The 72089-nt window shown below is 36.9% G+C and overlaps 3 protein-coding genes and 2 non-coding genes across 5 annotated transcripts; 2 read left to right on the top strand and 3 right to left on the bottom strand.

The window, feature by feature from the left end:
- Nucleotides 1-27324: 27324 nt before the first annotated feature.
- On the top strand, nt 27325-28998 carry LOC137734224 (UPF0481 protein At3g47200-like). Its single transcript, XM_068473522.1, has one exon. It carries the CDS (start codon nt 27619-27621, stop codon nt 28996-28998), a length of 1380 nt encoding a protein of 459 aa, XP_068329623.1. The 5' UTR covers nt 27325-27618.
- Nucleotides 28999-32207: 3209 nt separating this feature from the next.
- Nucleotides 32208-32306, bottom strand: LOC137735826 (small nucleolar RNA Z195/SNORD33/SNORD32 family). The gene has a single exon (XR_011068728.1). It is a non-coding gene; the product is annotated as a small nucleolar RNA Z195/SNORD33/SNORD32 family (small nucleolar RNA).
- An 80-nt stretch (nt 32307-32386) lies between these two features.
- Nucleotides 32387-32471, bottom strand: LOC137735833 (small nucleolar RNA U31b). Its single transcript, XR_011068735.1, has one exon. It is a non-coding gene; the product is annotated as a small nucleolar RNA U31b (small nucleolar RNA).
- Nucleotides 32472-48286: 15815 nt separating this feature from the next.
- On the top strand, nt 48287-56335 carry LOC137734222 (transcription factor DUO1). The gene is made up of 4 exons (XM_068473521.1): nt 48287-48294; nt 54256-54447; nt 54866-55118; nt 55814-56335. Exons 1-4 carry the CDS (start codon nt 48287-48289, stop codon nt 56333-56335), a joined length of 975 nt encoding a protein of 324 aa, XP_068329622.1.
- Nucleotides 56336-56626: 291 nt separating this feature from the next.
- LOC137735087 (uncharacterized) lies at nt 56627-59399 on the bottom strand. Its single transcript, XM_068474460.1, has 4 exons — nt 58778-59399; nt 57492-57650; nt 57288-57396; nt 56627-57105 (listed from the first exon to the last, which is right to left on the bottom strand). Exons 1-4 carry the CDS (start codon nt 59288-59290, stop codon nt 56918-56920), a joined length of 969 nt encoding a protein of 322 aa, XP_068330561.1. The 5' UTR covers nt 59291-59399; the 3' UTR covers nt 56627-56917.
- Nucleotides 59400-72089: the final 12690 nt, after the last annotated feature.

Genomic DNA, 72089 nt, shown 5'->3' with positions numbered 1-72089 from the left:
GAAACGGGGCATAATTACTTTCTTACCGATATAAGCAATTGGTAACCTCGAGTCGTTGGTCGTCACCACTAATCGACCTCCCTTGTACTCAGTCAGACTTAGTAACTTTTTCTCATCACCTGTCACGTGGTTTGAGCAGCCTGAATCCATGATCTAGTCATTATCGTAGCTAATCAACTCCAAACTTGTTGCTGTGAGAGCTAGCTCTTGTTTCTCCATAGCAAAGGATGCTTCAGCGTCCCATTCTTCCTTCATGGATAGAGACGCTACAACGTCCCAATCATCTTCACTTTTCTTATTTGAGTTGGCGACGTTACTTTCTGCGGGCCTTTTGAACCATCAATCTTTCACCATGTGACCCTTCTTTCCACAATTTTAGCACTTGCCTTTAAACCTTTTATTGTTCTAGGAGTGACCACGGTTGCCGTGATACGTTGGAGCTCCCCTTGGTCGAGAACTCCCACCTCCTTGGTCAGCTTTCGCCTTGTCACCATTTCTTTTAGATCCACCACCAGCATATTGCTTAAAGTTGGCTTTACTTTTATTGGTGTAGTGCGTTTCCTCCTCACTTCTTAATGAGACCCCTCCCATTTGCTTTGCCAAAGCTTCTTGATCAGGAAGCAAATTCTCAAACTCAACAAGTGATGGTTAGGTCCCATGCTTGTACAGCATCAATGAAGCCTCAGTATTCGGGTCTCAATCCATGTATAATTCTTCTTTTTATCCTGGATTCTACAATGGCAGCACTAGGATCTAATTCAGAAATTTCACGGCAAATAGACTTTACCTTGTGAAAATATTCGGCAATCATCATGTCCTTTTGGGCCACTGATAACAGCTCAATCTCGAGAAGATGCAGTCTTGTATCGTTCCTCTTTGAAAAGAGTGTGGTGAAGGTGTCCCACGCTTATTTCAGTGTTTTGACTTTACTTATGTGCTCTAACTTGTCCTCTTCAACTATGGTTTTTAAAGCAAACATGGCCTTACCTGCCTTAATCTTTCATTTTTGCAAAGTGTTGTTGGTGTCTTCTTCTGGTTGCGTAACTTCATTACTGCCGATGACATCCCAAGGATCTTGGCCTTGTAAGTAAGACTCCATACACATCGCCCATGTGTTGTAATTTTTGTTGTTCAACTTCTTGATTCCTCCAACAACTTGAAGATCTCCCATCGTGTTGGCAGAGCTTCAATATGCCGAACAAGATTAGTCAACAATCTTGTGAAGTACTAAGCTTCTCACGATTCTCAGAAGCTTGACTAGAGACGGTCCCTGATCGTACTGCTCTGATACCAATTGTTGTAATATTTTGTGAGTTAATACACAACTCTAGAGTAATTTGCTTATTGCTCTCTTACTGATTTCATTACAATTAGCCTAGCACACCTATTTATAAATGGGCAAAACTGACTCACTAAGTCGGTGGAATTGGGCTCGTTTCATCCTAGCCACTGTTCTAGACTTTTTTTGCAAACAGCCCACCGACGTGGGCTTCACATTTTACTAACCTTCTAGTTATACTTCGGTGCTAGAATTGTCTAGCATTTTCAGTGCATGCACCATCCACCAACCATGCGTATTTGAATCTCCAGAACCTTCTAGCTAGTACCACCGAGTACCACCGACATAGTATTTTGCTAGAGAGTTGTCTAGCATCCAAACATCAATTGGGCTGATGTTGATCTTCAACAATGAGGTGTTTAATTTCCTCTAGGGTTTATTTCGCGATTATCTTTTTCTCTCCCACAATGCCTGATCTGACATTTTACCGGCTAGCAAGTTCGTCATTTGAGATTACTAATATTTTATACCACAATCAGCTTTATAAACCCTAATTTGATTTTAGGTCATATTCATTATCGTAATTGGAAAAGAAAGATATGCTACTGTATATCTTTATAATCCAGGACTAACACTTAACTCTAATTCTCTCTCTCTCTCTCTCTCTGCATTTTCTTGCTGTTCTTTAAGAAGGTTACAAGACCAGAAAGGGTAAGGGGGTCTAAATCTGTTTGGCTGAATATTCCTCGGTAGTTTACATGCAAATTGGTTATGATTTCTTTCGTTGGTCATCAATTTTTTCATGCACGTCTGCTGTCAGCCATAGCTTCATCTTCGTCAATTTCTTCATGGTATCAAAGTAGGTTGGCTCATATTGAAGCCTAATGGCCTTAAATGGTCCATGTCACTCAATTCGTGTTGTCCACGTGTTTAGCTTGAAAATAAACCACACGTGAGGGGATGTATGATAATTTAAAGGTAAAAGAGTCTCATATTGATGAAAGGAAAAACTTTGCAATGACTTATAAAATATTGGACTACTTTCCATATTACCAATTAATTTTATGGTAAAACCTCAACTTCTTCAAAAACATTTACACCTTCCCAAACTCTATCCTGGCTGTGGCTGCCTTCATATAACATTGTACTTTCCCTTTAGCGCTACGGGGAAGGCTTCCTCCTTTTCGTCTTCCTTTCGTACGGCTGGCAGGCTTGCTTGGCCATAGAGGTGGGCACGTTCTGGTTTAGTCTGGTTCCGTCTGATTCATCTCTTAAACCGAAATTGAACTAGAAATTATTTATGATTCAGTTTGGGTTGATATTTACGAATTTTGATTATATGAAAACGAAAAAAAACTGGTTTGTCATGTTTGGTTTGGTTTGCAGTCTATTTTAGACACGAGCCCATTTAACCCTTTGTTTTCTTGGGCTATTAGAAATGAAGCTAATGGAATCATCGGCGTAGAAGTCAAAATGAAAGCGATATTGAAAATTAGTCAAAGAAACAAAAAATTTACGCTAGTTTTACACTAAAAATCATATTTTTACACTAAAAAATCAAATCAGATACTATTTACTTTACCCTTTATTTTGTCCTTATCGTTAAAACTCAAAACTTTTAAACCTTCTTCATTAGTTTTCCTAAAATTTACACACCATTATCATCCAATTTCACTCAAATACTTTTTCATAACCATTTTACTATGCAAGAAAAATTAAAAACAAAAAACACGCATAGGGCCACAACCCCAGCGCCCTCCTCCCTCCACCAACTTAAAAATTGAGTTGAAGAACCCCTCCCTCTTCCTCTCCCCCACCCTTAAATTAAAAAAAAGAAAAAAAGAAGTCTTACTGAGAGTACTTCAGTATAAAACTCAGTCATTTTTTTCTTTTTCTCACTTGCTGCCTTGTTAATTTGAGTAGTGGTTTGTTGATTTTTTTATTTTTTATTTTTTTTTATGGTTTGTAATGGCAATACTGTCCTAATTTAGATGGATCAACGATAGAAAGGAGGCAGAGCGTCGGTCTAGTGGGGGATATTGGTGTGGTTGCAGGTGCTTGCAGTAAGGGAGTAGCCAAGCATTGGTTTTTTTTTTTTTCTTTCTTTTTTTTTTTTTTTTTTGGAGTCCAAATCAATCTAAATATCAAATCAAAATGCTTAATACAAACATAATACATGAAAAGCGATCCTTTTCAAAATGCATAATACAAGCAAAGCAATCCTTTTAAAATATCAAATCAAAATGCATAAGGTGAAGTCATAATTATACAGCCTAACTTACGAAAGCAAAACTATTTTAACTATACAACCTGTTTGTACCATATTTGACTAATCCTGAAACTACTAAGCACCGGTCAACAACATACCGTTAAGGACCCACAAGACTTTTCCTCCAACTAGGAGGCCAATCACAACACGACACATGTCGGTATCAGAGGCCAATCACGGTGCAACATGTGTCGATATCAGAGGCCAATCACAACACGACACATGTCGGTATCAGAGGCCAATCACGGTGCAACATGTGTCGATATCAGAGGCCAATCACAACACGACACGTGTCAATGTCAAAACAAAACTAGAAACTCTTTTCTATAAAAATGGATCATTCTCCCATAATAATCCCTAATGTCATTTGTACTAAATTATTCACTAGAACTCACTAAAAGAGAGCTTGAACTTATGTATTTGTGTAAACCTTTCACAACTAATGAGAACTCCTCTACTCCGTGGACGTTAGGCCTGGCAAACGGGTTGTGTCTATCGTGTTCATGTCGTTTTCGTGTAACACCTGTTATCTTAACGGGTCGTGTCGTGTCACACCCGTTATCTTAACGGGTCCTTAACAGGTCGGGTCACTTTACCCAACCGGTAAAGTGACTCGACCCGTTATGACCCGTTAAGAAAAAAAATATATTTTTTAAAAATTTGCACATACCACACATTGCCACATAAATATTACTTCAAAACATTAAAACATTTCTCGTTCAAGTACTATATCTACACTCGAAAATAAAAGCCTAATAAAAAAATAATACATACACTAATAATCTATTAGAAATATTAAATGTGCAAGGATAAAGAGTTTTTATTTTTAAGATTGTAAGTCTTTCTCAAAAGTTTACACCTCCATTTACAAAATCTTCAATTTACATCGATCATCATGAAATTGTATTGGAACTTTGGCTTGATCTATTGCCTTCAAGAGTTATGTTGAAGATGTTTTCAGTAAGGTTTTCCACGTCAGAACTCTCTTCCGCATAAACTAAGTATAGAAAAACCAAACATTAAAAATCATTCAAATTATGAGAAGTTTACCAAAATAATTATGAAAAGAAATAAAATAATAATATTATACCATATAAAAATATATTACCTCCTTTTCCAAATAGCCAATCTCGTGTGCACAACAAAGCTTGAACTGTTTCTAGTAACAATGAACTATGATACTGATCTAGTACTCTACCCCCAATACTAAATGCAGATTCTGATGCAACAGTTGAAATGGGAATCGTTAACACATCTCGTGCTAACTGAGAAAGTATCGGATAATGAAAACGCTTCATTTGCCACCAAGAAAGAACATCTATGTCTACTTTTCTATCTATTCTTTTATCCTCCAAATATTTCTGCAATTCATTTTTTTAATCGAACTTGAACCATCATAATTATTATCAAAATCCTACATCAAAAAAAATCATGCATCATGTCAATTTCAAATATAATTTCAACACTTATTATAGTACTAATACTACAATCTACAAATATATAAAGTAAATAAAAACAAACTTAGGTTACCTCAAAGATAACATCCACAGATTCTGTTTGATGAATAGGCACTGAATTCACTGCAGTATTTGAATTATCAAGATGTGAAAGTTTTTCCAAGTACACCAAAAAGATCATTCAATTTGTCATCAACCTTTGTAAATTCAACCGAATTCACACCATAAAGCTTTGTGTAAGCCCAATCCACAAAATGCAGTTTATAACGAGGGTCTAAGATGATTGCAATTGCCAAAATCAAACTGTACTTAGACCAATACTTCTCAAACTTCATGTACATGTAAGTCCCCATCTTCTTCATGAAGCTTTCAGAGTCATTCATGGCTGCCTTAATTTGAAGTTGGATTACAAAGACCTTAGGGAAGAACAAATTTGATGTGGGGTACTTTGTCCTAGAGAATAAGCAAGTAACCTCATAAAAGTACCCCCAAAAACTTGGAAATCTTCATTATTTTATCCCACTCTTCAGAAGATGGACAACTAGTAAAATTGGAATCACTCAACCCTAAATGAATCAAAGCATATCGATAGAAAATTGCACTATCTAGCATAATATAGGTTGAGTTCCATCTAGTAGGGACATCTTATCTCAACCCTCTCCTACTATCCAATATCCCTACTTGTCTAACACATTCACAAAACTTTAGTTTCCTAGCCTCAAAGCCCTTTATATACTTGATGCATTCACGAATTTTTATCACCGAAGAATCAATTTCTTTAAGTCCATCTTGAACTATCAAATTCAAGACATGAGCACAACAACGCACATGAAAGAAGTCACCATTCATCACGAGAAGACTTCTAAGATTCAATTGATTCTTCAAAATGCTAACAAAAGAAATATTTGAAGAAGCATTATCCAAAGTAATAGAAAATAACTTCTTCTCAATCCCCCACTCAGTCACCAATGCATTAATTTTCTCAGATAATGCAACACCAATATGAGGAGGAGGCATGTGACAAAAACTTAAAATTCTCTTATGCAATTTCCAATCTTTGTCTACAAAGTGAGCAGTAAGAGCAAGATACCCATTAGTGCATTGCAAGGTCCATAAGTCTGATGTCAAACAAATTCTACCTTCAATTGAGGCTAACAAATTATGAAGCCTTTGTTTTTCATTTTTGAACATCCTCAACGCACAAGCTTTAATTGTATTTCTACATGGTAACTTAATATCAGGAGATATATATGCAAACAAAGCCCTAATTCCCTCATACTCAGAAAAACTAAAGGGAAGATTATGCTTGATTATGGCCTCTACCAATAACCCACAGAATACCACAGGATCAAAGTTTTGGGAACAAAATTCAGACACCGACAATACTCCACTAGTCTGTCCAGGGCATGTTTTCAAATGTCTATTCATATTACCCGTCCCATGATGACTATCATCTATTACCAGTTTCTTACAATCTTTGCATTGAGCTCGACTTTTACCATCTTCAAAAACAGTAGTCAATTTGTTGAAAGTTTTCCAAACAGGAGACCTGAGTGTTCGCTTACCTAATTTGATCACTCTAGCCTTTTTCTTTGCCGGACTTGTATTTGTATCTTCTGTATTTTCACTTCCATGATCAGGTTGCATTCCCATTGTCACTTCCACTGACCCTCCATCACTAAGATTCGTAAAATCTTGCTTTACAGCATCCATTGCTTCAAGAAAGAAAAACAAATTTTTAAAATCTTGCTCATACCAATTTCATAGCATATCCATTTCAATTTCACATATATAACTGCACTCAAACAGTAAGCAAACAGTAAGCAAATAATGGAATATCAAATGATTTTGACTAAATTAGTAGGCCCTATAATATAAACCACGATGGCAAGAGAAGATGCTTTGTCAATTATCATCATGATTGGCAATGCAAGTGGTGACTTTTGGAATAATATTATATTTCAGCTAGGGCTGTTGAAACATGCATGCAATGTATGTAAGCACTTCCCTCATTTCCCACTCCGAAAAGGGTAAGTCCTGCAATCAAATTGTATATCATTTCATTTTGTTATTGTTCATGATGTTGCAAATTGTAATTGTTGAATTGGGTTTTATCGTATTACAGGGTGTGAGTATGAGGCTAGAACTATGCACCGAGGATAGGCAAGGTCTTCTAGCATACGTTACAAGGGAGAAGAGAACGAGGGGAATGTTAGGTAAAAAGGAAATTAGGGTTTGGGGTTTTATACAGCAAAGCACCACACATGTGTAATAGTTAACTTGATTTTTTTTAATGGAATATTATTTTATTTTTGTTCTCTTTTTGGCAAACCTAGTAGAGTATTTTTCTTTTTCGGTTTCACATTGTGTGGACGGGGGAAGAATCTAACCCCTCCTCTTTTGATTAATATAATGAAATTAGCTCCATTTTCTTGAATTCTTGTCAAACAAGAAAAGTCAAAAAGATTTTTGAGGGTTAGAAAATGAGGATTAGGTAAATGGTTTTGACAGACTGTTTGAAAATTTGAATACATGTGTGAACCTTTGAGGAAAACCATGTTCTTTGGAAATGTCTCAGATGTAACCACATTCCACTATGACTAAGAGAATATGGGTATTTTTAATTATCTATTTTAACTCTAACCTAATTTTTCATAGCAGATGTGCGTGAGGCCGTGCGTCATCTCTCTTGTATTTCAAAATCCCTATTCAAAATCCCTAATTCAGAAACATGAATTTCAAAATCCCTAATTCAGAAACATGAATTTTAGAAATTTCGAATTCCAAAAGCCCTAATTCAGAGTCCCTATTCATAATCCCTAATTCAGAAACATGAATTTCAGAAATTTCGAATTCCAAAAGCCCTAATTCAGAGTCCCTATTCAAAATCCCTAATTCAGAAACTTGAATTTCAGAAATTCCTAATTCCAAAAGCCCCAATTTAGAAACCCTAATTTAAGAAATTCCTAATTCGACAAGGCCTAATTCAGAAACCCTTGAGTTTATTGCAGGAATTTCTTACCTTGTGTAGTGAGGAGGAGGGCAAACTGAGGAGTGAGGAGGGTGACAGAGTGGGTGAACCGGTGAGGAGTGAGGAAACTGACTGAGTGACTGAGTGAGAAGGGTGACAGTCTGGGACCTGGGTGAGGTCGAGACTCGAGGACGACGAGGAGAGTGAGGTCATTGATCTGAGACTGAGGTGAGGTGAGAGGGCCCGTGAGGCGCCGCGTCCCCGTGACGGCGTGAGGTCTCGAAGTCGAAGACGAAGTCGATCGAGGATTCGAGAGAGAGAGACAGACACTGAGTGATTTGAATTTTGAGCTGAGTTAATGAGAGAGAAGAGAAGAGTAATAGCCTACACAATGGACGGCTGAGATTAAATCTCAGCCGATCCAATGGTTATCAATTTTTTAAATTTAATAAATATATATATATATATATGTATATTATTATGAAATGGACGACTGAGATTTAATTTCAGCCGATCCAATGGTCATCAATTTTTAAATTTAATTTAATATATATAATTATATTATATCATTATTATAATTTTTACTTCTTAGGGATATAAAATTGTTAAATTAATGTATATAATTATTAATATTATAGTTGATTCATACTTTTATTAAGTATATAAATTATAACATAAGATTTTGTGATATCCACATCCACTAGTGTAAATATTTTAAATTGAAGATCAAATTCATTCTTTGTATTCATATAGGGTCAAGGAGTGTAGCTGTAAAAATTCATCAAAATCAGAGTTAAAATAATCGTTAAATCTTGATTTTTCATTTATAACCGTCGAAAAGCTTTGTCCCGTTACTTGATCTCTGAATGTTTTTTTTTTGTGATTTTTTGCTGATGTGATCTCCAAGCATATACAAACAAGGTTAACGGTTTGGATCATTGAAATTAGTTTTGGAGAATTTGTATCCCATCAAAACGATAAATTGACTAACACTTAGAGTTTATTTATACTTTCATTAAGTATAACATAAGATTTTGTGGTATCCACTTGTGTAAATATTTTAAATTGAAGATCGAATTCATTCATTGTATTCATAGAGGGTCAAGGAGTGTAGCTGTAAAAATTCATCAAAATCGGAGTTAAAATAATTGTTAAATCTTGATTTTTCGTTTATAACCGTCGAAAAGCTTTGTCTCGTTACTTGATCTCTGAATGTTTTTTTTTTGTGATTTTTTGCTGATGTGATCTCCAAGCATATACAAACAATTTTGATGGTTTGGATCATTGAAATTAGTTTTGGAGAATTCGTATCCCATTAAAACGATAGATTGACTAACACTTAGAGTTTATTTATACTTTCATTAAGTATAACATAAGATTTTGTGGTATCCACTTGTGTAAATATTTTAAATTGAAGATCGAATTCATTCATTGTATTCATAGAGGGTCAAGGAGTGTAGCTGTAAAAAATCATCAAAATCGGAGTTAAAATAACCGTTAAATCTTGATTTTTCGTTTATAACCGTTGAAAAGCTTTGTCCCGTTACTTGATCTTTGAATTTTTTTTTTGTGATTTTTTGCTGATGTGATCTCCAAGCATATACAAATAATTTTGACGGTTTGGATCGTTGAAATTAGTTTTGGAGATTTCGTATCCCATCAAAACGATAGATTGACTAACACTTAGAGTTTATTTATACTTTCATTAAGTATAACATAAGATTTTGTGGTATCCACTTGTGTAAATATTTTAAATTGAAGATCGAATTCATTCATTGTATTCATATATGGTCAAGGAGTGTAGCTGTAAAAAATCATCAAAATCGGCTTTAAAATAACCGTTAAATCGTGATTTTTCGTTTATAACCGTTGAAAAGCTTTGTCCCGTTACTTGATGTTTTTTTTTTGTGATTTTTTGCTGATGTGATCTCCAAGCATATACAAACAGGTTTGATAGTTGGGATCGTTGAAATTAGTTTTGGAGAATTCGTATCCCATCAAAATGATAGATTGACTAACACTTAAGAGTTTATTTATATTCTCATTAAGTATAACATAAGATTTTGTGGTATACACTTGTGTAAATATTTTCAATTGAAGATCTAATTCAATCATTATATTCATATAGGGTTAAGGAGTGTAGCTGTAAAAAATCATCAAAATCGGAGTTAAAATAACCATTAAATCGTGATTTTTCGTTTATAACCGTCGAAAAGCTTTGTCCCGTTACTTGATATCTGAATATTTATTTTTTACAATTTTTTGTTGATATGATCTCAAAGCATATACAAACAAGTTTGACGGTTGGGATCGTTGAAATTAGTTTTGGAGAATTCGTATGCCATCAATCAAGTTCCGTGTGTGTGTGTGTGTGTGTATATATATATATTTATTAAGTAGATTTAAATCTATTTATTTTGTACGTATAAATTATAATTGACTGGTACACGGAATAGTACATCACGTGTGTCATTATAAAAATAGTGAGATATGCCATGTGTGTGATAAAAAGTTAATAACTTAAAAAAAAAAAAAAATTTCTCACCACTTCTATTAATTTTCATTTTTCCCTCTCTTTTTTGTTTCCTTTTCAACTTTTTTTTTTTTTTATCATTTTCACTTTTCCCTCCAACATCTTTCCCTAATTCCCTCACTTTTTTGTTTTATTTTCAACTTTTCTTAACATTTTCATTTTCCCTCCATTGTTTTTTCAAAAAAGGCGGCAACGGCAAGAAATTGAATGGAAAGAAATCACATCAATGGATGCAAATCATGCAATGCATCATGCATATTAATTAATAATTATTATAGTTTTTATAAAATTTAATATATATATATATATAATTATTATAGATAGTTAATATTTTGGGGGTATAATTATTATAGTATATATAATTATTATAATTATTATAAACTTTATAGTTAATTTAATATATATATATATATATATTATAATTTTTAGGGGTATAAAATTGTAAAATTAATGTATATAATTATTACAGTATTTTTTTAGGGTTATAAAATTATAAAAATAATATTCTGCTTATCGTGTATCGTGTTACCCACGTATATACCCGAATCAACTTGTTATCTTAACAGGTGCTTATCGGGTTACCCGATAACGACTCGATTCGTCATTGTGTCGACCCAAACACCTGTTAATTTCGTGTCGTGTCGTGTCGGGTTATCGGGTCGTGTCAGAAATTGCCAGGCTTAGTGGACGTAGCCAATCTGGGTGAACCACGTACATCTTGTGTTATTTGCTTCCCTGTCTCTATTCATTTACATACTTATCCACACTGATGACCAGAGCAACCTAGCGAAGGTCATAAACTTCACACTTTCTGTTGTACCAAAGCCCTCGCCGATTTTGTGCATCAACATTTGGCGTCGTCTGTGGGAGTCGCACTTATTCCTACTCTCTCCAGCTTTGTCAAGCTGATTTCCACCATTCGCACACTTTCTTTCGACCAGGCACCCCTCTCCAACATGGGGAGTGAAGGGAGCCACAGCACGCAGAGTGACACCCCCCTCGCACTTAGTGCAAAGTAACGAAAGAAGGAACGAAAGAGGTTTGCTCTTCAGGTTAAAGTCGATGAGCTAAAGGCTCAGAACAACAAGATAGCGATAAAGAATGAGATCCTTCAGGAGCAGTATGAGAAGCTCTTCGGAATGCTCCATGAAGCTAGGCATACTCAAACACACGAACTCATCGCCCCCAGGGAAGTCAACCACCACCTAGGTGCCCCCCAACATGGGGAATCACCTGCCTTCAACATGGATATCCCTAATGGGGAGCGAGTTACTCATCAAGGTGTTGATCAACATGAGACCTCTCTTGACCCAGCTGCTTCGACCCGAAGCAGGAGAAGTAAAGGAAGACACCTTCTTGCAAAAGGAGTAGAAGGATCAAAACCCGTTTATCGCGACTGTCGAGACTTCCTGAGGAAACGTCAAGAAAACCCCATCCACATAAGCTCGAAGGTCAATGATCCAAGGGTTTCTGAAAGGTTTGGTCCTCTTCCATGCCCCAAGCCAATTGCCAATCTAGGGAATGAGCGACATGTCCTAGAGGAATATGAAGGTACGGGGGACTCGGGGGCGTTTCGACAGGCTCACCCTGGAAGTCAGTACGGTGAGTCCAAAGAAAAATCTCATGCCCTTGACAAGCTTTCCTATTTCCAAGAGGAGATGGAGACTTACGGAAAAAGAATCCAGCAGTACCTGACTCCACTCAGGACCCCCTTGTCCTACAACTCCTTGAGGAAGTAAACAAGTTGAAGGCCGAACGTCAGGCCGAAATACCTGACTGGAACCAACCTAGGCCTGACCCTCTTACAAGGAGGATCCTCGACACCTCCCTCCAAGCAAAGACAAAGCAGAAGCTTGGCTTACAACTCTATATTGGAAGGGAGGACCCAATTGAACACCTTAACCTCTTTGAGTCCACCATGGCATACCGGATGCACACTGACGAAGAACGATGTCTTTTCTTCCCCTCTATCCTCTTTGGCGGAGCTCTGAATTGGTATTGCCGTCTTCCACCTGAGATAGTAGACTCATTTGAGGAACTGAGGAAGCTATTTGTCTCTCAACACATCTTCTAGACAGATCGCTTGCATTCCGCAGATGACTTGTACACTATTCGCCAGAAGCCGGATGAGTCACTACGAAAGTATACCGGCCGTTTCAACCATGAGTATTCTCGCTGCGCTGAGGCAGATGACAAGACTGCCCTTAAAGCCTTCACGACAGGCCTACGTGACTGTTTCTTCAAGTACATGATCAATGCTAACACTTGGAAGACTTAATTTGAGGTACTGGCACATGCTTATAACCATACCTCCGCTGAGGCAATGACATATCAAGGGAAACTCCTTACAGCCATCCCTTATCAGCAAATGGGGAGTGGAAGCCAAATCCAACCGAATGAGAAGACCTCAATCTTTCAAACAGTAACGATGCTTCCCCTTGCCATACCTAATACCTTGCCAAGTCAACAGACGTATCATTCTCAGGGCAAGAAGAAAGACTTCCATCCTCACCAGTCTCATTTTAATAAAAAGAGTAAGGGGCACTATCGCGATAACCAAAGGTATCACCACGATAATACCCGCCCCCAAGCAGTCAATGCAGTGGGCCAAACACGTGTCAAGAATGGTCCTACCCTGAGGTATGAGACATACACACCTTTGAACGCCACATGCACAACCATTTACCCTAGTATAGCTCACTTGATACCAAAGCTAAGGCCGAGGGAGCCAGATTTCAAGTCCACGAAGAACACAGACATGTTTTGTGGTTACCACGAGTATAATGGCCATGACGGCGAGAAATGTATCACCTTCCATGATCATATTGAAGCTTTGGCACGTGAAGGAAAAATTGACCAGCTCAATCTTCACCCTCCAAGGGATAACCGCAACCAACACCAAGTGAATGTGATATATTCCATAAGCGGTGGCACACCTATATCTGAATCTTCCAACAGGGCCATGAAAAACAATGAACGAACGTTGAAGCCTAGCCACTAAGTGTTTCACGTGGAAGACATTAGGGGAGACGAGTATCAAAAGCCTAACTGGGATCCAATATGTTTCTACCCTGAGGAAGAAAGAGGTATCATCTATCCTCACAACGACCCACTGATTGTGGAGGCTCACATAGCCAACTTTGATGTATGACGAATCCTGGTAAACACGGGGGCGTTGATCAATATCATGTTTGCTGAAGCTTCCAAGACACTTAATGTAGCTGAACACTTGCTCGATCACTCGGTTTCTCCTCTGATAAGCTTCTCTGGTGATGTCGTGCAACCTTTAGGGAGCGTACATTTACCTTTCACCATCGGTACAGGCCCGTACACAGCCACCATCACCACTAACTTCTTGGTGGTTGACTGCCCAACGACATACAATGTCATCTTTGGGCGCACAGGCATTAATGATCTCAAGGCCATGGTATCCACACATATGCTGTTGATGAAATTTCCAACCCCCTATGGCAATGGTTACATCAGAGGAGATCAACTTAGTGCACGGTTATGTTACAACACTTCAGTCAAGCAACAACACTTGCATGTACCTAAAGAAACACTTTCTATACATGACCAAATTATCAAGACCAGCTCGAACAAAGCCAACTTGAATATTCACGGTGGTAACAATCAACCCGACGATCCTCGAGATGACTCTTTCACCCAGCAAGCACAACCTGCTGAAGAGTTGGAGAATGTCTCTATCTCAAAAGATTATCCAAATCGCATAGTGAAGATTGGCACCACTTTGTCACCACCCATTCGGTTGGCATTGATCTCTTTTTTGCAAGAGAACACTAAAGTCTTCGCCTGGTCATACGAGGCCATGCCAGGCATCTCTCCCGATATCATCTGTCATCACTTGAGCATTGATCCCAAGACCAAGCCAGTGAGACAGAAGTGAAGATATTATGATACTGAACGATATGAAGCAATGAAGGCAGAAGTTGAAAAACTCAAAAGCATAGGCTTCATCCGTGAAGTCAATTATCCAACGTGGATAACAAATGTGGTCCTTGTTAAGAAAAATCCGACCAAGGAAAGTCTTTTGCTTCAAAAGATCTTGTGGAGAATGTGTGTCGACTACACTGACTTAAACAAAGAATGCTTGAAGGATAGCTTTCCCCTTCCTCTCATTGATAGACTTGTAGACTCTACAGCAGGGTGTGAACTCTTGAGCTTCATGGATGCTTACTCAAGGTACAATCAAATCCTCATGAACCCTTCGGACCAAGAACACACGGCCTTCACCACTGATAGAGGACTATATTGCTATAAAGTCATGCCATTCGGCCTAAAGAATGCAGGGGCGACTTATCAAAGATTAGTCAATTCAATGTTCGCTGAACAGATTGGGAAAAGCATGGAAGTTTATGTTGATGATATGTTAATCAAGAGCAAACATGCTGACCAACAGATTGCCAACTTGTCTAAAACCTCTTCCATCCTGAAGAAGTATCGAATAAGGTTGAACCCCAACAAATGCGTTTTCGGTGTGGGCTTTGGAAAATTCTTGAGCTTCATGATTAGCCAACGAGGCATTGAAGCTAACCCCGAGAAGATCAAAGCAATAATGGACATGAAAGAATCAATAACCTTAAAAGACATCCAGAGCCTTACTGGCAAGGTGGCAGCCTTGACTAGGTTCATCTCTAAGGCCATAGACAAATGCGCTTATTTTTTCAAAGCACTTAAGGGAAGTAAGAAGTACATTACGTGGACCGATGAATGTGCTGAAGCATTTAAGAACCTCAAGGAGTACATGAGTAAAGCCCCTCTGCTTTCCAAACCTCAAGTTGGCGACACCCTAATTGTCTATTTATCTGTCTCAGCTTCAGCAGTTAGTTCAGTCCTTATTCGTAGGGATGGTAGTATCGAACGACCTGTCTACAACGCTAGCAAAGCTCTACAAGATGTGGAGACACGATACTCCAACATTGAGGAATTAGCTCTAGCATTAGTCATGTCTGCTAGGAAACTTCGCCTCCTACTTCCAAGCACACTCCATCATCGTGCTTACCAATAACCCCATTCAACAAATACTTCAGCGTCCTGACACTTCGGGACGGATGATCAAATGGCCCATAGCACTGGGAGAGTTTGACATCTCCTACCACCCAAAGCTAGCTGAAAAGGGCCAGGCAATTGCAGATTTCATTGCTGAATTCACGTATCCTGTTGATATTTATCCTACACCTGAGGTAGCGGCTTCATCACCCCTGGAAACTCGGAAGGTAGAACCAACACTCCCAGTATGGACTCTATATGTTGATGGCTCATCCAACCAACAGGGTTGTGGAGCAGGACTAGTCCTGACTAACCCCGACAAAGTGGCAATGGAGTATGCTATTCGCTTCAAATTCAAGGCATCAAACAATAAAGTCGAGTATGAGGCCCTTTTAGCAGGCTTACGTTTAGCCAAACACCTTGGAGTTAAACAAATTAATATCTTCAGTGACTCCCAATTGGTGGTTAACCAGGTCACGAACAACTTTGACGCTAAAGATAACTCCATGGCAGTGTATCTTGCACAAACGTAGCTTTTGCTCAAACACTTCCACTACCAGATCACCCAAGTCCCTCGAGCAGCAAGTAGTTATGCAGATGCTTTGGCTCGCCTCACCTCAGCAATGGAAAACAAGATTGGGAGAAAAATTCATGTCGAATTGTTGGCAACACGAAGCACCATGGTCACAGAAGTGTGCAACTTGCAACAGGGGGATAGCTGGATCACCCCAATTTATAAATTCCTTGTTCATGGCACTCTCCCAAATGATAAAGTCCAAGCTAAACAGATTCGATACAAGTCTACCCGCTACCTGATCATTAATGACCAACTTTACAAGCGAGGTTTTAACCTACCATACTTACGGTGCCTCACACCTGCGGAAGCGAAAATTGTCATTCGAGAAATACATGAATAAGTCTGCGGAGATCATGCTGGATCTCGATCCCTAGCACACAAGGCTTTTGGCCAAGGATATTATTAGCCAACACTCCACCAAGATGCCATCAGAATATCCCGCTCATGTGATAAGTGTCAACGCTATGCAACTATTCATCACTCCCCTCCCGAGCCTCTCACTCTTATGATCAGCCCTTGGCCCTTCGCCCAATGAGAACTTGATTTGATCGGCCTAATGCCTGCAGGAAAGGGCAAGGTCCACTATGCAATCGTTGCAGTTGACTACTTCACAAAGTGGGCCGAAGTAGAACCCTTGGCAACCATTACTGAGGCAAAAATAGAAGACTTCGTATAGAAGAACATCCTTTGCAGATTTGGCATTCCTAATGCGATAGTCACGGACAATGGGCGACAGTTCGACAACAAGAAGTTCAGGATGTTCTGTTCTAAATTCAACATCAACTTATGTTTTGCTTCCCCAACCCATCCCCAGTCTAACGGACAAGTTGAGGCCATTAACCAAAATAATCAAGCGCACTTTGAAAACCAGCTTGGACAAGGCTAAGGGTTGTTGGCTAGAATTTGTATCCTAAGTTCTTTGGTCATACCGCACTTCATATCGAACTTCAACAGGAGAAACTTCATTCTCACTTGCCTTTGGCACAGAGGCTATTGTCCCAGTTGAGCTTGAGCAAGCAACGTTTCGAGTCCAGAACTACATGCAAAGTGAAAATGACAAACAACTCACCCTCAACTTGGATCTAGTCGAGAAACACAGAAACCAGGCTCACCTGAGGAATGTCGCCTATAAGCAGTGCATTTCCAACTACTATGACTCAAGAGTCAAAACTCGCTCTTTCAAAGTGGGGGACTGGGTATTGAAGAAAAGACTACTCTACGACAGAGTCTCGAGTGAAGGCACACTTAGCCCAAATTGGGATGGACCGTTTAAAGTTATTGGCATCAGTCGCCCTGGTTCTTACAAGCTCAGGAGCTCCGATGGCAAGACCTTTGGCCATCCATAGAACGCTGATCACTTGAAGTACTATTACAAGTAGACTCACACTGTACAAGCCTTGAGCTACGGCCATTCGGCATCTTATGTAATGAAGGCCATTTGGCATCAATTCAATAAAGAGGTGATTTAGGCAATTTGGTCTTAACTCCCTTACATCCCTATTACTGAAACGCTCAGGTTTGAAGCTTCAACACAAATGCTTACAACATGAAATAAAGTCTATATATATGTCAACATGACTTATATCCAAACAAGGGATCTATTCAAACATAACCAAACATTCTTCAATGATAGTACAAATACTTGGCAAATAACATCAAAGTGCGCAGTACAAGGTTGCAAACATACACAAACAAAAAACCCTCAGCCTTATAACATGGCACATGCCAAACAAACAATAAACTAGTACATCCAGAGTATATGGCATATGCCACACAAACAACAAACTAGTACATTCAAAATACATGCAGAAAAAAGGGCACTATGAGTCATCCTCATCAGAGGCCAAACCCCTGACAATATCACTCTGCGTTTCAACTGCATCGCCATCACCACCATCCTCGGTATCTCCAGAACCATCCTCACTCTCCTGAGACTGTTCACCGACACTAACCTCATTATCAGAGTCATCCTCACTACTAGGATTAACTACGAGGACGAAGGCTTCACCTCTTTGTCTGTACTCATCCATTTTATCACGGTACTTTTGGATAATGCTTCCATTATCGTAACGCTCAAGGATGGCCATCCATTTCCTTTTCTCAAAATTAGCCGCTCGGATGCAGTGAGGTTTAAAAGCATCTTGAAAGGCCTAGGAATCTAAGAACTCCTGCATGGCAGCGTCTCTCTCAGTTGGGACACTCCTCTTTAGCTCAGAAACTTCAACCAAGGCACTGTCCAACTCCTCTTTCACCTTGGAAACTTCGAGGATAGTAATCTCCAACTGTTTCCTAGTCCTCTCTAGTTGTTTCTTAAGCCTCACGTTCTCACCAGTTCGCCTCTTCAAACTCTCAAAGTGTTGATCTTTGAGGCAGATGGCCTCGGCCAAAGCTTTGCTCGTTTTTCTAGCATCATTCACAAACTGGTTATTCTTTTTAAACTTTGCCTTTTACTGCTCGACCTCTCGTAATCTGTTGTCGTACTCAGTCATGACCTACATGACAAGATGATCGTCACTACCAAGAAAAAGAGGGAAGAAAATAAAGAAATGACAGAATAACACTTACATAAGAAGATAGCCTCATCATCCGGTCACGATCTGATTCATTCTCATCTAGCGGCTCACCAAGCTCGTCAACAATGGATCGACGTCCTGCCAAGCAATTATTGACATACCTAAAACTACTTGGCTATTTGGCAACCTTCAAATCCTTCCACTGGATGCTGCTAACCTCTTCCTTATACTTCCTCTTACGGCTGGAGCTAGGGTCACCTTCTTGGTCAGTGGACTTTATGGTTGGAGGAAATATATGATCGATGGTAGGAAGATGAGGCAACAGTCGTCTCTCCTCCCCTGCAACTATGGCAGCAGCACACTCGATAACCTCAGCTTCAGCTCTTTTTGAGGCAGTGATCTTGAGGACCTCCTCTTGCGACTTAGGTCTAGGGGCTGGCCTCACCCGGTGTTTATGAGCTCCCTTGTGAAACAAAATGTCATCTACGGGAACTAACATGGGTGTTTTCCCTTTCTTAGTGCTAGTCCCCCCTTTCTTGTTCACTTTCTCCACTGAACAAGAAAAATCAAAGTAAAGAATGCAACTTTGTAAAAGAACGAGGGGGCGAAATGAAGGATACAACTTACTTGCTCGTCTCTGGCACTTCGACACTAGGGGTTGGAAACCGTACTTTCGAAACAAAGGTCGTAGCTTACCCAAATGTCTATCCTCCTTAGGCACCCTTAACACCTTCTCTACATCAGCCAATTCCCGTCTGGACAATTTGATGTTGCCTCGAGTTACTGCATGAAGGAAAATGTTAGACGCAAGAAGAAACTACAACAAATAGCAAACAATGCGAACAGTGGATACATTACAACCTACAGTCTGGAAGTGAGTAAGAACACATCGTTCAGGCGTGACACCCCTAAGATGCTCCCAATCATCATAAAGAAAGCACCAATGATTTTTCTAAGTGCAGTACGCCTTTTTCTTACCAAAGACAATACGTTCTCTCTCACTCCGACATGCACACTCGACATATCCTGGGCATGCTTTCATTGGGCATATCTTATAGCAGTAGCGCCACTGATGGAACGAAGGCTCACCTAACTCACATTCCATCCAAATAATATAAAACCCGATCAAGGTATCCCAAAAACCAGGATTGAGTTGCCCAGGCACATAACCAATGAAAGATAGCATCTGTTGCAACCAAGGGTGCAAAGGCAACTTTACCCCTAAGGTCAATAATATTTGAGTATAGAACAGGACATGATCCTTGGGCAGTTCAGAGGGCAATTCTTCATGATGTACCAAACGCATTCCTACACTGTGGGGGATACTACATGACTGCCTTAGAGCTTCAAACTGTCTTTCGCTATCTAACAAGTTTTTCTCTAAAAGGTCCGCTGTGAACTCAGAGCGAAATATGGGTATGGCGTCAAAAACAACCCCCTCACCCACTGACATGAAGGAGGAAGAACCAATATTGGCTAAAGTTTGACAATTGCGAAAATCATCCATTGTTTCTTTGGTACAAGACTCCAACAAAGGCCCTGAAGACTCCAACATTGCAAGCTCAAACTTAGAGTTAGAGCTAGGGGAGCCCTCATCACTAGGACTTCCAGACTCTGACATCTACAACAAATAGAAATAAACTCTATCACTACATGAAAGATCGAAACATAAGGAAGTTTCTAGGGCATGAAGAAAAAGCTCAACCAGTTCATCATGTTCTTAACCAAATACATGAACACTTAAACAATTCAACCAGAATGAAAGCATGCGATCTAGTGAAGAAGATAACCAACCTGAAGATGATGCAAAGCAATGCCGGAATCCCACTCAACTAGAGAACACTCTGTCTTCCAAAATTACTACAAAATAAGCAAATGAAGGCAAGTTCAAGAGTGAAGACTTATCCTTCTTATATAAGTTCAACAAGACCAAACAAATTCAAAATTCAAATTTAAACCATGAGAAAGTCCCACATGGAAAGTCTTCAAACTTTCACAAGCTAGGGAATTTCAAACTTCAAATTTTCTGTTTCCCCCATTCCAAAAAAAAAAAAAAAAGGAACACAACAACTTCATCAATGGAAGACAACTACAATTCTCAAAAGCTTCACACACTCTTAATCAAGATAGTGTGAAGCAAAATGAATTTATGGTGCCAACAAAAGCTTCAACAAGTGAAGGGCAACAACAAATGTCAAAAGACTCACACACTCTTCATCAAGATAGTGTGAAGCAAAATCAATTTATGGTGTCCAACAAAGCTTCAACACAAAAGTTGCACTTACAAAGTTTCAACACAAGAGCTTCATCTACAAAGCTTCACCTACAAAGCTTCAATACAAAAGTTTCACCTACAAAGGTTCAACTCTCAACTACAAAGCTTCAACACCAAAGTTTCACTACAAAGGTTCAACTCTCAACTACAAAGCTTCAACACAAAAGCTTCAACACAAAAGCTTCACTTACAAAGCTTCAACACCAAAGTTTCACTACAAAGGTTCAACTCTCAACTACAAAACTTCAACACAAAAGCTTCACCCATTAAAAAAATAAATAAAAATCGAAAATTCAAAAAAAAAAAAAAAAAAAAAAAAAAAGGAAAGAAATAAGCCTAGGCCTCCCCTTCTTTGGGCCTAACAACTTTCATATCAAATATATATGAATGAGGAGTTTTGGGCAACCACTTAGAAAGGAAAATGGTGAAGTTTTGTTTGAAAAATTGTCTACTAGCAAGACACCTCCCTCGTCAACTCCCTCGACCGGAGACTTGGGGGACTCCTACCATATACCACTATACCTTGGTACTCAGAAATTTCACGACTACTCAGTGCCTTGGATTTCTCAAGTCCCCAACCGAGAAGTTTTCCTCACTCAAGAAATTAAGGGAGCACTACTTCAACCTACAGGGTCCACCCACGAAGTTTCAACATGCAAACTTCAACAAAATAAAAAATTCAAAGAACTTAGTGAAGGATGCCTTAGTGTATTTAACACAACACATTGAATGAAGTAAAGCTTATTTATTGATATCTTTGATAGATTACAAATACGTGCATACACATGAATCAAAACAAACAAACAGGAGGGCGCCTTCACAAAGGCTGCTTAGGAAAAGTCTCAACACTCGGCAAAGCCCCAGAAATAGAAAGCATCGGAGGGTGATTATTTGGAGCCTCAGTACTGGGCAGAACCCCAGAAAGAAGAGGCACCAGAGGTTGATCATTTGGAGCTTCAGTATGTAGTACAGCCCCAGAGGACGAAGGCAATAAATGCCTTTCAAATAAACTCACAAACCTCTGATGATTTAAAATCTGACCCTCGAATTCCTGTAACTGGTCAAGCTTTCTCTTCATAGTTGTAGAATAGCTATGTGCGAGCATGTGCAACTGTCTATTCTCATGCTTAAGCCCTCTGATCTGTTGTTTGAGATTTATCACTTCAGCCGACAACGATTCAACTTGGCGGGTTCGAGCAAATAGGCATTGGGCCATATTAGACACAAAACCTGCACACTGAACATTGAAAGCCAGAGAATCCTTAAAAGCCAACTCATTGGATCGTTTGGAAAGTAGTCTGTTGTCTTTGGGAGTAAGAAGATTCTTGGCCATCACCGCAAGGGTCATATCATTCTTCATCACAGAGTCCCCAATAGTAAGGGGACCAAAAGATGGGCGCCATATGTTATCTTGAGGAGACATGGCTACCTCTTCTACAACATTCAAGTCCAAACGACGGTCAGACGAGCCAGACATTCTCAAAAAAGATGAAGAAAAAAATGAAGTACAGTAAGTCTCAGAAGTACGAAAATAAGGGAAAAATTCCTACAAGCAATAACTTTCATAATGGACTCCTTGAACTTAATTGGTGCTCCTATAAAACAAAAAAGTCAGATCTTCAATAGGACTGCTTGTTCAAAAATCGAAGAGGCACCACTCTCCAAATTTTGAGAAGCGGATTTCCTAGGTTAAAATTTATTAGCAATCTTCACACGCAACATCAGTTCCTCGGATACCAAGGATAACTTTGCCAAAGAACTCTGACAAAGTTAAGACAGGTAAATATTGAAGGCCTAGTTACCCTACAATTACCCACAAGGATAAAGGAATAACACCATTGCTTGATTATTGGAAAATCCTTATGTGTGTCAACCTTTGTGCTCCGTGGCAAAGCAAACTTGTAAAAATGCCCAACATTTCTTCACATCTGAGAAAACACTCCCAACAAGATTGCTTGCCCAGAAATCGAAGAAGCACCGCTCTCCAAATCTCGAGAACCATATCTTCAACAAGATTGCCTGCTCAGACTTCGAAGAGGCACCTCTCCCCAAACTTCGAGAAGTCGGATTTCATTGGATAAAATTTGTCCACAATCCTCACACGCAACATCAGCTTTCTGGATACCATATACCACTTTTTCAAAGTGCTCTAATAAAGTTAAAACACGTGAACCTTGCAACGACCACTACATTGCTTTGACCGAGAAGGGTAAAGGAACAACATTACCCCTCGCTGTTGGGACAATTCCCATATATATTGACCTCCATCCTCCATAGCTAGGCAGACCTGCCAAATAAAAAGAAAATATGCTCAACCCTTCTTCACATCCGAAATGGCACTCCCAATCTAGCCTCTCAAAATACTCTATTTTCTTCTCCTTTGATAATACCCATGCCAACCAGCCACATCAGAGCAAGAATATCTCATATCATCAGGGTTGAAAGTAAGAGTATCCCATATCATGCTTTTTCCCTGTCTTTTCCTTTGCCCTTGCTCTTACCTGCAGGACAACGAGAAATAATGCAATCAGTAGGAACCTAAAATCAAACTTCCGATCTAGAACTGAATGCCCGGAACCTTTGCCTGGTCGCTTGCCTAGCATTGCTCTCGAGTACTCATCCTCAATTGTTGTCAAGGTCATGAATTCCTTCGGCAAATACCTCAGAATAGTTGGTATGATATTGGCTCTTTACACTGAAGCTGCCAAGCATGGATGAGTCACTGAGAAGTCGTGCTCTGAATGACCATTTAAATGCAAAGGTTGTGCACCATTTCTGCTATACAAAAGATTGAAGCAGAAGGTTCAACGGCTAGCTAGAACAGATCACTACAGTACGACGCCCTTTTTGTGGAACCGCACAATCCAGACGGAAGAGTCTAAGTCAAATCCAAGCTTGGCATCACTGCTCTATTTGAAGAGATCGAGAAGCCTCAACAGCCTTTTGCTAGCACTGTCATCAAAGAACAAAGCTTCGCCATACCACATCTACTACTTTGTCAAACAGCAAAAGTATCCCATATCATCAGGATAGAACATACTCCAGGTTTGACGGACTTGTTTTGACCCTCAAATTCTGGAGTCGACTCGCTCCTTTGGAGGAAACCAGAAGACCCTCCAGCCCAGTTCAAGAATACACCTGTGGAAAGTAAGGTACAACAAAGCACGTGCCGATTCGTCCGTCTTCTCCAAAAACAAGAGTCCTCATATCATCTCTTATCCCTGTTTCTTCTCTTTATCCTTATTGTTGAATGAGAGACAAGGAGAATGAGTACAATCAGCCGGAACCCAAGATCAACCTACTGATCTGAGACTGATTGCTTGGAACCTTGATTGCTTACCTTGTCTGTCACCTCCCTTGGCAGATTTCCTCGCTTAGAGACTTGGGGGACTCCTACTATATGGTTTGTATCGCACTTGACGAAACCCGAAACTACAAGTAAGCTTCAAATGAAAATGATACATTACCTTGTGCATCAACGCTAACTAAAGATACCACTCCTGGATGAAGGAAAAGTACTTCCAAGAGAAGATGCCACATCTACTTACAGGACAGAGAAGGCTAGTGAAGGCGACACCACACTTCGGTACCTGGAAGTTTCGTGATTACTCAATGGCTTGGATCTTGCAAGTCCCCAACCGAGGAGCTTCCCTCACTCGGGAACTTAGGGGAGCATTGTTTGTACCATACTTGACCAATCCCGAAACTACTAAGCACCGGTCAACAGCATACCGTCAAGGACCCACAAGACTTTTCCTCCAACTAAGAGGCCAATCACAACACGACACATGTCGGTATCTAAGGCCAATCACGGCGCAACACGTGTCGATATCAGAGGCCAATCACAACACGACACGTGTCAATGTCAGAACAAAGCTAGAAACTCTCTTCTATAAAAGGGGATCATTCTCCCACATTAATCCCTAATGTCATTTGTACTAAACTATTCACTATAACTCGCTAAAAGATAGCTTGAACCTATGTATTTGTGTAAACCCTTCACAACTAATGAGAACTCCTCTACTCCGTGGACGTAGCTAATTTGGGTGAACCACGTACATCTTGTGTTATTTGCTTCCCTGTCTCTATTCATTTGCATACTTATCCACACTGATGACTAGAGTAACCTAGCGAAGGTCATAAACTTGACACTTTCTGTTGTACCAAAATCCTCGCCGATTTTGTGCATCAACACAACCCATTAGAAATTTAGACAGCTACAAGTGTGAATTCTCTTGATGGCAGCAGCTGGAAATGACATTTAACACTAGCAAAATGCTGGGTTTAAGGGACAATTGTTCTTGCTACCGTGGGGTCAGAGCAGTTTTACTGCCGTATCTTTTTTGAACCATGTTTGTCATTTCCCTTATTATTTCTAGGATCGTGCTATTTATTTTACTCATCCCTGACGCACTCACGAATATGGCCACGCTACAGCCGGTGGCCTCTTTTGGAGGACTGTTGGATCACTCGATGTTACAAAGTGAGGTTACGGTTGTTAGTGCCTATTGTAACTATATTTAAACTAAGAATATATCTTTCTGTAGGACGAAAAACTTACATGATACGGATATACTGTCACGTAGTGTCCTTGTCAAGACATGTGGGCAAAAATTTACACATATTTTTGTTGAGAGTTGTCCCATATCGATTAGGGACAAGGTTTATTATGTGCTTATATGGTCTTTGGATACTCCCCATATTGCCAATTGGTTTTATGGTGAAACCTCAATTTCATCATAATATCAGAGCAGGTTGTCCCCGTGTGAAGCCAAACGGCCACACACACTCCACGTCACCCAGTTGTTGTCCACATGTAGGCTTGAAAATCGGCCACACGTGTAGGGGAGTGTTGAGAGTTGTCCCACATTGGTGAGGGACAATGTTTGCTATGTGCTTATATAGTCTTCGGCTACTTCCTATATTGGCAATTGATTTTATGGTAGAACCTCAATTTCATCACTTTTATCTTATTGGCACGCGACGCTACTGTGATGATGTATGCGTTGTATATCCGTCTTTCTCTTTGTTTTGGGGCTAAGCTTGCTTCTTGTGCTCTTTGCCCTTTAGGACAGGAATACTTATACGTGTTGATAGCCTTCAGTTTGTTAAGCAGTAATTGCCTTTGGTAATTCCCTGGAAATTACCAAATGGAAGTTATTGATCAGCGAAGAAGCAACTTATAAGTTAAAAATAAAAAAAAGATAAACTTCCCACGGGCAGAAATTCAGCTTGACACTTCAGACGCGGCAGGATTTATATGTACTTTCTCTAGAACAAAGGAAAACTTGCATATGCAGTAATTGCCTTTGGTAATTCCCTGGAAATTACCAAATGGAAGTTAATGATCAGCGAAGAAGCAACTTATAAGTTAAAAATAATAAAAAGATAAACTTCCCACGGGCAGAAATTCAGCTTGACACCTCAGACGCGGTAGGATTTATATGTACTTTCTCTAGAACAAAGGAAAACTTGCATATAATTATCAACTATTCAAAAGTGTTCGTTGTCTGTGACTCGGTGATTTTTTTTTGAACACGTGACTCGGTGATTTGGACACAATGATATTGTATATAATTATCTACTTTTTAAAAACCAGTCGCAATAGAAAAAAGTCGAATTCGCGGGTCCAGAGAAGCTAAAATTCTAACAGAATGGGAGTGTAGAAGGAACTTTCATTCCACCAACAGATACTTTCTAAGAACAAAAAAGATAATGAAAAATAAGATGGTTTTGATAAGGCCTGAAGAATGGGACAAAATAGCAATTTAGGTAAATTTCCTTGACCTTTGCCTTTTTTTTTTTTTTTTTTTTTTTGGGAAGCAAGAATAACATACCAAGGCACAGAAGTCAATCATTTTTACACTAAAAAGTTAATCATGGTACTATTCACTTTACTCTTTATTTTGTCCTTATCGTTAAAACTCAAAATTTTCAAATCATTTTCGTTAGTTTTCCTTTTTAATATTAGAGATAAATAAAGGTTAGAAAAACAGAGCTTGAGATAATTTATATGTATAATACGTATCCTAATACCGACCTTTAGACATAATAAAATATGCCGACCAAAAAAAAAAAAGACATAATAAAATATAAATGAAGGTTTGAAAAGTGGGGCTCAACTCTCCTATAAATATAACTCAATAGAGACCAAGAGAAACCATAAAAGTGATCTCAATTTCTCAAGAGTGAACCAAATCAAGAGGAGATTTTTGCCTGCCCTCAAAAGATTGCCAGATCTTTAACCGCAAACAAGGTATTACTTTAACCAAAATAAAAATATCATGAAAATTTAATTCTATTACATTGGTATAGTTAAAATCCAAATTATTTAGAAAAGTAAATTGGTTTTCGTTTTCCAAATTGATGTCAATTTTTTTGTGCCGAGCCAATCTTAAGCTCAACATAAACGAGCTTAGCTGAGCCAAGCATAAGCATGAACGTGGTCCATAAATGAGCCGACTTAGGAAAGGGGGAGTGATTTATACACATTCTTTTCACCTTCTCCATTCCCTTCTTAATTCTGGACTCTGATTTGTGCGATCCAATACCTAAAAAAATATGCACTTTTTTCACTTTCTGCATACCCCTCTTAATTCTAGCCACTGAGTTGTTCAATCTAATGGCTAAAAAATTAAAACGGGTTTTGCAAGAGGCGAAAAAGAGCGAACATCATTTCCAATTTGTCAAAGGAATTTGGTTATAAGACATTTTCCTATTTAAAAACTTTGTAGATGGAAGAGAATATGGAAGCTACTCCTCAAATTGATCACATCAAACCAGCTGAATGTCGTCATGATTCCGAGGCCATTGCGAACGGTGGGCCTTGTATCCACAGGATTCCCAACAAACTTCGCAAAGTGAATGAAGCAGCATACACTCCTCAATTACTTTCAATAGGACCTTTTCACCATGGCAATCCAAAACTCCTGGACATGGAAGGCCACAAGAAAAGGTACTATGAAAATTTTCTCCGACGTTGCTCCAAGAGTGAGGCTACACTAACAAGTTTTATTGAGGCGCGCCAAAAAAACATTCTTCAGTGTTATGCAGGGGCAATTGAGCTTGCCACATTCAACATTGTGGACGTAATTCTAGTGGATGCCTGCTTCATCATTGAGCTGTTCTTGGCAAACTTCGAAAAGATACAAAATGAGTACTTATTTGGATCACCATGGCTAAGAAAAGCGGTAGAGCAGGACCTGATTCTGTTTGAAAATCAGCTTCCATATTCAGTTCTTCTAGAGCTGTATGACTTTGCCAATCCGGCCTCTTCCATTTCCATTCCCCGGGAAGAACAAGCACAAAAAGTTGATGAAGTCTGTAGCCATCACCTTGGTGATTCTGGAGCAATCAGTGTACTCGAAGCTCCATCCGTTGATAACTTTCTTGAGCTTACCTGTCAGTTCTTTAAAGATCACAGCAAGGGAAAATCAGTCAGAAAAGGAGTACAACCGAAACACTTCACTGATTTGGTAAGATATTTTTTAAGTCCAGATGAAACAATGACCTGGAGAGATGACAGTAGCAGGACCCCTATAAAAAATATATATAATATCAGACAGCTGACTGCCTCCGGGGTGAAATTTGTGCCCATACTTGAAGATCCAAGCTATGTCATAAGAGACGAGACTAATAAGGTGAAGTTCCACTTAGGTACTGGACATATGGACCTGAAGATCACACAATTTTGTGTGAAGTACGAGACAGAATGCATTGTCCGAAACGTCATGGCCTTGGAGCAGTTTGTGTATCCATTCAACACTTGCATCTGCAATTACTTTCTGCTAATGGATCAACTTGTGGACATTATGGAAGACGTTGATTTGCTGGTCAAAAACAAAGTCATTGTCAACTTGCTCGGAAGCAATGAAGCTGTGACAAAGCTGATCAACGGACTTTGTGTTAACATTATGGAAGAACAATCGTGTCGATATGCTGATATATGTAGACAACTTAATGAGCACTATGAGAATCGTTGGAACCGTACTCTGGCAACCATGAGGCAAGTTTACTTCAGGGATCTTTGGACAGCTAGTTCAACTTTGGTTGCACTTCTTATCCTGTTTTTCACAACCTTTGGATTCATTAAGTCCATCAGAGACGGTATTTAGCTTTAAGCTAAATCTGTATGGTGAAATTTATTAGTCATATTTACATTGTTTCGCAGATATAGCAACTCTCTTTCCTTTGTAAATTAGAGCTACTATTTAGTAATTTGATTAGCCTAATGACATCTTCTATAATGTCCACAATTCGAAGAAACCTCGACAGTACAAGGGTATTCTATGAATTAGAAAAAAGAGAGGTTACACCTAGTCATGGGAGACAAGAACTTTACCATCAATGACAATTAAAACAAAAAATTCAAGAGAAGAACGAGGCATAAATTAACCTAAACCCTTTCCTTTTTTTTTTTTTTTTTTTTTTGTTTTTTGGGGTCAGAGATAGCACTCCATTAATGTAAGGGAAATTACAATTTGTGAAAGATGGGCCTAGGTTCAAACAAAACACAAAACCTTAAATTAAACAAAGCAAAACATAAAAGATAAAACAGATCCAAGCAAAATAGAGCTACAATCCAAAACACAAAGGAAGACTCATACATCTTTAGGCCCGTAGGCAACAATACGAAAAAAAACAACAACAAAAACCTAAAGCATTCAAACGACCGTCGTTGCCGTTGCCCCAAATTGAAAAAAGTACCTGAACCATAAACTAGATCTGAGAGTGTTGTGCAAAATCCATCCACAAAGAAACAAAGCCACCACATCCACACCTGCAAGAAAGGTCACAAAACGTAATTGAAGGAGGGGGGGGGGGGTTAAAGGGAGTGTGTAAAACACCGTTGTTCCGACAGGAACGTTCCACACTTCGTCCAAATTTCCAGCAAGCTGGATTGGCAATAGGTTGGGAGGGTTAAGTCTTGTGTCAAAATAGAGTCCAAAACTCCAAGATCTAAATCGTGATTATGGGTTGGAAAATAAAAGTGGGAGCAAGAGGAAGGATGGAAAAATGGGTGCAAAGGTGAGGGGAAAAGAGGTCGGCAGTGAGCAGCTTCTGAGTGAGAAGTAAGGAGAAAACTGAGTCAAAGGCTTAGAAATCTAAGACAGAGCTTAGAAGGGAACATAAAGAAGGAATAGGGAAGAAATGATTCTGAAGCAAACGTAAACAGGGGGTTGCCACCGGACCCCAAAGCCAAAGGGCCTAGGGCTGGAGGCTGAAGATTGGCATTTCTTCTGGAAATTTTTAGAGAGAAAATAGGAAAGAAAAATACACTTGTGAGGAGTGTAGAATGAGATTTTTGGAGTGCCAATAACACTTCCCTTTCACTATTTCTAGCATTAAACGATGAGGGGACTAATACTACAATTTTTCTCTACTAATAGCCGTCTCTGGAGCTCTGTTTCTTCAAATTGACACCTTTTAGCCAAGTTAAGTTGTAAGTTTGCTTAGCTAAACTGCATCGATTTGAAAATTCCAAGATCCATAGATTTGAGAGTGAAAACCCACTTTGATAATTGTCCACATCATCACTCAATGCTAGTAAACCTAACAAACGTCCACTTTTCATGTTAGGTAGTTATTTGGAATGTTTTGAAAGGTTAGGACTAATTTGGGATCTCCCCTAAATGTATAAGAATACTTCAATATCCTCACTATCCCGTATGCTTTATCCTTCTCCATAAGGATGTTTTTATAAGATTAAAAATGAGCAGTATAAATCCAATTAAACCTTTGTCCACAAGACAAGAAAACATCAACCAAAACAAATCAAATCCCTAAAATACTTCCCTTTATATTTTTCAACGGTAAATATATAGTTGTATTAAAAGACAAAAAACACTATTCCTATTGGTTTGTAACCATTATGACTCTCTACATTAGTGAGTGTGGTAGGAGTAAAAATTTTATGAGGAGCTCCTAAAATAACTTTTGAGTATTCTTAGAGCATCTTGAATGAGTTTCCTAAATGTGCTCCCAACTAAATTTTAGAAAATTTTCGGAAACAAAAATGCTATTTGTACTATCTCTTTAATAGAGATATGACCCACAAGTGTTGGTAGCACTACTAAGTTGGAAAAATCCACCTCCAGTCACATCCCCTCCTAAGATAAGGATTCCCAGGAGCTCCTAATCTAGTATGTGAGAAAGTAGCTCCTAGCATTAATTACTAGTATTTTAATAAAATATCTTTATATACTAAAACTCAGTGAAGTGGTACTGTGGATGACCAGTGGGCGGACAATTTTGCCCCTGGATTTTTCCTCCGGTTGTTCTTCTCTTTGGTTTTTTGGGAAGCGAAATGCCACTTTTGCCCATTGCTTCCACGCGTCTATCATCGATGGATCCTCTATTTGGACTGAGTGTTCTCGATTTTTCTTTTGCTTTCCGTTTCTTTCTCACATCTTTCTCACAGATCTCTCTTCTGCTGTTCTCGGGCTTACTAAATCTCGCCTTCGATTCCAACAAGTGCGATCAATCTCGCCCCTCAATTCCCTTTACCTTTCTTTTGCCTTCTCTCTTTCGCCGTCGATCTCTGCTTCGATCCGTCTTCTCTCTCACAAATCTTTGCTTCTGTCCCCTTCGAACCTTTTCTGGGTAAGCTATATAATTTATGTTTTTGTTGTTAGATTTCTTTTTTTTGGGCAAATTTTTACATTTGTTGTCTTTAAGACCCATTAGAACCCATCGGATTGGTTTTTTTATTTTCTCAGGGTGAATAGCTTCTCCACCACTTAGCACTGCGAGTGGGCGGATTTTATGGTCCTCGCCACCGGAAGATCCACGTCGCACGTCAAGAACATCGCTCAAGCCCTAATTTACAAGGCAGGTTCGAATTTCTTTCTAATTTTAGTTCCTAATTTGTGTTTGGTTGCCGAGAATCAAGGGGAAACGGAAGAGAGTGAAACGCTGAGTCTTATTGCCTACTGACTAGAAAAAAGGAGTGAAATATTGTCTTCTGTTTGGTTGCCTAGAAAATTTGAGGTTGGGGAAAGAGGCAAGGGGTGTAAGGAGTGTGGTTGCACATGATCGTTTAAGGTAGAGATTTTGCGTTTTCCCAAAGGCAAAGACTAAAACCTAAACAGATAAATTAGGACATGAATTATAGGTAAAGGGCATGCAATAAACTGGCAAAGTCAAAAGCTAATCTAATCTGGACTACCAAAGTCCAAGTTCTTACGAAATGCCCAGCCACATTTTTTAGTCTGGACATCACATACCAATGGGCAAAAGTACACTAGAATTATTTAAAAAACATGAATTAATAGATTAAGAAAAAGAATCATTTAGGGTGGAATTTGAAGGTGGAGAATTTAGGGAGAGCTCAGATGGTAGTGCATGTAATTTTGATTAATAATTAGTCATCAGAATATGATTATTCAGGATGATTCAATGGATAATCATCATCACACCTCCCCGAATTTGCCTCTTCCAGACTTATTGCACCAAAAAATATTTAAAAAAAAATTGATATAGAAAAAAATAAAAGAAAATGAGGAATCAGAAAGAGAGTCAATCACCAGGAAGCAGCAAATATGTTGATGCGGGTAAGACTGGGGCGACAGAGCTTCTCATCACTTTCCTTACTATTTCTTAATTAACCCTAATTTATCTGATATGCTTTTGTAATTATTCTATCATTTAACCTAATCGAAAACAGAGAAAAACAGAGGAGAAGATGGAGAAGCATAGCAAGAGGCCGTGCTTTTATAGGCTCTCAGATTAGGGTTTTGCATTTTTTCTCAATTTAATTTTTCTTTTTTCCAGTGCGGGCTTCTTATATTTAAGGCCCAGCCGAATTTCACGTGCAGGCTTATATTTTGGAACCTATTTTCAAAAACAATTTTTCAGAGTACTCAAAAAACTATTACACATTCATTTAAATTATAACACGTGTATTTATGTGCAAAAAAGCCATAAGGATCATGGCATTTCAATTTTTTTCTTGGTTTTTACTGTTACTTGAAAGCAACATTAGAAGCATGTAATAATTTGGTTACAAAGTATGAGATTAGTTATTTGGAATAGCAAGGTTGTATAAAGAAGTCACTTAACCATAGAATTTTTGTAAGAGAAAAGATGCTTATCGGGGTCAAGAGATTTTAATAGTGTAGCGGAAATCATTAGCATCAATGATTTTCGCAGTTCCATCTTCGGGAAACACCATCTTTTGTATTAGTGACTAAATGAGGTTTTAAAAATTTTATTAGGTGAAGCAATAACGGTTATCATTTTACTTTTCTGGATTCCGAGCACTGATTTTGTTTTCGCAAAACAAGTGGAACCTCTAGGGTTGTAGAAAGTTGCACACATGCTGAAATCATGTCCTGCCTTTTTTCTCTATGAAACTCTCTCTGACTTCTATGGATTTCCATCAAAGGTATAGACAAAATAACATTGGGATAATTTTGGGATCCTCTAATTTACACCTCTACGTGCACATTCATTTATTTGTATTCAGAGTGTTGATGATTTAGTCAAAAGGTTAGCCAGTGCATGGTCTAATATGTTTAAATCCTTTTTTTTTACATGAACTTTTGTTATTCTTTTTCGTTTAGTTCATTTCAATTCGGTTTTAAAGTCTGTTGATTAAGAAGTGTAAAAACTGAACAGCTTTTGTGGATGTATTTTATTGGACTTCGGTGGACAAATGTATCTTTGTTGATCAATTTTATCTTTGTGTGATCATTCTCTTTGTGTTATAAATATTCAAGGCTGCAATTTTCTTTCTATCTTTATGATATTAATTTTTTTTTCTTTTCATGATTGCAGGTTTTTGATAAAATTCACCTTCACAGACTAATTAAAAACATATAAAGGCTGTTGATGATCGGTATAAAGACAAAATAAAAAAGGTATGAATAAAATGTTTGAGATTATATGATTTGATTTGATTTCGTAATGTACAGGATTCTCTTTATATTTTTCAGATTAAATGGGTTTAGGACTGTATTGGTTAAATCTAATTAAATTTTTGGAATTTGCTATGAACAATATCTTGGTTCATTACAGGGTTTGGTGGTTGAACTTTTGAACTGCACAGGGTTGAGAAAGAAAAATAAAAAAGACAATTTGGTTGGCAATCAATATAAAGACAGAATACAAAAGGTATTCTTGGATGATATCATTTGGTTTCAATTTGTGACCTGTGATTTACAATATGGATTAATAATCTCAAAAAAAATTATTCGTGCTTATTGTCTATTTTTATCTTTTCGTGTATATATATATATATTTTTTTTCCATGATTGATTTTGAATAAATTAACATTTGTTTCTGATGTAAGTGGCAATTTATAATATATCGTCCCGTGTTTCTTTTTAGGCTTAACTTTTGTTAATTAAAATGTTGTTTCATAACAGGTTTGACCCCAATTTTGTCGTTGCGTTATAACAATGTGATTCTAGCTTGCACAAACTACGAGGTATACTCCAATCTATTCTTTAACCAATATTATACAATCCATGTTCTGTTGAAAATTTTGAATATTCTGTGATGGAAAATGTTATGATAAATTGCAAGGTAGAAATTCTATTATGAGTTCTTCAGCTGATTTGGGGCATGTTTCTTTACGATATTTAATTTCATCTGGAAACAAATAGTGTTTAGAATCACCAAGTCATACAAAAAGTATTTTAAATTGTTTTTTAACCAATCTATTGCCAACTTTTCCAATGCGTTTTTTTTTTTTTTTTTCCTGTTATTTTGCAACAAACCAAAGCCTTTCCATGCTCGAGAATTAATATGTGCTTAAGAATTAATTTGTTTTGTTTGATTGTTATGTTATAATACTATATGTGGTTGCAAGTTTGAAAAATGTAGGGAGACAGATCAGTTATCAACAAATTAGCATGGTTCATCCTAATGCTATATAAGTTAGGTTGCTGATTTGTTCCCTCATTTACTGAAAACACAAATTACCAATGAAGAAAAGAGAAAGCAGAATAAAAGAAATAATTTTAATCTACAGTCTTGGTTAACAATTGGGTGAATGTAGGCTTCTCTGTCTCTGTAAATTTGTATTGGTTTTCTGTTTTAGGTTGATTTAATTAATGGCGTCTGTTTTTGTTTCAGATTAATTTGGTTGCTGCTAAAGTAATCAAACATTGAAAGCTTGGAACCAGTGATCTTTCAAAGAGGTTGGTTGTTTTGATTTTTGTCTTTTTAGTTGTATGAATGTGGTAATATGGTTGGTTGTCTACATTTATAATTGCAATGTTTTGTTATGTTTCTTATAGTTTAACTGTTTTGTTGACTGTTTGTTTTTTTGTTATCGTTTTTTTTTTCAAATATGTTTTTTTGTTCCGTATGCGGTTAACGCAACTCTTTCGCAAAATTTGTTGGTTGAGAATCGTTGTTCATCTAGCAAGGCACCTGTTAACAGTGATGAAATGTTGAATCCTCTCTTGCTTAAAAAACAAGTGTACACACGTGATCAAAAAGGCAAAAACATTGTTAATTTGTCAGATAACATTGAAAACAGAGCATCGTGTGCTCAAGATCGTGTTCTCATAAGTAAGGGTCAAGCATTTTTCCAAAAAAATAGGACTGGTGCGTTTCAAATTCAGTTATTTCATGTTTATGTTTACGGTTTGTTTGATTACATGTTGTTGCTAATCTTTTCCTTTTGTTTTTATTTATTTTTTTTCCTTTTTTTTTTTTTTGTTTTTGTTTTTGTGTAGGTGTTGTGAAAGATTATGTGGACTTAGGTGATCAAAATTATAGGTGTGTACATTGTGGTGCATATTTTTGGTTGAAAGAATCTCTCAAACAAAGTTGGAAAAAAATTCAACCTATTTTCACTCTTTGTTGTCAAGAAGGAAAAATTAAATTTGAACCTCCAAAACCAACGCCAACTTTTTTAGATTGCTTGCTTAATCCAAATGGAGGTAAAACAAGTTTATCTTTTCGAGAAAATATTAGAGCTTACAACTCTATGTTTTCATTTACTTCTATGGGAGCAAAAGTTGATAACTCAATTAATGACGGATCAAGTCCTTACATTTTTAAAATTAGTGGTCAAGTTTGTCATTTAATGGGATCTCTTTTACCTGTTGGCAATGAGTCTCCAAAATTTGCTCAATTATATGTTTATGATACATATAATGAAGTTCAAAATCGTCTCAAAGCTTTTAATTTTGATGGAAAAAATGGAAGGCTTGATGAAAGAATTGTTCAAGAATTGATTAAAATGTTTGATGAATTGAATGAGTTAGTCAAACTTTTTCGAACAGCAAGAGATAAATTTGAAACAAATGGTCTTATGAATTTAAGAATGACTTTATTAGGTAGGCAACCAAATGATGGGAAACAATATGATGAACCAACAAGTGATGAGATAGGTGGTTTAATAGTTGGTGATATAGGTTTGTCTGACTCTAATAGAGACATCATTATAGAATGTAAAAGCGAGGGATTAAAGCGTGTTACAAAATTGAATCCAAAATTTATGGCCCTTCAATATCCTATTCTTTTTCCGTATGGTGAAGACGGGTATAGGCCGGATTTAAAGTGGAATCAAAATTATAAAGGGCCAAAAACAAAAAGACAAAGGGTGCCTATGAGAGCTTATATAGCTTATCAAATTCAGGAAAGAGAACCATGTTTAACTACGCTGTTAAAAGGAGGTAGACTTTTTCAACAATATTTGGTTGATTCGTATGCAACAGTTGAGGAGGATAGGTTAGATTACATTAGACAAAATCAAAAAAATTTGAGGAGTGAAATTTACAAGGGGATTTATGATGCAATATCAAGAGGTGATAATGATGCAAACAATTTAGGACAAAAAATTGTGTTGCCTGCTTTGTATACAGGAAGTCCTAGATATATGATCAATAATTATCAAGATGCTATGGCTATTTGTAGAGAGTATGGTCATCCTGATTTGTTTATAACATTTACCTGTAATGTAAAATGGCCAGAAATTATAAGAGAGTTTGAAAAAAAAAAAAAGGGTTACAAACCTGAAGATAGACCTGATATAATTTCTAGAATATTTAAAATGAAGCTTGATGATCTGCTTGATTTCATCAAATCTGGACAGCCTTTTGGAGAGGTTGATGCAAGTAACTTCTACAAGTTTTTTTTATTTTTATTATATGTCTTTTTTTCCTTTATAGTGAATCTAACTTTTTTCTTTTTTTGGTTTTTTATTTTAATTTTTTTCTATTTGTTGTTTTTACAAATAGATGTTTGTACAATTGAATTTCAAAAAAGAGGTTTGCCTCATTCTCATATGTTAATATGGTTGAGACCAAAATTTAAATGCTACACAGCATCAGATATAGATTCTATCATTTCAGCTGAGTTACCAGACAAATTTATGAACCCTCGGCTTTATGAAATTGTTAATCAATTTATGATTCATGGTCCATGTGGTTATATCAATCGGAATTCTTCTTGCATGCGAGAAAATAAATGCACCAAAAATTTTCCCAAGGCGTATAAAAATGAGACAGTTTTTGACCCGAGTGGCTTTCCTGTTTATAGGCGTCGTGATGATGAGACAAAATTTGTAGTAAAAAATGGAATTAAAGTTGATAATAGTTTTGTTGTTCCTTATAATTCTGAATTGCTTTTGAGATATAATGCTCATATAAATGTTGAATTTTGTTGTCAATCAACACTTATAAAATATTTGTTCAAATATGTAAATAAAGGTTCAGATAGAGCACGGTTGGTTCTTCAGCAAAATCCAAATGATGAAATATTAACATATCTAAATTGTAGATATATATCATCTTATGAAGCTGTTTGGAGATTGTTTCAGTATTCTATACATCATAGGGAACCTTTTGTGGAACGATTACCTGTTCATTTACCATTAGAACAAAATATTGTTTTTTGTGGTGACCAATCACTGCAATCAATTATTAATCAAAATGCTTCTGACCATACAATGTTGACAAGTTGGTTTGAAACTAACAAAATTTATGCTGAAGCACGTTCATTGACTTATGCACAGATTCCATCAAAGTTTGTATATGATCCGCGGAAAAAAATTTGGAAGCCCAGGAAACATAAAGGTTCTATAGGCAGAATAGCGTATGTACATCCTGCATCAGGTGAGTTATATTATTTAAGAATGCTTTTAAATTTGAAAAAAGGTGCATTCAACTTTGATGATATAAAAACTATTAATAATGTTGTGCATATTTCATATCAAGCTGCATGCCAATCATTGGGATTGTTAGGAGATGATAAAGAATGGATTGAAGCTTTATCAAATGCTGTGAATACAGCATCATCTGCTCAATTAAGACAATTGTTTGTTACAATTATTTTATTTTGTGATGTAGCAAATCCTCAAATTCTTTTTGAAAATTATTGGCAAAATATGTATGATGACATTTTATACAATTTGCGAAAAACTTTTGCAATTCCAGATATGGTTGTACCACAAGATGAATTAAAAAATTGTGTGTTATTTGAATTAGAATTGCTTTTCAATAATGCATCAACTTCTTTAGAAAAATATTATTTACCAATGCCTGATGCAAATAAAATGTTAGAAATAAAAAATAAACTTTTAAGAGAAGAGTTAGATTATGATTGTGAAGAATTGTTAAAAAAAACATAATATTTTGAAATTACAACTCAATCAAGATCAAAAACGTATCTATGATTGTGTTATAGAAACTGTGAATAAAAAAGAAAAATGTTTATTTTTTGTCTATGGTCATGGAGGCACTGGAAAAACTTTTTTATGGGACACTATCATATGTAGACTCAGATCTGAACGAAAAATTGTTTTAGCAGTTGCATCATGAGGAATAACATCATTATTATTACCAGGTGGTCGAACAGCTCATTCTAGATTTAAAATACCTTTAGTTATTACTGATTCTTCAATTTGTGCAATAAAAAAGAAAACGCATCTTGCTACATTAATTGAGAAGACAGATTTAATTATATGGGATGAAGCGCCTATGAATCATAAACATTGCTTTGAAGCATTGGATAAATCACTTTCTGATATTTTATCACATTTACATGGTTCAGAGAATAAGATTCCCTTTGGTGGTAAACCTATTTTATTAGGTGGTGATTTTCGACAAATATTACCTGTTATACCTCGAGGAACCAAAGAAGATATAAGAAATACTTCTTTAAATACTTCTTATTTATGGTCCCATTTTAAAATTTTTCAGTTGAAAGAAAACATGAGATTATCAAGAAGTGGAATTAGTGCTGAAGAAAAACAGAACATTAGTGATTTTGCAGATTGGATTTTACAAATAGGTGATAGAAAAATTAGTGACATAACAGATGAAAATAATTTGAATGATAAAGACACATCTTTGATTAAAATACCTACAGATTTAATAGTTCATTCTTCTGGAAATCCAATTTCTTCTATTTTTTTGGTGACTTATCCCAATTTTGAAACTTCTTTTACCAATTTTGATTATTTAAGAGAACTCACTATTATAACACCTCGAAACACAACTGTTACAGATATAAACAATTATATAATTGAATTGTTACCTGGAGAACAACATGTGTTTCTAAGCTATGATTCGTTGTGTTCTTCCAATGGAAATGTTGAAAATTTAGAAGCATCATATCCTGTTGAATTTTTGAATAAATTAGACTTCAATGGTCTACCTACACATAACTTGACTTTAAAAATAGGAATGCCGATTATGCTATTACGAAATCTGAATCAAACTTTCGGTTTATGTAATGGAACTAGATTGGTTATTACTCAATTATTTAATAAAATTATTGAGGCTAAAATACTTACTGGAAACAATGTTGGTTACAAAGTTTTCATACCAAGGATCACTTTTGCAGCAACTGAGAATAAGTGGCCTTTTTTTTTTAAAAGGCGTCAATTCCCAATTAGACCATGTTTTGCAATGACTATCAACAAAAGTCAAGGACAATCTTTGAGACAAGTAGGATTATATCTTCCTGAACCAGTTTTTACCCATGGTCAGCTATACGTTGCATTATCTAGAGTAACATCAAAAGAAGGTCTCAAAATTTTGATATCTCATGGAGAAAATGATGTTAAAAATTATACTGCAAATATAGTCTTTAAAGATGTCCTTCAAAATTTACAGTCAAATTGTTAACTGCTATGCTTACCTACGTTTTGTCTATACACAATGAGTTATATAAGCAGGCCAAAGATAATGTACAAAACAAACATTAAACTTAGGTATGTTTTAATACAGCTATTTTTTTTTTTAACTTTGCCCACATTATAGATTCTAATTATTCCAACTTTATAATGTGTTAGAGTGTTTCATATCTCCATAGAAACACTGTTTAAATTTTCTTCCATTTTGTCTCCGCATTGATTTACTCTTTTTGGATTTTTCCCGTTGTCTTAAAGCATTTTTGTATTTCTTATTCAATTATTCAATAAATTTCTTTATTAATGATATTATGCAACGAAAACGTTATGTTTTTAAATTATTAAATTCTTGCTTCAACAATACATCTACATTGTCGACATTTGGTATACTTTCTCTTTGATTATGTAACCGTCTGGATTTAAATTTATAAATATGTGTATAAAAATACTATATATACTTAAAAACATGTTAATGCTAATCTCTTTTTTTTTTCTCCAAATTAGGTAGTCAGCCTGTTGAATCTTGCTCACTTGCAGAGTTGATCACCTACTTTGTTTCATATGGAGGTACATTCCCATAACAATCAATAGTTTATTTTAAAAATGATAATTTATTGCTTTTTCCATATATGTTTGCCGCTTAAATTAAGTTTTTGCTAACCCTTCTCTTCCGAGGAACTGGTTATTACTGATATATATCTGCAATGTCTGCTTTTCACCTGGTCTCAATACATGATTAACTACTTACCCATAAATGGATTTAGTTGGACATCCAAAGGTATTATCAAAGATGTTGTAACCAAAATTGTTAATTCTATCTATCCAACATTCTTATTATTGGTTAGATAGGTTAAATAATTGTACAATTCATATTATCTTCTTTTGCTCAATCAAAGGATATCGGCGAAATATATCTATCATTAAAATATCTAAATTCATACTTTTGGATGTTCATCTTAAATCCTTCAAACGAATAACTAGGTAGTTTACCATCTATTTTTACAACAGGTGAAAAGAAGAAATTGTTTGTTTATATATTGGTAACAGTCAGTTCATCTGAAGAGAAAACATGGACATGATGGTGATGCTGCAAAAAATCAAAGCACAAACAACTCACTGATTCCTATCTCTGTATACCACAGAGACACTAAATAAGGCATATCTGATCCATCTCTGAACATCATTTGTTACTATTTTTACAATTAAAAAAAAAACATGATTCACTTGGATCCGTTTCTAAAATATGTTTCACATTTTCAGTTCATTGTAAATAATGCTACTTACTTTGGTTACTTTTCTGTTACATTTATATCCCTCAACATTTTTTTTCTGCGTTGAAACACCTTTAAACCAATGTTGAACAACGATGACTCCTCTAAAACCCAACTCCTTACATTGTCTGATCAAGATTTTGTCCTAATTTCCCGTTGATAATTTTCTTTTTTAGGTTATTTCCCATTTTTAACAGATAGGTCTTTCTATGAACTTTCTGTGTACAAATTTTTTTTTTCCTTCTCTACACACTGAATTTCTCTCATTTAATTACAGTATCATGTGATTACAACTTTTCCTGTAGTTTTTAAAATCTCTGACAATAAATTTACGTCACTATTGACATTCTACATCTCTCTCACTTCCAAAAATTACAAGGCATGTTACCATTCCCTCATTATATACATATTTGTGATGTCGATAATTTTAACAAACATCCATTATGTCACCTGTATCCAGCTAAAAAACCTGGAGTTATATAAAAACACAAAACTACACTATAACAAATGAACATACTTTAACCAGCTCATTTCTACATTCATTCGTTTAATTAAAATGTTGTTTCATAACAGGTTTGACCCCAATTTTTTCGTTGCGTTATAACAATGTAATTCTTGCTTGCACAAACTACAAGGTATGTTCCAACCTATTCTTTAACCAACATTATAAAATCCATTTTCTGTTGAAAATTTTGAATATTCTGTGATGGAAAAGGTTATGATAAATTGCAAGGTATAAATTCTTTTATGAGTTCTTCAGCTAATTTGGGGCATGTTTCTTTGCGAGCTTAATTTCATCTGGAAACAAATAGTGTTTAGAATCACCAAGTCGTACAAAAAGTATTTTAAATTGTTTTTTAACCAATCTACTGCCAACTTTTCCAACGGGTTTCTTATTTTATTTTCCATTATTTTGCAAGAAACCAAAGCCTTTCCACGATCAAGAGTTAATGTGTGCTGAAGAATTAATCTGTTTTGTTTGATCATTATGTTATAATACTATATGTGGTTGCAAGTTTGAAAAATGTAGGGAGACAGATCATTTATGAACGAATTAGCATGGTTCATCCTAATGCTTTATAAGTTAAGTTCCTGATTTCTTTCCTCATTTCTTCATTAGTGATTTGTGTTTTCAGTGACTTTCCATTCTTGGGTAATAAGTTTTTGTCAAGAGTAATTGTGTTCAATTCTTTCTTCTTCTTTTTTTTAAAAAATTTATGTTCTGTCTGGTTCTGTGTCATGTGATTGGAGTGTCATGTGATTAGAGGTTCCAAAAGAGAAACATTACTTCTTTTATTTGGTCAGACGAGGGGTGAGGAAGTTCTGTTCAATTTTGGTTTTTCCGATGGCTTAGGAAGAAATTATGTCACTATTAATATTGCAGGTGTCCAGCTTGCAAAAATTACAAGTTATGCTACAATCTATACTTCTTAGGTAGATTTGATTCAAATTGACATATTTCAGTGAGAAAAAAAAATTTATCTTTTCTTTTAGTTAAGAACTCTTAGAACTTCAAATTTGTAAAAGATGTGAATATTAGAACAATGGCAATAGAACAACTTTTATCTTTTCTTTCAGTTAAGAACACTTAGGATTTCAAATTTGTAAAACATGTGAATATTAGAACAATGGCAATACAACCGCCAATCCATATGATTGTAAACAGATTTCAACATATATCTAAATAGTATGACATATCATATGTATTTAGCACTTTTCACATGTTTTATACAGTTTTAAAACCCGCAGCAACGCGCGGGCACTGTTGCTAGTATATACTAATTGATCCACTATCATTATGACCTCCTAAACTAGAGAGTGTGATTGAAGTTGAATTTTTTAAGGAATTCCTAACTAACTTTATAGCTAAAATTTAACTAAAAATAGAGAGCATGATTTTAGATGCTCTTAGTTAAAGTTTAATTTGGAATGAATACTTATTTTTTGCTTCCCTTGCTGGTTCTTGTGGCACTGGTGAAACAAAAGTATTTTTGAATAGGATTTTGCTCTCCCTATTGATCCAAATCTATTATTATTACCTACTTGAAAGATTGGCTTCAGGTGAAGATGGTTTCCTCCATAAAGCCCCTTCTAACACATGCTTTTCTTCATTTGGAACCCCCTCCTAAGGGTTGGGTAAAGCTTAACGTTAATAGGTGTCGCAAGGGGTAGGCCAATTTCATTGGTGCTAGCGATGTCCTCAAAAACTCGTTGGGGCACGGGTTTCTAGCTTTTGTGCTAATCTTGGTCGAGGTGCTATTCTATGTGTTGAAGTTTAGGGTTTTCATTAGGCTGCAACTTGCATGGAACAATAGAATTAAGAAGATTATGGTGGAATCAAATTCTGCACTTGTAGTACAGTTGATTTTACATGCAAAAGTGGATAATCACCCTATGGGAAATACTGAATTGTCGCACCCTTATGCATCAAAGTTGGTCTATGTGATGATTCGGCTCGTTTGAGTTTGTCATGAAGTTTGGGTCTAATCTCTTTTTAGCAAGCTTCTCCTTCTTGTAGTCGGTTGTTAACTGCATATATAGCTGGTGTCGATTGGCCTCGTGATATTCTTATGTAACCTTTCTTTTTCTTTAGTACTTTTGCCTCGTCGTCACCAAAAAAAAAAAAAAAAAAAAAAGTTTAACTTGAAAATAAGGAGTATGATGAGAGATGTGTGTGTGGATATGTAGTGAAAAAGTACTCTCCTTCACTAAATAAAGAAAGGAAATTGTAATGTTCGGTTTATTGTGAACTATGTAGTGAGAGACTAGTTTCACTGCTGGAGGGAGAAACCGAAAAATGAGTGAATGATGAGTAGCTGTGGTCTCTTGGAAAGGAAGGAAAGTTTAGTGGAGAAAGGAGTAAATTGAATTTCCTTTGTTTAGGTGTCATTTGGTGCAATAAGTGTCAGTCAGATTCTAGACTAACGCAGATGGCTACTCATCTTTCATTTCCTTCTCATCTGTTTTGATATTTTGTGATTTGGGGTCTTAGCATTTTGTAGGCAATTTCCCTGGATTTTTCTTGTACACTTCTTATTTACTATGACTGTGCAAACCCCTTTTGTGCTTGTCTGGTTGTAAGAGACTTTTCATTATCCTTTGTTCTGTTGTGCTAGGATAGCACCAAAATCTTTTGGAACCAACTCAAGCTAGCCCACAAGAAATTTATCAAATGGAAATGCAAGAACAAAATATAAAAGACACAAAGATTTTAACGAGGTTTCTCCACAGTCAGTGTAACTGGAGTACGTCCTCGGAGCAGTAGGAGCTCACCCAATAATCCACTATCAACCAAATGAGAGTTTACAAAGTGTTGGCAATCTCACAGCCCAAATAACCCAATACACCCAATAGCTTTCACACACCAAAGAAACAAATAGGGGAAGAAATATAAAGAATAATTTCTTCTCTATACATATAGCTCAAAGCTATTACAACAACAACTACTTTGGTGGATGATTACTAACCAAATGAAGCAGCAGCTTCTTCTTCCTTTTGGGCTCTCTGCAACTCTCCTTATCTCTGCAGAAAAATGAGCTCTTTTTCTCTTTTTCTACCACACAACCGAATGGAGGGAAGAAAGCAACCAAACCCTCCATTATGAAGGAGCCAAAACTCATGGATGGTGAAGAGGACAAAACCTTTTTCAAAAGCAACCAAACTTTTCCCATTTTTCCTCCCCAAAACAAGGAAGGTGTTTGCCACCTTTGAATTTGTTTATTCTAAAGTATGGCCATTTGGCCACTTATTCAACAATCTCCACCTTGGCCAAGTTCCGAAAAACGCTATGATAAGCCAAACAACACAATTAACACACAACATCACTCCCAATCACTAGCAAGAGAACAACTCATGCCGAGCCAAATGCTCCAAAACTCCTACTGCTCAACGCCTTCTTTATATAGGCAAAATGTGAGCCAAGTTCAAGCAATGAACAAACTTGGCTACACCAACAACCTTAGTCAACATATCAGCGGGGTTGTCTTTAGTTGGAATCTTCTGGAGAATGATTTCTCCTTCACCAACAACTTCACGAACAAAGTGATAACGCACATCTATGTGCTTGGTCCTCGCATGATGAACCTGATACTTAGCCAAATAAATGGCACTCTGACTATCACAATGCACCTCCACCTGCTTCTGATCAACCCCCAAATCTCTAATCAGTCCATGTATCCAAATGGCCTCCTTTGTAGCTTCAGCAACTGCCATATATTCAGCCTCTGTAGTAGACAAAGCAACAGACGACTGCAAAATGGACCTCCAACAAACTGGCCCTTTAGCCATAGTAAACACATAGCCTGTAGTAGACTTCCTTCCATCCAGATCACCTGCATAATCTGAATCAACATAACCAACTGCAAAATGACCAATACCAGAGTCATCTCTCTCAAAGCATAAACCAACGTCTCGAGTACCATGGAGATATCTCAATATCCATTTAGCTGTTTGCCAATGCTCTTTACCTGGATTATGCATATATCGACTCACAATGCCAACTACATGAGCAATATCCGGTCTAGAGCATACCATTGCATACATCAAACTACCAACCAAATTTGCATATGGTATATCTTTCATTTGCAGCTTCTCTTTATCAGTTTTAGGACACTGTAGAGAACTTAATTTAAAATGAGGAGCCAAAGGGGTACTAACCGGTTTGGTTGAATCATGAACTCCAAACTTCCGAATCAACTTCTCAAGGTATTGTCTTTGATTCAAGCATACCAAACCTTTCTCTCTGTCTCTAGTGATCTCCATGCCAAGGATCTTCTTTGCTTCACCAAGATCCTTCATCTCGAACTCATTTTTCATTTGCTTCTTCAATTTCTCAATCTCTTCAACATTATTTGAGGCAATCAACATATCATCAACATATATCAACAAATAAATGAAAGACCCATCTTGCAACTTCTTGAAGTACACACAATGATCATATTGACTTCTAGAATAATTTTGGTCTCTCATAAATTTATCAAACCTCAAATACCATTGTCTTGGAGATTGCTTCAAGCCATAAAGTGATTTCTTCAACTTGCAAAACAAATTTTCTTTCCCTTTCACCATATACCCATCTGGTTGACACATATAGATCTCTTCATTCAAATCACCATGTAGGAAAGCCGTTTTCACATCGAGTTGCACAAGCTCAAGATCATATTGTGCAACAAGAGCTAACATAATACGAATTGAGGAGTGCTTCACAACTGGAGAAAATATTTCGTTGTAGTCAATGCCTTCCTTTTGTGCATACCCTTTAGCAACTAATCTTGCTTTGAATCTCACATTGCTTTTCTCATCAGCATCTTCCTTCTTGGCATACACCCATTTGCAACCAATAGCTTTCTTACCCTTAGGCAATTTAGCTAACTCCCAAGTCTTGTTCTTCAAGAGAGAATTCATCTCATTACCCATGGCATTGCACCACTTCTCCTTTTCCTCACTCTCAATGGCTTCCTCAAAATTGGATGGAATCTCATCAGTGATAATAGGAAGAGCAAAAGCAACATAGTCACTATACCGAGCTGGCTTGGTAATATTTCTCTTTCCTCTGTTCTTAGCAATAGACTCTTGAGGTGAAACTTGCTTTTCAACTTGAATAGAATCTTCAAGTTCAACTTCTTCAACATCCTCATGGTTTCCCACTTCTTCACTTGTAGTGGCTTCGACATCAGCGGAAATAGGATTTGAAGTACTAGAGGCAACTTTCTCAAGCTCCACCTGTTGGACATCTTTCACATTCTTTTCATTCTCTGAACATATTTTCTTCATCAAATGTCACATCTCTGCTGATTACAAGTTTCTTCATCTCCGGGCACCATAACCTGTAACCTTTGACACCACTACTAAAACCAAGAAAGATAGCCTTTTTGGCTCTAGGATCAAGTTTATTTTCAGTTACATGAAAATAAGCAGGTGAACCAAAAATACGAATATAATTATAATCATTAGAAGGTTTTCCAGTCCATACCTCCATTGGCGTCTTACCCTGAACAGCAGCTGAGGGTAATCGGTTGATGATGTGACATGCATAAGTAACTGCCTCTGCCCAAAACGACTTGTTCAAACCCGACTGAGACAACATGCATCTAACCTTCTCAAGCAAGGTTCGATTCAATCTTTCTGCAATTCCATTTTGTTGTGGAGTTCCACGGACACTAAAATGTCTCACAATCCCTTCCTCTTTGCAAACTTTAAAGAAAGGGTCGGATGTGTATTCACCACCATTATCTGATCTCAAAATCTTAATCTTTCTCCCAGTCTGGTTCTCAACCATTTTCTTCCAACCCAAGAAAATGCTCAACACCTCACTTTTGTGCTTCATAGTGTAGACCCAAGACCTTCTTGAATAATCATCAACAAAGGTCACGAACCAATGTCTACCACTCAAAGAGGGAGTCTTTGTAGGACCCCAAACATCCGAATGCACATAATCAAGAATGCCCTTCGTCTGATGTACAGCAGTACCAAACTTCACTCTAGTTTGCTTCCCCAAGACACAATGCTCACAGAAATCAAGCTTACAAGTCGTGGCACCTTTTAGAAGACCTTGTTTCACAAGCCCTTGTAGAGCTTTCTCACCGGCATGGCCTAATCTCATATGCCACAATCTAGTAGTATCAGAATCGGATGTGCCCATATTTTCTGAGACTACAAATGCTTCACCTGTCACAGTGTTTCCTTGCAATAAATACAAATGGCCACATCGAGGAGCTTTCATCACAACAAGTGCACCATAAGTCACCTTCAATGTCTACCCATCTGAATGAAACCTGAAGCCCTTGGCTTCCAAAGTTCCCAAAGAAATAAGATTTTTCTTCAAATTCGGTACATACCGAACACCTGTCAACTCTTTAACCATGCCATCATGCAACTTCAAACGAACTGTACCAATCCCTTTTGTTGTGCAAGGATTGTCATCTCCCATGAACACAACACCGCCATCAAACTCTTTCAAGCTTGAAAACCAATCCTTGTGAGGAGTCATATGATGAGTACAACCCGTATCCAAAACCCACTTAGTAGCACAATCAAATGATGAGGAAGTGGTTAAAGCAAAATCAAAAAAATCTGTTTCAACCTCAGCAACATTAGCTTCAGAACTTTCTTTGCCTTTGGTCTTCAATCTAGGACAATCTTTCTTCCAGTGGCCCTTATTACGACAAAAGGCACATTCATCCCTTTCCAAAGGTTTTCTACCTTTAGAGTTTCCTCTAGGTCGAGACTGTGATTTTTTCCTGCTAGAAGAGGATCTCCTCTCCGATGATCTACCTCTAACAAATAAAGCTTCAGAGGTACTATCATGATTTTTATCTCTATGCCTCATTTCATAATTCATCAAGGCATTTGACACATCTTCAAATTTCACAGTTTCTTTACCATGCATAATAGTGGTAACAAAATGCTCATAAGAGTCCGGCAAGGAATTCAACAATATTAAGGCCTTATCTTCATCCTTAATATCCTCATCTAAATTTAACAAGTCGGCAATCAACTTATTAAAAGCATCAAGGTGTCTAATCATTTTTGTACCTTCTTTGTATTGGAAGCGGTAGAGTTTTTTCTTCAAGTGTACCCGGTTCTCTGCACTCTTCGTCATATACTTGTCTTCCAATTTTTGCCACAACACACTTGCCAAAGTCTCCCGCATCACAAAATACTTCTGAGTTTTTGCAAGGCACAACCGAATTGAAGAGCAAGCCCACAAATTTAATTTCTCCCATTCCAGTTTCGACATAGCTTCAGGCTTCTCTCCCAAGGCGGCAAGAAGATCTTGTTGAGCCAACACATCTTTAACCTCACATTGCCACATCCCGAAGTTGTTTGTGCCATCAAACTTTTCCACTTCGAACTTTGCATTTTGCACCGTAGTTCTTGCAAACCCGGAGCTGCTTCCAAAAGGATTCTCATCTTACCCGTCTGACATTTTTTGGCAATTAGACAGTAGCCAAGAGCAACCAGTGCTCTGATACCAATTGTTGTGCTAGGATAGCACCAAAATCTTTTGGAACCAACTCAAGCTAGCCCACAAGAAATTTATCAAATGGAAATGCAAGAACAAAATATAAAAGACACAAAGATTTTAACGAGGTTCCTCCACAGTCAGTGTAACTGGAGTACATCCTCGGAGCAGTAGGAGCTCACCCAATAATCCACTATCAACCAAATGAGAGTTTACAAAGTGTTGGCAATCTCACAGCCCAAATAACCCAATACACCCAATAGCTTTCACACACCAAAGAAACAAATAGAGGAAGAAATATAAAGAATAATTTCTTCTCTATACATATAGCTCAAAGCTATTACAACAACAACTACTTTGGTGGATGATTACTAACCAAATGAAGCAGCAGCTTCTTCTTCCTTTTGGGCTCTCTGCAACTCTCCTTATCTCTGCAGAAAAATGAGCTCTTTTTCTCTTTTTCTACCACACAACCGAATGGAGGGAAGAAAGCAACCAAACCCTCCATTATGAAGGAGCCAAAACTCACGGATGGTGAAGAGGACAAAACCTTTTTCAAAAGCAACCAAACTTTTCCCATTTTTCCTCCCCAAAACAAGGAAGGTGTTTGCCACCTTTGAATTTGTTTATTCTAAAGTATGGCCACTTGGCCACTTATTCAACATGTTCTTCTTCCTGTTCCTTTCCAATTCATGGAGGGAGAGGTCGGGTATTGTACAACTACTTAGCTGGTGTCTGGACCTCTTAATTTGAGCCTTTAAGCCGAAATCATGTTTGATGCTGAATTTATTGGTATTTATTATTGGGTTCTGTTTAGTAGAAGTAGATCCGTTAAACTGCTTTTCCTCGTTTCTTTTTCACACCTTGTGGCCCTTTGAGCTGCGTAATTACCTAATTTTAGACACTGTAGGTTTGCCAAGTTACTCCCCAGTCTTCACTCAACATTCTTTCAAACCTCTGACCTGATCCGAATTCTAGGTTTCCTGACTGCAAAGTAGGTACCAGAGTGGAACAACTTGTCAGGTTTGCTACCTAGATTGTTCAGTCCTTGTTCCATCTACAACTTTTTGTATCTTTTCGGTCATCGGGAAAACATGAACACTAATTACTGTTCGAGTCGCCTAATCTCCCAACACTGTTACTGCTAACTCTTAAAATTCTTACCCTCTACCCTGAAATGAATCATAAGCTTCCTAGTTGCAAACTAGCTACGAAGAACAACTTCTCATGTTGTATATTTTGATACTTAATCTCATCTTCTAGCTGATACTTGTTGTATCCTTCGAAAACATGCAGTACTGAAGGTGCCCTAAAGGAACTGATATACCACTTTTTTCAAAACCTTAAATAAATTCTTTCTTGCTGTCTAAATTTAGATGGGAGATCTAAGCAGACAAGTCAAGGGACTTAATTTAGATGTATGTTTGGTTTGTTTTTAATTTCTCATAGTTTCTTGTACGTCTTTTGTTGTGATGCGTTTATAGGCACTGAAATTTTGGTGAAATAATTATCGCCAACAAATTAAGGTTTTTTTACATGTCTTACATGGCATATGTCATGTGTCTCACAAATTTGACACATGGCATGTGACTCATCAAGAAACCGAACAAGTCATTAAGGGTTTCACATTTCGACATTTGGTGTGGCATGATCAAATTAAAGATGAAATGTGAAAGATAACATAATTATTAAAGATTATTTGATGGGCTCAAGTCACGAACCAAGCCTAAAGCAAGGCTAGTTGCATTCGTCAATTAACCAAGCCCACATCAAGACTTGAAAAGTCTATAAATATGAGAATCGAAGACAAAGAAGGGACGCTCAGAAAACATATTTTTCACACTTAGACGCTCAAGCCTCTAAATGCTCTCCAACACTAAGAAGAATTAGAAAGTTCTCCACGTTCTTCGCCACACTTGTGAAGAACTATCAAGCACTGCTACACATGCCAGTTCTTCCGTCGCCACAAGGCACATCCTTGTTGCGTTAATCGGTTCGAGATCAAGTCACTACGACCCTCGAATCACTCACTCGATATGTACACTTTATTTTCGGAGATCGAATCTGAGGAGTCAAATCTTGTAATAGAGTTTGTAACCCTAAATTACATTAATACAAATATTATTTGTACATGTGTTCTTCTGTCATTTTTTGTCACAGAATTTTCATGTTTACAGCGTTCAAGCCTTTTGGGATGACGAAAGGGCTTTTGCCTTTTGGGGTCTTGTCCTCCCCTCCTTCCCTTCCTTCCCTTCCTCTGTTTCCAATCTCACAGGCAGCGCCAACCCTCCTTCCCAATTTTCCTTCCCTTACCAGTTAATTACCAGGTAACTCTTACCCTAACATAATGTATACATTTGACTAGAAAAAGTTTGTGTACATATATAAATATAGAATTTGTTATTGACACTCTAAAATTCTTATTTTACACCCTTAACTTTTTATATTTTGTAAAAAAAATACATATGTGAGGAGTGCAAAATAAATTTTTTAGAATATCAATAACAATTATATATATATATATATATGTATATGTATAGAATTTCATTGATATATGTGTCTGTGTGCTCAGCTAGTTCCCTTGCTTGAATACGGGAAGAAAGTTCACTTCTTCCTTTTATCTGTGGTTTTTTATTGTGTTTGATTTTTTTGAAAGTCAGTAAAACAGAAGAAATGAAATACTCTGCAAATGTGTAAAATAGACGATATATGTTTAGTGGCATATAAAGTAAATAAGACACAATACTTACGAGGTTCAACAAGTGTAACTTCGTCCTCAGGGCAACACCAATAGTTTCGTTCATTGTCTGAAATAATAGGAGTACAGAGATAACACTCATTTTAGTGTATATAATCCCCCTAAAGCAGCTCACTGTTTTTCTCTCCTCTCCTAGTCTTAGGTAGCACTCTTGCTCTCAAATAGAGATGATGAGAATTGGTGGTGTGTTTACAGATTAGCTCTCTTGTAGCAAATGGTGAGAAGTACAAACCAAATGGCTATTTGTTAGTGATTTGTTATAGGCGAATTGTTGATGGCTTTGTCATCCACCACTTGTTTCTTCTTCTCTTTTCAATACGTGGGCATCCATATTATTACAGCACTCCCCTTTGATGCCTACACATCATTGATAAAATAGTGCACGTGTGTTTCTTTTCGAAGTTGTGTACTTCTGGGGACTCCCCCATATCAATATCTCCCTTGATTATGATAACGTTTAGTGAAGCAACATGTTCAATTGTTGGATGTTGATATAATATATCAGCTTTTGGAATGTACACTTTGATAGAGATTTTCTAAATGGGTTCGTCATATTACCATTAGAATGGGATTTGTCTAACTTCAATCACTTTAATTAGCCTTCTTAAGCTCATGTGTCTTGAAATTTTTGGGAGATTTGTATTTAGTCTTACAGTCGTTGATGAAACATCCATATCAATATCTCCCTTGATTATGATAACGTTTAGTGAAGCAACATGTTCAATTGTTGGATGTTGATATAATATATCAGCTTTTGGAATGTACACTTTGATAGAGATTTTCTAAATGGGTTCGCCATATTACCATTAGAATGGGATTTGTCTAACTTCAATCACTTTAATTAGCCTTCTTAAGCTCATGTGTATTGAAATTTTTAGGAGATTTGTATTTAGTCTTACAGTCGTTGATGAAACATTCCTTTATTTGAGCAATACAAGTTGCATTATCTCCATAAATGATAGCTGGAGTGTTTGTCTCTAACGGTAGAACATATTGCCTCCGATTATGAATGGAGAATGGTCATAACCAAATACATTCATGAGAAGCTTCATGGAGAGAAGTATATTTGAGAGATATGAGATGTAGCAACAAATGTTTCTTTTGTTGAGCATTGTTTGATCAATTTATTTTTACATGTATGCAAATCATTTCTATGAGCAATTTTTAGCAGAACATTGCATTTACAGCATGTCAAGGAAAATATGGTGACTAAGGAATGGCTCTTTATGCATCTCTACTTGCCGGAGTCACTTTTCTTGCTTCCAATAATTTTTCGGCAGATTTTTTGTTGAACTTAAAGCTAAACATTTTTCTCGACTCTCGCGGATTGTTGAAAATATTATAAGCGAATCATTGACGGAAAAAGACTGAAGACATATTGAGAAATTTTTATCCCAGGCTTTAGTTTTCCTTGTCCAAACCAAATAGCTCAATAACTTGATTGGTAGCTAATGGACTTTGATTCATTTCTCTTTATTATCAGCAATATTATATATTATATCTAAATTAAGAGACGGTGAAAATCTAAACTCGGGACGTAAGGGTTTAAGAGAAATACTTTATAAACCAGGCCAATGCACCACTTTATGAATTCGATTCCTTTGATACCAATTTCAAATATTGTGCAGAAAATATAAGCTTTTCGTGAAACGCTTTATTTTTTGAGTAAACTATCAAACATAAGTTAAATTTTCTGGGAAAAAAAATATAAAGAAATACATGTAAAATCTTCGAAATAAAACCTACAGGGTTTTTTCCCGGAACAAGATCCTATCTGAATCCTCCTTGCGAGAATCTTATTCGGATCCTAATAATCAATTCATCATATCCGTTTATCAGTCATTTTGCGGTCAAAAATCATTTTAAATTTTTTATTTAAAATCGAACACAAACAATATCTAACGAAAGCTGGTCACATAATGTACGATGAATGGCTAAGATGAATAAATACTTTCAATCCTCACCAAGAGGATGCGGAGAGAACAATAAGGGCTGGAAATTAAAATTTGCCACGTGGTCAGGGCCATTTTTGTATTCCACTTAGACCATTTTTTAATGGACACATAGACAGATTTTGAAACAGAGAAAAAGGTGGGAATGTGGGCACATTCGTGGGGAGGACAGCGGAAGTAACCGCCTTAACCGCCACTACACAAAACGATAAAATAAATTTTACAGAGAGTTGAAGAACTCAGTGAAGAACAAAACCCAGAAAAAGTTCCCCCCCAACAAAAGATATTTACTTCTTTTCTGTGTGCGTGAGAAAGGGTAAGCTAATTAATTAAGAATGGAAGGTAAAAAAGAAGAGGGTATAAGGAAAGGGCCATGGAAAGCAGAGGAAGACGAAGTGCTGTTAAAACATGTGAAGAAGTGTGGCCCAAGAGACTGGAGCTCCATTCGATCCAAGGGTCTCTTGCAGCGTACCGGAAAGTCATGCCGGCTCCGTTGGGTCAATAAGCTCCGACCCAACTTGAAGAAGTAACCCAATTTACTGTCCGCCATTTCATTGTCTCTTTTGTTTGCACTTGTTTTTTTTTGTTGGCACTTTTGTTTCATGAAGTTGGTGGATGATAATTTGTTCAGCATTTCAGAAACGGGTTGTTGGGTTCCCTTGGTAATTAAAATTTAAGAAATGGGTTATTTGCAAGTGGTGGATTACTTGGTGGTTAGGGTCTTCTCCTTCATCTAACTTTTGAATATTCTCCTCTTCTCATAATTTAGTTTAGAGTAGCAATATCGTATGTGATAAAAAATAAAAAATGGGTTGTCGGGGTTTGGTTGCTAATTAAGATTTATGAAACGGGTTCGTGGGTTTTGTTGCTAACTGAGATTTGAGAAATGGGTTGCTTGTTATTGTTCTAATTATGATTAGAGTCTCAGTGTGTGTTTTCTACAGTGGGTGCAAATTTTCGGTGGAGGAGGAGAGGGTGGTGATAGAGTTGCAAGCACAATTTGGGAACAAATGGGCAAGAATAGCGACCTATTTGCCGGGGAGGACAGACAATGATGTCAAGAATTTTTGGAGCAGCAGGCAGAAGAGGCTGGCTAGGATTCTGCAGACATCAGCAGCACCAGCCACACCCTCCTCCAAATCACATAAAACCAAAAGGGAAGTCTCTGTTTTTCATGAACTTCCCACCACTATGGAGGTAATTGTCCTTTTCTTCTTTCAAAAGTTAATGTACAAAAAGAGTAGGGTGCATTATAGTCAGTAACGCAGTCAGAATTTTATAACAATGAAGTCATATAATTTTAGCAAAAAAATAAAACTTCATTGATTCATTTTGTGGAGTTTTTTGTGAGTAACTGCCGAGTTATGCCACATTATGTCGACTTTAATGAGGCCTATCGAGTGAAGTTTTTTATTGAACACAAGAAATCGAAAAAGAAAGACAAAGGAAAGAAAAAGGAAAATCTATAAACAACAATACAAGGGGTTGTACAAAAGCAGCAGCAAATTATAATTTAGTGTTTTTGACTCATTCTTTCAGTTTGTCGCAGTTACGTATAGGTTTCATACACAAATATACAATTAGGGTCATGAGCAACCAATGACCCATGTTGACTTTGCCATTGGTTATAGTGGGCCTTGTTAACATTTTATAGGAAATTTTAACTTAGTCGAAGGCAAAAAGGTACTACCACACACCTAAATGATGTTACAAAATGGTACTATCCTCTAACAGGAGATCAACGATTGTATCTGGAGGCTTCTCAAACCACACAACATTTATTCTTCTTTAGTAATTTTGGTTTGTAATCAGTTGGGAAAGCGAATGAACTTTCTTTTAGAGACAGTTAACTGTGTTATTAGATGACAGGTTTTTTTCTTCTTCTTCTTTAGGCTACAAAATTCAATTGCTCATCGGAGGGAGAACCATCGTCACAGGCGCAACCATGCTTGTCACCGCCACCTTACTTTCAGAACTCCGAGATCATCAAAATGGTGCCGCTGCCGGATATTGTTAAGCCCAAGTCTCTTTGCTTCGAAACAAACCCTGTTCAACATGAGCTCCCCATAAGTGATAAGGATGCATGGACTGATTCCCACACTGCAATCCCTTTCCTGCAGAACCCACAGCCCCAAACAGACCAAATATTCTCATCCGAAACGCAAGAATTCTTGGCAAGGTTCGACCCCTATTTCGACGTGTTAGGACCTCTGGATGCTTTGGGGCTTGGAAACGGAGGAGAACCACTTGTCATGGAGCCTCCATTGTTTGAACCACTAGGAAGCTGTCTAAGTTGTGAAGGGGAGAGAATCGACCATACCATGACTCCAGATTGTGTGTTCGATGACTTCCCGACAGACATGTTTGATCAAATTGACCCGCTTCCGATCACATCAGGATCAGGGCAGCATTGATTGACAATAACCTTGTACCTCTTCTATAATATTTGCGTTAGTTTCTTTAGCAACGTATTGACAAGGACCTGCTGGCATGGTAATGCTTGTTACTGCCATTCTTTGTACTAGACACTGACCTACTTATAGTAGCTATTCAAGTTTGCCTGCTTAATTCTTAATTCACTAATCGACACTCATCCGCTTTTCTTCTTCTTTGTTTCTCGTTGAAAAAAAAAAAAAAAATGACGAGTTGGACTAAAATTAACTGCAAAAGAATCAGATCAATAGTTCTGGTAGCAACGAAATCACTAATGAAAATTCGATTCGATTTCATTTATCAATGTTTAAAGCAGAACATGATCATTCTGGTTCTGATACAAAGGAAGCTGTCGTTTCATTTCTTTCTAACCGGACACTTCACGGTCTGGTAGCAAATACATGGGAATCTGAAGTTGCGAAAACAAATGAAGAAAACTATTGTCTGATTAATTTGTAAATCCAGTAACCCCTGAATGATCTCCGACAAGAGGAGTTTGGGGGTAAAAATGCAGTCAAACATGCTAAAAGGAGTGCGATTATTACACTGCTGTCTTGTTACTCTTATGTTCCAGTGGTTGGGAGTGAGTAACTGACACCAGTCCGGCCACGATTTACCATTACCTCAAACTTTCCTGCAGCTGACGACTGGTTTTTGATGGGCCTTCTTAGTTCTGAATATGCGCAGTATTCTACTTCGTATACTGTGGCGCCCTCCAGGAATGCAGAAATTGAAGAACCAACTCCTTCACCTGCACAAAGATGTTTTCTCTTAAATTTGAAAGGTTCTATGTCTTTCCTTTTGAAAGAGGAACTCATCACTAGAACTCAACTAACTAAAGTAAATTCTTTTAACGAACTCCCGGAAAAAAATTCAAGAACATAAAACAGAAAATGAAAGTAGGGAAAGTGTTGAACCAAATTTGAAGCATACCATGACTGACAAGGAGCAAGTTTTCTGTAGGGTATTTGTCAGCAAGAGCCTCGATGACCTGAGCATATCTAGCCCGGGCGCCCATCATGCTCTCACCCCACTGAGGCAGCTGGAGTTCATCACAGGAAGAGGCTCCATCAGACAAAATACTAATCATTTTAGGTCCATATACGCACAAATGTACACCGAGAAATTCTCACTTACCTCTTTGTACACCCGTTCCGCCGTTTGATCCACCGTCCCAGCCGGGAACATAGCCTCAAGATCTGCAATGTTGAAGCCCCATTGTCCATCTTTCGGAGCCAAATCACCGCGAATCGCCTCTTTGTTTAGCATCTCACATAACCCATATTCAATTGATACCTGCAAAATGGGAATAAGCGATGGGATACTACAATATCATTATCATTCCATATGTCCGTCCCAAGCTTAAATGTCAATAGAGCTCTTTCTTAGCCCCGATACGTAGAATGTTATATTATCAGACCATAAATCATAACTTCTAATTGTGCAATTTTGTTTACAACGATAATTTAACATATCAAATATCTACCTTGTTTGTCAATTACATATACTGTGACAACGACAATATAACATAGATACATATAGGAGGCAGGGAAGGGATCTCTATTTTTTTTTTTTAAACGATTCGAACCTTCTATTTTTCAAGTTGGACCTCATAGATAATCCTTGCAAAATATGCCAAATCGAAAATATTTGAAATATTTAATTGAGTTCAAAAAAATTGACGAACACTTTGTACTACAAGAAACAATAAAATTTAATCGTGATAATTAAATAGAAAGATAGTTTTGGATTAAATTGAATTTTTGCAAACATGGTCTATAAATCAAGACTTACAAAATAAACGAGATTGTTGAAATTTGATGTGAAGTAAGCCCTATAACTAATCTCTATTTTTACACAAAATTAGAAATTATTTAGATAAATGGATCTGCATACATACATACTATACAGACACACTTGAAATTTGATGTGAAGTAAGCCCTATAACTAATCTCTATTTTTACACAAAATTAGAAATTATTTAGATAAGGGGATCTGCATACATACATACTATACATACACACACACACACACACACACACATATATATATATATATATATATATATATATATATATATATATATATATATATATTATCAACATCAATACATGTGGAAAATGATCATCCCATGATCTTGACCGTTCATCGTATATCATACGGTCAGAAATCATTCTAAAATTTAAAATTTAAAATTAAATATAAAAAATACTTAACAAAAATTAACAAAAATTGACCGCACGATGTACGATGAACGATTACGTCATGAAATCCCTAGAAAAAAATATCGCCGATCCTTTTCCAATACATGTACATGTTGTTCTCACCAAGGAATTTATATATACGATGCAATCACAAAGTTCCGACATTAGTACTAAAATATCCACATGAATAAATGAATGCGTTTAAATGGTGGGACCCACCTTGAGCTTAGAGGGGTCGACGGGGACGGGCTGGTCGCTCTCGTATTTGGAGAGAGAAGGGTCTTCGGTGGCGGAGAGGGCGGTGACGACTTGGACGGCGGTCTCGACGCATCGCACGAATGGCGAGACGAAGACGCGGTGGATTGGAAACCCGAGACCCGATCGGAGCTTGGTACCGGTGCAGAAGGCCCGGACCTTGCCCTCTTCGACCAGAGGCGGGTCCCACGGCCTCGGCGATTGCGATGTCCAGAGGGGCTCGAAGTTGTCGATGCGGTCGCCGTGGCGCATGACGACGACGTTTTGGAAGCGGTGGTCCGTGGGCCGATCGGAGGCTTCGCTGATCGATTTGGATTGACTTTTGTCCGCGTCCATTTCGGGGAAGATTTGAGAGAGAGGTCGAAGCCGGATGGAAGCAGAGTCGGCAGAAACGAAGAGAGCTTTTCTTGTGAATGGTTGAGTTGAGAAGGAAGAGGAGCGGATGGGCGTTAGTTTTGTAAGTTTCGTTAACCACATTTTACAAATTGAAATTATTCCGGTTGGGATAATTTCAAAATGATCGATGAAATTTTAATTTTCTCGTTTTAACCGCAAGTTTTGAAATGAAGTACTTGTCATATGGGCAAACGTGTAATCTATGTTTACGCGGCGTTGAAAAGCTCTAATTCGACTAAAATTTAAGAATTTCTAGGGTCAAAGAATCACGGGTTAAGGTTATTTTCAACTGAAGAGTTCAAAGAACCAAGAGATTGAAAAACGTCTTCAACAGAGGGTTAGGCCAGAGGTTCGTGGGAATCTAAAAGGGCAAAGGATCAATCGACTGACCACTTTCAACCAGCCCGCTAGCTAGCCCAATTTCAAGTTTTGTTTTTGTTCTTTTTCATTGCATAGCTCACTTATGTTTGAATGAAAAAATTTAAGATTACTAAGGTATTTTAAAATGATAGAAATTGAAATGATGAGATTTTATTTTTTAGAATTTGTAAATTTCTTGTTTGGTTAACCTAAAAGAACAATGGAATTGAATATGGAATTTGTTATTTTTAAACTCTCAATTATAGAAATTAAGAAATGACACCTATTTACATGGAATTTGAACTTGGGAATTGGAGATCCCAAATTCCAAATTTTTTTTCCACGCGGAAATTCTAAATTACTATGTTTATGAATCCAAATAAAGAAATTAGTACATATCAATTTATAAATTCTGACTTTTATTAAAATTCCAAGTTTATTTCCCTCATCCAAACATAGTGTTAGGGTTTAGGACTTAGTTTTTCACATATTTTGTCGTTATGACCTAACATTTCATATATTTCACATAGTTTTTCACATATTTCACTTATTTTTCGCTATATCATACTATCTTACTTTATTTTATTTCAATTCTTCACATTTCATACTATAACCATTTGGCTCTCGGTTGAAGACGGTATTTTATGACAGAGCTAAAACGAGCCCTCTGGTCCTTTGATCCTCGATTGGAGATGGTAAGGAATATGACCTTAGACTGTTCATTAAAATATTAATTTCTTGAAGGACCAGAGGACTAAAACAAGTTGTCTAGTCAGCCTTCGATTGGAAATGACCTAAATGAATTTTCAAAATAAGCATTCACGTCAATTCTTCTTTTTTTTTTCCCTTACAACAACAAGTGGGGTAATGGTAAAGGCACGGATTATGATTCCCTAATAAAAAAAAAATATGAAAAGTCTTAGGTTTGATGCTTTAAACTAGTGAGTCTATCCAAATTTGAAAATAATGATAAATTGTGATTTGCCAACAATTGCCTCTTTTTTTTTCTTTTCTTTTTTTTTGTTTTTTTTTTTAAATGCCTCTTTTTCTTCGAAGAAATGTCGATGTCATAAGTCATGTGCTTGATAGAGATGCCTTATTTGTTAGTCATTGTGCAAGAATATATCCAACGTCATTTGGAGGCATTTTGATTAGGAGAGGCGTCATTGTTGAGATAAAATGTTCTTAGCTTTTTCTTTTCGTTTTAGGTTGCTATGGTTTTCAGAATGGGGTCAGGACTGAAGCTTTGCTTCAAGTCCCTCTCACTTCATGCACTCACCTGGCGCTATTATTTTTGTTGTGCCATTTCTATGCTTTCCCTGTCTCTATTTGTACGTCCTTGGACATGGCCCTTCTTTTTATAATCCACTTGCATGAGCAAGTCCTTGCTTAAATTGACAATGATGTCGTTGAAATTACTCAAAAAAAAAAAAAAAAAAAAAAAAAAAACATTGAAGTCTTACCTCATGTGAAGTCTATAAAACGTCAATTCTATGTTCCATTCATCAAAAATAAAAATTTCCCATTAACGTGTTTTTTACTTTTATTGATTAAAGTTTTGTTCTAGAATAGACGGTTGGATTGCTTTTGGGAGCTTAAAAACTAAATTTGGGATACACATTGAACGTGATTTGGGGTGCATTCATAATTTTTATTTTTAAGGAAAACTAATGAAAAGTAAAAAAACAAAAAAAACTTTAGTTTTAATGAAAAATGATAAATAAAGATATAGTGAATAGTATTAGGGAAAAGGTAAAAATGTGGTTTTTTTTTTTTTTGTTAAAAGTGAACAGTAGCGGAAGTGTTTTGTTAAAACTCCCTTATTTTTATTATTGAAACCTTATGGGGCTTAAATAGTCATTTCATATTAGAGTTAATATGCTATTTAATAATAAATCTTAGCGTTAGGTTGTATTTAAGTGCTATTAAAAAAAACCCACAAAAAAGTTTATTTAGAATAAAGACTGAACGACGGGCAAAAATGTGTGTTTGTGTGTGTTTTCTAAACCACCGAATACTAGCTATGCCATAGGCTTATATTCATTGACAAATCACAAGACTTTGACATATATTCTTATATTCCAAAGTGCATGTGTTAGGTCATCATGGTAAGTGGAATCTGATTCAAAAAGATATTTAAATTACTTATGTAATTATTTTGAAGAATTTGATTCGCAGTGCCAACTCTATCTTAAGTCTTGCGCTACTTCTCAGGTTTCAAATTCGAATCCCTCATCACATATATGAATGGGTTACATATAATAGAAATGAAGTTTGCACACTTGTTTTAACTAAGGCTATTTGTGGGTTCCAGTTTGGGTTAACACATCATGATTTGTTGGAGAATAGAGCCAAACATAGGAGATATAACAAAATATTGTACAGTTTATATTTGGGAGATTCACCACCATAATATCACCAAGACCTTTTGTATATAAAACTCCAAACTATGGGCGGAGCCACTAAGGGTGTGTTTGTTGCATCGGACTATCTCGGACTGGACTAGCTTCAGTGACTAAGCTAGACTGGCTTAGACTATACTAAGTTGTACTAACTTAGTGAAGCGTTTGATGCAGTGTCGGACTAAATTATTGTTCTATTTTAATTTCTCTTTATTTAAAGATATTATCAACATTAATAATATTAGATGAGAGTATGACTCAATAAAAAAAATACAAAAATCAAATTTCTTGCCAACAAAAGAAACATACATGATTCAAGAGTAGTATTGCTCCAAACATCAATATGTGTTTTCCTAACAATTGACGGGGTTTAGAATGCTTTTCTTAATTATTCACCTTTGGTTTGATTGCATTCAATCCCAAGACCACAATGATGCGTGAGGCGCAATGGCAAATGGATAGCCGAGCCTTGATCATTGCTACATTTGGATTTGAGCACGTAAATTGCTTGCTCCAACTAGTTTGAAGAAGACCAATAACAATATGCCAAAGGAAGAGATCATGAATATACCTCGAGCAAAGTACACAACGTTTTCAAAAGTGAAGCAACAAATTTTAGCTAAGGGAATGTAAATTTAAATGTTGTGATATAGACAAAATTTTGCTATTCTAACTAATTTACTGACTAGACTAAAACACAAGCTTGTGTAGGCTACACGAATACGATAGTACTCCTGCACTACAGATCCTCTAAATCAACTCCTCACGTGAACATACTGTTACAAACAATCAAAATCGATTGAATCAATATCACGCCTTTTGTTGCTCTAGCAAGCAATTTGGTGCCTGCACATGTAACAACTTGCTGCATCAAAACTGCTATTTATGACTCTGCTACAATGGCTGAATCTGATCTCACCGAAGCATCTATTGGAGCTTTATTACTTGTTGTTGCCGTTCCGGAGACAATGAACTCAAGTTTTCCTGTGTTAGGCTCAAAACTTGTTGTAGTAGAGCAGACTCCACCCCAGGTGGAAGCTCAGACTGAGAAAGATTAACCATGATGTCAAATACTCAGATCAAAAGACTGCATGTTGTAAGCATCGTGTAGTAAACAGAACAGAAATTGGTTAAAAATGGATAAAATGCAGATAATCCCCCAACTGCCTCAACCTTAAAGTCTCAACACTGCTGCAGACTGTAGTTGGTGGATATGTTTCACACACCATAGCTAAGTATATTAATCGGAGAATAAATTTGGCAACTGCTCAAATACGGTGCTCTTAGAAATCAAGTGAAACTTTTATATCCATAACAAATTGATACGGATGAACATTTGTTTATTTCAGAAATCTCAATAATGTTTATGTACCATAGCATCTAGAACATGATTATATGCGAAAACCTACAAACTCGGCACATTCAAATAAATGGAATCAAGCAATGCATGACCACAAACAAATATGAAAAGCCAAAGAAACAAGGAAACCATCAAATGGTTCTTAGTATCTTACTGAATCCCAGTACCAGCCGTGCATATATCACTGTCTGTACAAATTTCAAGGCTCCCATTGACACCATTACTTGCTATTGTTCCTCGGTCCACATAATTTATCAAGTTAATCAAGCAAAAGATAACAAGTAACCTGCAATCGCAGCGTAAAGATGTTTATATTGCACAATGAGATACTAAAAGTGACTCAAATGTCTTGCAAAACCTTCAAATGATGCTTGACTCAACCCAGTTGAAAGCTCAAACTTATAAATATATTCTTAACTCTAGAGCATTCATTTACATGATACATCATCTCCTCCTTTCAATTTCAAAATAGTTTAACTAATTAATCATCCAACAATTCTCACTATTTTCCCTTTCCATCCATAAACTTTCACATAAAGAACATTAGTGCCCACAATGGAGAAAAACCGAATTTCCGGGTTGGTTGCCGGAAAAGTAGAGAAAAACTAAGAAATCACCAAAATCTCTGAAACCCACATAGAAATACCGTGTATTTCCTAGACCCAAGTAACAAAAACAATCAAAACCCCTAAAAAATACAAAAAGGCCAAAACTCTCTTGAATTCCATATTTTCTCACCAACCAAACAGACCCCAGAACAGAACAAAAAAAAATTAACACAAAAGTGTAAGAAAACGAATCACCTCTTGGGCTTGAACCAGGAAGGAGCGGGAGCTACGGTTGAAGCAATAACCATAGCCGTGTCCGCCGGAGGGAGTCGGTGGACTCTTTATCAGTTTTTGTTCGGGCTCTGGGTTTAGCTTTTGGGTGGGATGGTTAACGTGAGAGCCCAAGGGAGAGGGCGCAAAGTTGTGAAGGAGAAGGGAGATGGTGAAGGTGCGAAGGAGAAGAAGACAGATGGATCAGCTGCGAGAGAAGATGGGACTAGGAGTCCGCTCGAAATCGATGGCTCTCGCTAAGAATGGCTAATTATTATAACTAATCAAATGTCAAGTGTATAATATATAACAATTTGCACAGTTTTATTTCAAATGAAAAACTCAACAACAAATACAATATATCAAAATATAAACACTTAATGAAATTGTTTATAAAATCACAAATCACTGACTTGTTCCTCGAAGATAGAGATTTGCCGAAACAATCTCCTAAGACAGAAATTCGTCCCTACACTAGTGCAGCAATTCAATGGACGTCTATCTTGCAGGATACAACTATCTAATCCAAGTTCTTGCACTCGAACTTGGATTCTTGGTGAATTGGTTGTGGTGTTTCTCTGTGAAGTATGAAGGATTCGATGGAATTGTTGTGTTTGTTTCTGATTTGATGGTTATATATATAATGGCGTAAATGAGCAGTTGACCGTTCATATTATCTTTAAGAACGGTTGTAACCATTCATGTGATCAGTTTTATCCTTTTGGAAAAAACTGAATGCAAAAATCAAAAACGTAAAAATGATACTTGGGTTTTTCGTCCATCCGAGCCCAAGAGCCCCAAGGCCCAACTTTGACATTTAATATATGCACCCAAACCCTCCAAGTATAAGGCCCAATGTCCATGGCTTTAGCCCAATTCATTTCAAACTATAAGTGAGTGAACTCACTTATAAAGATGAAGTTCTAAACATGTTTGGGCGATGTGGGACTAGGAGTCCCACATAAACACAAGTTCCAACAATACCCCACATTTTCTATTCAAACTCTAGCAATACCCCACATTTGAATAGAAAATAAGATACTAGCTAAATTAGTAACGTCTTTCCAAAGAACTTAGATATGATACGCATCAGGATATGTGTCTTTTGGACTTGAACCTTCTCTAGTGAGTACTTATCAGATTTACCTAATGAAGCAGTGAATTTACTATCTTGAACTGATCATTCTTAGTAGGAAAATCGAAACAATAAGTATCACACATATCACTTCTTGACACACTTCAATTCATACGGTTGTGTTCATTTTGGTCTTGAACATATCCTGATTTCATTTTCCTCAACTAGTTTGCCTATTGAACCTAGACCATGGGATCTCCAATTAACTAGGTTAGGTTTCCGTCAAGTTATAACTCATTGAGTTGGCTTTAAACTCATTCCCCTCGATGTAAATGCCACTTGATCCTTGGATAGGCCTTTTGTCAAAGGATCGACAATATACTCCTTAGATTTAATATAATCAACGGAAATAGTTCCATTCTTGAGTAGCTATCTAATGGTCTTATGTCGTCACATTATATGTCTCGACTTTCCATTATATTCAACATTTTTGGCTCGACCTTGTGCAGCCATGCTGTCACAATGTATACATATTGCAGTCACAGGCTTGGGCCATAATGGAATATCTTCCAAAAAATGTTTAAGCCATTCAGCTTCATCAGCAGCTGTATCTAAGGCTATAAACTCTGATTCCATTGTCGAACGTGCAATACATGTTTGCTTGGATGATTTCCATGACACAGCTGCTCCACCAAGTGTAAATACATATCCACTTGTGGATTTACTGTCTATGCTCCCTGAAATCCAATTTGCATCACTATATCCTTCTAATACTGGGGGATATTGAGTGTAATGCAAACCATAGTTTATTGTATGCTTTAAATATCTTAATACCCTTATTAAAGCATTCCAATGATCTCTTCCAGGATTACTTGAATACCTACTTAGTTGGCTTATTGAATAAGCAATATCAAGTCTTGTACAATTCATAATGTACATCAAGCAACCTATAACTTGGGTATACTCTAATTGAGATACGCTATCTTCTTCATTTTTAGTAAGTTTATGAATGGGATCAAAAGGAGTTACTGCAGGTTTACAATCATAATGTCCAAATCTTTTTAGAACCTTTTCAACATAATGTGATTGAGTTAGGACGTATCCATCTGAATTCCTTACAATTCAAACTCCAAGAATCACATCAGCTAATCCCATATCTTTCATATCAAAGCTAGAATTTAGCATTTTCTTTGTGGAGTTAATCACATCTTTGTTTGTTCCCATTAGAAGCATGTCATCAACTTATAAACATACAATAACACAAGCATTTTTCGTTTTCTTAACATAAATGCATTTATCACTTTCATTGATTACAAATCCATTCGTAATCATATTATGATCGAATTTTTCATGCCATTACTTAGGCGCTTGTTTGAGTCCATATAATGACTTAATCAACTTGCAAACTTTCTTTTCTTGACCTTTGACAATGAAACCTTTAGGTTGTTCCATATATATTTCTTCGTCTAATTCACCATTTAGAAATGTAGTCTTGACATCCATTTGATGTATCTCGAGATTGTACACAGACGCTATAGCTATTAATAACCTTATAGATGTTATTCTAGCTAATAAGTGTCAAAGTAGTCAAGTCCTTCTTTTTGACGATACCCTTTGGCAACTAAACGAGCCTTATACTTGTCTATGGTACCATCCGGTCTCAATTTCCTCTTGAAAATCCATTTGTGTCCTATTGGTTTATTTCCAGGAGGCAAATTAACCAATTCCCATGTATTATTTTGCATGATGGATTCTATTTCACTTTGAATAGCTTTTTTCCAATAAAGTGCTTCAGATGATTCTAATGCAGCCTTATAAGTTTGAGGCTCTTCTTCGGTTACAAAAGTGAGGAAATCAGGACCAAAATCCTTTGCAATTTTTGCTCTTTTACTCTTCCGTGGTTCCAAATCTTGGCTTTGAACTCTAGAAGTTGAAGCATGATTATCGTCATCATTTCTTGTAGTAACCTCATGTACTCTTTTGTTCAAAACATATGACCTATCTTTATAAGGAAAAATTTCCTCAAAGAACTCAGCTTCTGTAGATTCAAGTATAGTATTTACATGAATGTCTGCAATTTCAGATTTATGAACCAAAATTCTATATGCTGAACTATTATTGGCAAGACCAATAAATATACAATCCACTGTTTTTGGTCCAAGTTTTTGTCTCTTCGGAAGAGGTACTTGGACTTTTGCAAGACAACCCCACACTTTCAAGGTTTTATATGTAGGTAACCTACCTTTCCAAATTTCATAAGGAGATTGATTAGTGTTCTTATGTGGAATTCGATTCAAAATCGTGTTTGCAGCAAGGAATGCCTCACCCCATAAATTATGTGGTGCACTAGAACTGTTCAACATGGAATTAATCATATCCTTAAATGTACGATTTTTCCGTTCAGCCACTCCATTTTGTTGAGGAGTATATGGTGTTGTTGTTTGATGTATTATTCCATGTGTCGAACAAAATTCTGCAAAGTCATTAGATTCGTATTCACCACCTCTACCTGATCTTAAGACTTTTATTCTTTTGTCTAGTTGATTTTCAACTTCGGCTTTAAATGTCTTAAACATGTTTAAAGCTTCAGCTTTACTATGAATCAAATAGACATAATAATACTTGCTGCAATCATCAATGAAAGAAATATAGTAGTTCTTTCCTCCACGAGTTGGTGTGGATTTGAAATCACAAAGATCGATATGGATTAAACCAAGTATTTCGTTGGATTTTTCCACTGATTTATATGAGTGTCTTGCATATTTAGATTTTGTGCATATCTCACATTTAGATACTTTGTTCATGGAACATTTGGGCAATAGGCCTAAGTTAACCATTCTTTGAAAAGAATGAAAATTAACATGACCTAATCTTGCATGCCATAATGTAGAGGATTCAATCAAGTAAGCAGAAGAATCACCAGGCTTGTTATTATTATTAATAGCATTAGCAGAAAGTACATTCAGTTTGAAGAGCCCCTCAGCTAGGTAGCCCTTTCCCACATACACCTCACCCTTGGTGATTACAAACTTGTCAGATTCAAACACAATTTTGAAACCTTTGTTACTCAGAAGCGATCCAGAAATCAGGTTCTTGCGAATATCAGGATCATGCAAAACATTGATGAGTGAAAGCTCTTTTCCGGAAGTGAGTTTGAGTGTCACTTTTCCTTTCTCGGCAACGGCAGATGCAGTTGCATTTCCCATGTACAGATTTTCTCCACCATCAACAAATTGGTAAGTAACAAATAAATTGCGATCGGCACACACTTGCCTTGTTGCTCCTATATCAATCCACCAGTCATTAGAATTAGTCAATAAATTAACTTCAGAGACAACAGCAACAAACGTGTCTTCTGTAACATTTGCTTGATTGGAACTCCCAGAATTCTGATCCTTCTTATGGCGGTAGTCCTTTGCCCTATGACCTGTCTTTCCACAAACCCAGCAACCTTCTTTGATTTTCTTGAAGATTTTCCCTTTCACAGCAGTCAGTTCTTTCTTTGCAGCACCTTGCCTTTGTTTTTCTGATGGTGCCTTGCCTTGTGTGAGTCACCTCCTTCCACAACATTGGCTTTTGCCTCCAGCGATGAGACATCATACTTCTCATTTTTGCGATGATCCTCCTCCACACGCAGTTTGAGAATCAACTGATCCATGCTCATGTCTTCAGTTAGATGCCTCAGATAAATCTTAAAGTCCTTCCAATTCGAAGGCAGTTTCTCTATAATAGAGCCAACCACAAAACCTTCTTTCAGACCAAGATTTTCTTCATCTAACTCATGAACAATCACTTGGAGTTCTTCAACTTGCTTGACAACAGACTTGGTGTCACTCATCTTGTAATTCAGAAATTTTCCAATTACAAACTTCTTGGAACTTGTCACTTCAGACTTATACTTCTTATCCAAAGACTCCCACAGTTCCTTCGCTGTCTTATATGATGAATAAACATCATACAGAGAGTCATCTAATCCCATTCAGAATGTAGTTCCTGCATAGAAATTCACTGTGAGTCCAGGCTTCTATAACCTGCAGAATTCAAGTTCAGAGTTGTTAAGTAGAACAACATCTTCTGTTGCCAACGTTTGAAATCAACTCCCTTGAACTTTTCAGGTTTCGCAACGTGTTGCTTGACAACACCAACATTTGATTGATCCATTGTTTCACAACGAGTTTCTATCTTAGATTGTTAGAACCAATCAAATGTCAAGTGTATAATATATAACAATTTGCACAGTTTTATTTCAAATGAAAAACTCAACAACAAATAAAATATATCAAAATATAAACACTTAATGAAATTGTATATAAAATCACAAATCACTGACTTGTTCCTTGAAGATAAAGGCTTGCAGAAGCAATCTCCTAAGACAGAAATTCGTCCCTACACCAGTGCAGTAGTTCAATGGACGTCTATCTTGCAGGATACAACTATCTAATCCAAGTTCTTGCACTCGAACTTGGATTCTTGGGGAATTGGTTGCGGTGTTTCTTTGTGAAGTATGAAGGATTCGATGGAATTGTTGTGTTTGTTTCTGATTTGACGGCCATATATATAATGGCGTAAATGAGCAGTTGAAACCGTTCATAATTATCTTTAAGAACGGTTGTAACCGTTCATGTGATCAGTTTTATCCTTTTGGAAAAAACTGAATTCAAAAATCAAAAACGTAAAAATGATACTTGGGTTTTTCATCCATCCGAGCACAAGAGCCCCAAGGCCCAAGGCCCATCTTTGACATTTAATATATGCACCCAAGCCCTCCAAGTCTAAGGCCCAAGGTCCATGGCTTTGGCCCAATTTATTTCAAACTATAAGTGAGTGAACTCACTTATAAAGATGAAGTTCTAAACATCTTTGGGCGATGTGGAACTGGGAGTCCCACATAAACACAAGTTCCAACACTAACGAGGCATTCAGTCGGGGCGAGTCCCCTGTAGTCTCATTAACTCTTGTCCGTGTAAATAACAAACACCAGACTGGACTATCATTTAGTCTAGTCCAGTCCAAGGAGGAATGCTAGTGAAGGCAAACAAACATACCCTAAGGGATCAGAGTGCTTCCGGCCCGTCTTGACTACCATGTAAGAAATTTCTAGTGACCTCAAGCCTGCAGTTGTAGAATCGTGAGACGTGTGGAAGAAGATGAATTGTCCTCGTGAAGAAGTTAAGCAGAACATGTGGATGCAAATTTCCGTCTTCTTTTTATTGGACGAAAATGCACCTACAAAACAATTAACACCTCAGATCAAGACCAAGAGCCTCACGCACCCATGATGAATAAAAGGGCTTTGGCCGAAGAATCTCCAATGCCAAAGTTAGGGTTTGAGAAAGAAAGTGTTTAGAGAATTTTAGGAGATGAATGAACTTAGGTTTTTTGGAGAAATGAGGGCTATTTATAGGGGTGTGGTCGGCCCTATTTGGAGAAATAGGAATCGGCCACTTATGGTGGTGATTTGAATGTAATTGTAATCAATTAGGCAATTAATCAATTAATTGGGTAATTAATCAATTAATTAGCTAATTAATCCTAATTTGAAAAGAATAATTGGGAGGTTACCTTGTAGGGAGGAGTTAATGAGGATTGATGAAATAGGTTTTGAATAAATACCTATTTTGATCACCTTTGACCTTGATTGAGCCATTATTGTCCGCTGGTTGAGCATGGGAGTCCTGATGTGCCTCGAGGGTAATTTTGTCATTTTCACCCAAAAATCCACGTGTCGCCTTCATAATTTTCTTGATTATTTTTTGCTCCAAAGAACAGTGTTGTGTCTTACATTTTTCTCATAAATTTGTTTATTTTGTCTTTGTGGTTTAGGAAAACTCAGGGATGAGATTTTAAAATCGACTTTAATGTTATTTCTAAAGCAACCTAATCAACTACTATTTGCAGCCCTCATTTTACCCACTTTTTCTATTAAATGATCCAAACCATATTTCATTGTATCGTCTTCATATGATTTTAAATTTTTTATTTGTTACCCTGCTTTCTACCTCTCATTTAGTTCTATTATACGCTTCTTTTGATTCTCTCTTTAAATTTAATGGGTCTTTTAGCTTTGTGAAGATTAATTTAATTGCACATGTTATGAGTGTGAAATTTTTTCTCAACACATAAATGAAAGGCCCTATTTCACAAAGAATTTTGGTTCCGCCACTGACCTAAACATATTAGATTGCACATGTGATTAAGTTGAAGATAATATCGGTATGTTTAATAGTGGACTACTAGACCGTCTATGGAACTTTATCGAAAGTCCTTTATAAATTTTCATGATCACGATGAGAATATGACTCTTTGGTTCCTTCAAATTTTACACTTACTAAACTGAGTTTTTACCTTCTTTTTTTTTTTTTGAAATTTTATTATCTTTTGCGGGGTTATGATGTGATTTTCATTGACAAATTTAAATGGGATCGTTGGACGAAGAAAAACTTTTAAATCCACCACTGATTTTTCTTTTTATGATCGTGTTCAGATAGAGCCACTAAGTCGAGATAAACTTTTCTGCAACGGGTGCAATGCCACTTCTCTCTGCATCCCTCATATTTACATAATAAGATGAAGCGAAGGAAACTGCACCATTATTTTCCAAAAGGATACATGACTCGTGATGATTTTTAACAAAAGAGACATAACAAAAAACAAGTAATTGTATTTATTGACCAAGAAAATACCAAGTGGATTAGGTCTTAAACAATTTATATAAAAATAATGGAATCGAGAAAGAAGTGGGTTCGGTAGTTTGGTCACCTGCCTGACTGAGACATACCAACGCTCATGGCATTTTCAAACGGACTGCCACTGGCACCTAGTCTTTGTTTGTTATTGGTTTATTATATTGGGAGAATGTTAGGGA

This window comes from Pyrus communis, chromosome 5 (assembly GCF_963583255.1).
Source record: "Pyrus communis chromosome 5, drPyrComm1.1, whole genome shotgun sequence".
In the NCBI taxonomy this organism is placed as follows: Eukaryota; Viridiplantae; Streptophyta; class Magnoliopsida; order Rosales; family Rosaceae; genus Pyrus; species Pyrus communis.
The sequence above is the reverse complement of the archived record's forward strand: the minus strand, read 5'-3'. Positions and strand labels throughout refer to the sequence as shown.

Bases quoted from the DNA above. Each gene is read 5' to 3' on its own strand.
- LOC137734224 (XM_068473522.1), top strand. From the start codon at position 27,619: ATGGAAGAGAATATGGAAGCTACTCCTCAAATTGATCACATCAAACCA.
- LOC137734222 (XM_068473521.1), top strand. The intron at 54,448-54,865 runs GTAACCCAATTT...TGTTTTCTACAG, and splicing joins CTCCGACCCAACTTGAAGAA to TGGGTGCAAATTTTCGGTGG. The intron at 55,119-55,813 runs GTAATTGTCCTT...CTTCTTCTTTAG, and splicing joins AACTTCCCACCACTATGGAG to GCTACAAAATTCAATTGCTC.
- LOC137735087 (XM_068474460.1), bottom strand. From the start codon at position 59,290: ATGTGGTTAACGAAACTTACAAAACTAACGCCCATCCGCTCCTCTTCC. The intron at 57,651-58,777 runs GTGGGTCCCACC...CCCATTTTGCAG, and splicing joins TCGACCCCTCTAAGCTCAAG to GTATCAATTGAATATGGGTT. The intron at 57,106-57,287 runs GTATGCTTCAAA...ATCTTTGTGCAG, and splicing joins CTTGCTCCTTGTCAGTCATG to GTGAAGGAGTTGGTTCTTCA.